Source organism: Vicia villosa, linkage group LG6, assembly GCF_029867415.1.
Source record: "Vicia villosa cultivar HV-30 ecotype Madison, WI linkage group LG6, Vvil1.0, whole genome shotgun sequence".
Lineage (NCBI taxonomy): Eukaryota > Viridiplantae > Streptophyta > Magnoliopsida > Fabales > Fabaceae > Vicia > Vicia villosa.
Window position 1 is genome coordinate 51,375,505 of NC_081185.1, and position 72,089 is coordinate 51,447,593.

Genomic DNA, 72,089 nt, shown 5'->3' on the forward strand with positions numbered 1-72,089 from the left:
GCAAAGAAAACTCTCTAAATTTTTTTTTTGGAAAAATCATGTTTTTATGGAAAAAGATGGATTTTTTTATGAATGTATGAATGCATGGATGCATGAATGCCACATATTCAAACATGGTGAAGCAAACACGATAATGCAAACATGGTACTACAAACATGGTAATTCAAACATGGTACACATAGGTTCAAAGGTCCAGCGTCACGAGCATGAGGTCAGAGAACCAAACATGGGATAGTACTAGGGGTTAATCACCTGCACAACATGTTCTACTGATACGTCAGAGTCAACATTTTTCTTTCGGATATTACCGGCTTGCACAATTGAACTTGTGAGCTAGCAATATTCTCAAGAAAAACTCGTCTGAGTGTGGCTCTCCGCATGACAACTAATCCAAGTCTTCACCTAAATAGTTTCTGCGCCACAACCTAATAAGGCCATGATGGGTTATGGGTTCTACAGCCAACTCAGCTTCTACAGGTCAATGAAAGCAATAATGTCTTCGCAACTGAACTTGCTAAACATATACTACCAACAAGGAACCTCCACTGAGCGGGAGGATTCTCATGCCAGCTTTTTAAGGACTGAACTCCTTGTATGCCATACATGACTATACCCTCCACCTAATTCTTATGTGTACTTAATCCGGGTTAGGATTTGTCCATAATGTATCACTTGTAACAGAACCACAGATGTAACAGAACCACACATGTAACAAGAATTGAAATGAAAAACATAATAATTAGAATTAACCCTTTCTTTGGAAACAATAAAAAGATATTCCCCAGTGAAGTCGCCATTTTTCTGTCGCGTGAAAAAATCGGGATGAGACACCTGATGCCTTCTTTGGGCTCGAGTGCTCAAGAAAATGATTTTTGTTTTTTTTGTCACGACCAAACTTTTTATTATTTCCAAAGTAGGAAAAGGAAAAAAGTTGCAATAACCTTAAAAGATATGCAAAGCAAATAACACAAAATTAAAAGCAATGCAAAAGTGGGGGAGAGATCTTGGGTAAGAGGGTTGGTTATACAAAGGGAAGGTATTAGCACCCAACGTATCTATAGTACTCTATAGGTTTCTTTGTTATGTTTTTCTGTTTATTTCATTCTATTCTTTTGGGGAGGTTCCGTTGTGAGATAGGTGGGACCTAAGGTGTTTGTTTGATTATGCTCGCAAAGATCATCGCAATCTTCTGCATACATATCCCTTAGAGGGAATCAGAACATTTGTAGCTCGGGGTCTACGGGTGCTAAGGTTTGAGTGGTTTGAGGGAGAGGTTTTGCTCGCCAAGGAATAAGACCTTGTGCCTACGTATTCTCAAGGGGATGTTGAGAAAGTCAGAGCAATGGTAGTTCCCACTTATGCTAGTGGAAGCAAAGGATAAGAGACAAATGTCATCTTAATGCTCGATGTATCTAATCTATATCATTACATACATCTGTTTGTTTTTGTTTGAAATCTTTTCATTATAAGCCCTGGGCTGTGCCACTTATGGCGCTTAGAATGATAAAGATGTTTTTTTGTTTAGCCAGCCTTGTGGCAAAAACAAGTTTGATTAGCCAGCCTTGTGGCAAAAACTTTTGATAAGTCAGCCTTGTGACAAAAATTTTTGATTAATCAGCCAGCCTTGTGGCAAAAGTTTTGATAAGCCAGCCTTGTGGCAAAAACTTTGATTAATCAGCCAGCCTTGTGGCAAAAGGTTTGATTGATTAGCCAGCCTTATGGCAAAGAAAGAAGTTTGATTGATTGATTGTGATGATATAGAAGAGATACTCCTATCATAGAGATGATATGTGTCTAATCTCCTAGGGTATTTGTTTTGGATTATGGGGATGCTTATAAGAAGCCCGTGGGTCCTTGTACGAAGCCCAAGAGGAGGCTATCCGAGGGTCCTTGCATTGTAAGCCCAAGAGGAGGCTATGGGAGGGACAATCGAGGGTCCTTGCATTGTAAGCCCAAGAGGAGGCTATGGGAGGCACAGTCGTTTGTATGAAGCCCAAGAGGAGGCATGGTATAGTTGGTTTGAGCTCTTAGAGCGATTTCACCGGGAAACCATACTCTATGTCCTAACCTAAACTAGGTAGATTCTTTGCACGAAGCCCAATAGGAGGCTATGGGGAACCTAGTGTTGTACTAAGTTGAACAAGTATATATAACATGATCACAAATATGAACAAGTACGAACAAATATGAACAAGTACATGAACAAATATGAACAAGTATGAACAGTTATATATGACAAGGTGTGTGTGTACAATGGAGTTTATGAAGGAAATATACCTGCAAGGATGATCAGTTTATGTACACGGGGCTCGGGACTTATACTCGGGGAGAGGCCCATTGAGTTTATTCATGGCTATGTAAATGTATATTTACAAAGGGGGTTGGGACTTATACCTTGAGGGAGGCCCAGGAAGATTTTGAAGAAAACCCTAATTTTTGATTTGTTATTCGAGGGTTTAAATCAAATCCATCGCGGTATAAAAAGATAGGTGTATATACAATGAAAAACCTAATTTTATACAAAGGAATGGGACTTATACCATAAGGGATGCCCATGTTTTATTTTCTAAAACATGGTTTTTGTTAAAAAAACGCGAGGTTTCGTCGTTTGGAAAGCTTTGATCGTTTTGAAAACAGTTTGAAATTTTGACAAAAGAGTCAACTTAATTAAGATAAAGGCAAATCTTATGCCTAATTAATACCTAAGTGATTAGGGTTTGATCACAAAATATTTACAAGTGATTAAGTTTTGAAAATCAAGTGAAAAAAACTATTTTTAAAGTATAAAAAACATTTAAAAACAAGTCATTTTAAACTTAATAAAACACATCAAATAAATATTTTTTTTGTGATTTTTTTGGATATTCATAAAATATATATATTAAATGAGAAGTGTACAAAAAATGAAGTGAAAATGATGAATTTTGATTGGTTAAAATGATTGATGAAGTTGTAAAGAAAATGAAGAAAAATAGTGTTAAAAAATAAGGTTTGTCTTCCAAAGGGCTTGAACCCACGCCCTTATGTTTATCATTCAAAAACATAGCCAACTGGACCACGCACATGGTCTGTTTAACACTTGCAGCGAATTAGTTATATTTTGAATCAAATTCCTAAATTCAGTTTCAAAATATGGCGCCAAGAACACATCCCCAATTTGATTTTTGAAATTTCTGAAAACTGAATTGTTTGGATCAAGTGAATAGCCTATCTTGCTCGATTTTTCACAGAGAACATGATGGTATCCTCATAATTCATTTATTTTAACTCTAAGGCTATCAATTTTATGATGAACACGAAGAACCCTAATTCTGAGATTGATCATGAAATCGTGTATGTGCAAGAAAAATAGCAATTGATTGAGGATTAATGATCCATACACATGCAGAAACATGATGGCAAAGCAATATTTCATTTATGATGCATGTATGATAGAGTTTGAAGTTCAAGAGAGCTTACCTTGAAAGTGGCAAAACTGGAAATCAAATTCGTGCTTGGAGGTGTTACAGATGTTGTTTCTTGATCTGGATAGCTTCAATGGACCTTAGGGAACATGTTTGAATGCTTGGAATGAACTGGAAACCTCTTGATCAATCCATGGTACCCGATCTGCAGTAGGAGCAAGTGAAGATCAAGCTTGATGATTCTGATGTTTCAGGTCATGGATGATGATTGGGATAGCTCATATATAGTGTATGGATGATGTTTGAAGTGTTAGTTTGGACAGATATGAGCTGGTATGAAAATTGGCATGTTAAGGTTCAATTTTGGTTCATGTGGAAGTGAGGTAGTGATTTTGAGATTTAGGTGTTTTTGGGGTGTATGAGGGGATCAAACACATCCCATATGATGTTTATGAGTTGTTGGAACCACCATCTTGGCCATAACTTCAAGGGTTTGGAGGTTGAGTTTTCTACCTCTTTGAAACTTAAGAAAACTTGCAATTCAAGAAAGAAGAGAAAACCTATGATTTGTGAGGTTTTGGTGTGATTTTGGATGAGGAAATGACCTCTATTTATAGGCCAAAAGTTCGGAATGCAAGACTATACAATTTGATCTTTCTTTGGTGATTTGGCATTTTGGAGATAAAATGGAATCTTTGCATTAAATGCAAAATGGTTAAAACCTAAACCATGGTTAAAATCTTCTATGCTTCTTATCTCTTTCTATTCTGATCACAAACCAGAAATATCTCCCAATTATTTCTTGTTTATGTCATTGCTTGCATCATAAGGTAAAATAGTTCATAACTTTGTGAAAAATGACTTGAAATTTCAAGTGAAATGATCACTAATGGCAAAATTCAAAACCATAGCTATGCTCCATATTTTTTCATGCTCTTGGACATTTTGGAAAGCTCTTGTTATGTAATTCAAAACCCTAGTTGAAATTTTCTTCAAGATCTTTAAGGAAATGGGTGAAAAAGATCCATGAACTTTGAAGAAAATGAGGTTTTAAGTGAATTTTTCAAAAGATACCAACTTTGAAGCTCCATATCTCTTAAATGGTTGATCTTATGGAAAAAAATTATATGTGACAAAGTTGTTCATTGGATTAAAATCTACAACTTTCATGTTGGAAGTTGTTTTCAGTTTGTAGGTGAAATTTTGAGATATTCCCTTCCAAAGTTTGGTAAAAACCATTGAAAACACTTAGAAATTTTTCTAAGTATGAAAAGTCAAACTTTTGACTTTTTGATTCTTGATTGATTTTCTTGATTTTCCTTGATCAAATGACTTCAAATATCATATATTGATGATTTAAAACTTCAAAAGTCATGGTTGACCAAAATTCCAAAAAGTCAATGGTGATCTTGTACAGTTGACTTTTTCAGATGAATCGCGTTTCTGGAGATTTCAAATGAACCAAGCTATCCTCACCAAACGAATGGTATGAATGGATCACATTGAGTCATTGGAGGACCTTGAGCCATGGTTTAAGTTGTGGCACCATGTCCTGATTAAAAAGTCAGTTGTTCAGATGAATTAGGTCAAAACCCTAATTGTCGACCAGATGAAATTGATGACTGTGGATCTTGAGTTGAGATACAATTTCCATTGGATATTGTCATAGGGATTATTTGAAGATGATTGAACACTTTGATTGATGCCCTGGAGCCTTTTAGGGTTTCCCAAATGTGATCCCTGATTTCAGTCCCTGATAGTTCAAAACCCTAGTCTGATGACTTGAAATTTCACTGTTGATCAATCCTTGTGTGGGAAATGTCTTGAGCCAATAGATTAGGTCAAGATGATGCACTTGGGGTCTTGAGGTCATGTCCCAAGCTATTAGATCAAATTCTGTGCAAAAGTCAGGAGTATGCTGTCTTCAGTCAAAACCCTAATTTGGTTAATTCAAAGCCTTTGAGCTTGTTGAAATGAATCTTTGAGGACCAAATGTTGATTGTTGATGAAGATAGTTCATTTGAGATGAAGGGAGAACAAAACCCTAATTGGTTGTTGCTTGTACTGATGAGTGATTTCTTGATTAAACCCTGCTGAGCAAAAGTAGCAAACACAAGCTATGCAATTTGTTAGAGATGCAAATGATGCATATGCAGATGATATGAGGTGGTATCTTAGGTCAAAAATTGGGGTATGACACCACTGTTACTCCAACTGCTATCATCTCCTTCGTGTTAGGTCGTGAAGTGGATATCTCTGAGAAACTAATAAGGAAATTGTACAGTCTTGATGGTATAGGTGGAATCACATGTGCTATCCTTGGTAGAACTGATTGGGATAAGGTTGATCCAGAGTTATTTACTTCTGAAAAAAGCTCTCCTTACACCACATATTTGAAGCCCTCATATAGAGTTTGGGCATAGATCATTCTGGGATCTTTATATCACAGGAAATTAACTAACTTTGCAACCTACATCAATCAGGATAAAAAATTCACCTTTTTCTGTATTGGCAAAGGTATGAGAGTCAATCTACCTCATATTCTGTTTCAACATCTAAAGGCTAATGTTGAAGAATCAAGGGACGAAGAACGTCTGAAAAATCCCAAGCTCAAGAAGAATACTATCCCTTTTGGAAGAATGATATCAGATATTCTGACTGAGAGTGGTTTGTTAGATACTCTGAGAGCAGCTGACTATTCTCAACATCTGACTGCTATTTGTGGGAGTATTCTGTCTGCTCAGTCCTTGAGAATAATGCAGTTGATTGAAAGGTGATTACTCCTCCAAAGGTGTTTCCAGACATTCTGACCAGAAGAACACCTGTTGTTGGTTTCTATCATATGTACAAGGAAGAATTATCAAAATCAGTCAAACTTTATCTGAAATCTTGTGTTAGAGCACAAACAATTGTTGATCCTATTTGGATACATGGAAGAACTCTTCCTTATTTGGATGAGTTAAGGAAAAAGGATAAGAAGAAGAAGAAACAGCAGAAGCTGAAGAGAAGGGTCATAGAAGAAGGTCCTGATGCTAAGAAAGCCAAGAAGCAGAAGAAATCTTCAGGTATTGTAATCTCTGACTCTGTACCTGCTACTAATTCTGAACGTGTATCAACAGAGTCTCTCAAAATACCTAGAACTTCTGAACAGTTTCAGAAGCTCATAGAAGATATTAACAAAGCAGACTCTTCTAGATCACAATCTACTTTTGCCCTTCCCCCTCAGAAAAGGCCATCTCCTTCTGATCTTCCATCTTCTTCCACCACCACTAAAAGAAACTGTCCACTTAATTCTGAACCAATTCTTGACCCCCAACCTCTAAATGCTGTCTTTCCACAAATTCCATCTGAAAACATTTTCTCAACCACCTCCATTCCTTCTTCTATCTCTCCTTTAAATGACCTTTCAACCACCTCCACAGCAGATTCTTCATCCTCTCTTTTCTCTTCTACCACCTCAGTTCTGTTTTATAGAGAACCTGCACCATACTTTGTTCTTAACCCAGATTCCTCTATCACCCATTTCAGAAGAAATCCTCATGAACCCTCTGTTGATATGCGTTTTGAATTGCTTAAATATCAGTTACGGACAGGGTTAGATGCTTTGAAGGTAGCTCATGAATCCAAGATGGATCATGTAGCTGCTGGGAAGCTCTGGAGAGCTTTTAGAAGGAAGATTCAGTCTGATCTTCTGGAGCTTCAGCAAGACTGTCTAGCTGCTGCTCCTGGACCTTCTGGATTCCGTCTGGAGTATGATGATGGAAGATACTACCATCCCATCACCAGCTGGAAGCCTCTTGAAGAAAAGGAGTTTGTAGATGAGCTTGCAGAAGAAGAGAATCCTCTGGCAATTGTTGTATGGGAGCCACATCCATACAAGGTTCTGACTAGAGATTTTCAGTTCATACTCAACTGGCTTAGGGAGCATCCCTCTGATAAAGCACCAAATATGGTATATCCAGAAGTTGAATACCCTCCAGAACCTGTGACCCCAACACCTCCAGAAAATCTGACTACAATACTTGAAGGCTCAGAACATCCTGCTACAGAGGTTCTTGTTGAGGAAAATCAAGGAGATGTTCTTATGGTCGAAGCTGATGCTGCAACCAATCCTCCTGCTATGGACAACAGCTTTGATGCTGCTTTTGCTGGTCCTTCTGCTTCTGTGCTAAAGGAGCTCCAACAAAATCAAGCTAACTTAGCTCTTCGTCTAGACAAGCAAGAGGATACAAATGCTGAGTTCAGATCCTTCATGCAGGATCAGAAGGAAGCTACAAGGAAGCAAGTTGAAGACACTACTGAGATTAAAAACCTTCTGGCCGTCTTAGCTTCTAGGCTTAGCCAGTCGTAGTCTGTCTTTGTTTCTTAGTTTGTTTTCTTCGTTGTTTGCATCTGCTTGAATTGCATCTGTTTTTGTATCCCTTATCTTCTGATGATTAATCAATGAAAAATTATTTGTTCTTTCTTTACTCTGTGTGTTTTGTTCATATGAATCTGTATGCTTTTTGATGTTATGACAAAAGGGGGAGAAATATGATAATTGAATTGGTTATAATATCAGTTGTTGGGATTAAGTCTCAACATTTCCTAACATTATTTGCAAGTTCTTCTGTCTTTGATAGTTTTTTGCAGGAATGTGACATTCTGTAAAATCTCAAAGTGAGAAGCAAATACATGAGGAAAAGCAATTCTAAAGCTCCTGAAGATTTGAAGCAAGCTGAGTGCTCTGAAGTTTCAAATCCAGAAGCGAGAAATGTTGAGATCAGAAGCAAGAAGAATGCTCTAATACAATCAAGAAGTATGCTCTAATACAATCAAGTATGCTCTGATTCAATTGATTACAAAGGGAAATTCAAAGCTCTACAGCTGTCCAATGGAAGCTCTGAAGAGAAGCTCTGAATATTCTGAAGTTTTGTTCTACGTGAAAGTCTCAACTGAAATGAAAAATACTCAAGGAAGTCTTTTATTTATAAATTCTTCTAGTATTAATTTCAGGGGGATATTGTTAATCTCAGGGGGGGAAACATATTCACACACTCAGATTATATGCTTTTGTTATATCAGTGTAATTGTCTTTGTTCATCTGATATTCTGGATACAAATTCATATCAATTATATATGTTTTTGTCATCATCAAAAAGGGAGAGATTGTTAGAACAAGATTTGTTCTGATCAATATTCTGTGTTTTGATGATAACATTATATATGAATTTTGTATAAGATAATGTGGTACTCTAATCCTTTGCATTTTCCATTTCAGGAAATATATAAAGAGTATGCACAAATCAGCACTCAGAAGCAACTGACTTAGGAAGTTCTGGATAGCTTCATCAGAACATGCTCTGGAAAGACATCAGAAGATGGTCAAGCAGAATCAGAACATGAACTGAAAGCATCAGAAGAACGAAGTCAGAAGCAGAAGCACTGAAGTTTTGAATGGTATCACGCTTAAGCTCTTCAAAGTCAGAAGACAAGAAGATGCTCTGCACCAAGCTGTTGACTATGATATTCAAAAGTTGTTATATACAAAATCTGAGTCCAGAAGAAAGTACAAGATGAAAGGCTGAAACGTCTAATCTCTGACTGACAAAAGGAACGTTAGAAGCTACAAAAGGCAAAGTCAGTAAAAGCAGGAAAAGCAAGGCTCAAGGTAGTTGACAAAAGTGTGAAACATTAAATGCAGAGCTGTACTATTCACGCAAAGCATTAAATGCTCCCAACAGTCATTTCCTCTCAACGCCTATAAATAGAAGTTCTGATCAGAAGCAAAGTAGAACACTTGTGCAAAATACTGAAACGCTGTCAAAATCAAATCACACGAACTTCATCTTCAACCTCACAAACTCTTGTAATATTTAGTGAGTGTTAAGCTTAGAACTTAAGAGAAATATCACAGTTGTGATTACAGCTTTATTAGAAGCAATCTAAACTCTTGTAAACTTTATTTTACATTGTTTGTAAAAGGTTCCTAGAGTGATCAAGTTGTGATCTGTAGACTCTAGAAGACTTAGAAGGTTTCTAAGTGAAGAATTCCTAGAGTGATCAAGTTGTGATCTGTATACTCTAGAAGACTTAGAAGTTTTCTAAGTGGATAACCATTGTAATCAGTTGGATTAGTGGATTAAATCCTCAGTTTAGGTAAATCACTCTAAGGGGGTGGACTGGAGTAGTTTCGTTAACAACGAACCAGGATAAAAATAATTGTGTTCATTGTTTTTATCTTACAAGTTTTTGAAGTCACACTTATTCAATCCCCCCCTTTCTAAGTGTTTTTCTATCCTTCATAACCTAAGTGTAATATGCCTACGTGGCTACACAAGCACACCAATCTTTAAATTTTAGGTCTGAATCTCTAGACCTAAGTTTAACTTATTTTGATTCAAATTTAAAGATTCAGACCCCAAGAAACTTCAATAACAATAGCAAAGATCTCAAGGAAAGAAGATAAGTTATATACTAAATGGCAAATGAAGTAGGAAAATGAACTTAAATCCCAAATTATAACTAAAAGCATCAAAATCTAGGTCCTGTTGAACAAAACATACCATCATCCAGGGTTTATCAAAACATGGTACTATGATCCAAATTTATACTTCAACGATTAACGAAACACGAAACAATCATTCAAATTTAACAAATTTAGGATAATTAACATTTAAATATCAAATTTGCATCAAAATCTCAAACAACGTAGAGGTTCACATGTCACAAATCCCTTTCTTCAAACATAGAGGAACAGCATCGTGCAAATCACGTTACATTATATGTTTTACTAAAATAAGTGAAAAACCAAGACCAAAGAATTTCTTATTTAACTTCAACACGTATAACCTAGCCAAAGCCGGGTAATATTTGGGTGCAAAATTTTGAATTATGCAGCAATTACCATAAGCTTATACACACAATATGCAAGAAACCAATTATTATTCTGCACAACAGAGGTTCATTAATTCACAAAAACTTTCATTTGATTAATAAGAGAGTCACACACTAATTCAGTCCTAATGCTATCAGAAACAACTCTATAATAATCATTAGAAATTTCAAGCACTTGTAAACTTGGTCACAGCTTTGGTTCCCTCTGAGACAGCATGCTTCGCCAACTCACCAGGAAGAACAAGCCTAACAGCCGTCTGAATTTCCCTTGATGTGATTGTTGGTTTCTTGTTGTACCTTGCGAGTCTGGAAGATTCAGCGGCAAGCTTCTCGAAGATGTCGTTGATGAAGCTGTTCATGATTCCCATGGCCTTGCTTGAGATACCAATGTCTGGGTGAACTTGCTTCAGAACTTTAAAGATGTAGATCTTGTATGTCTCCACGCTCTTCTTGTTTCTCTTCTTCTTCTTGTCTCCGGAGGCGGCACCAGCTTCTTTGGGTAGTTTCTTTCCGGCCTTGGGTTTCTTCTCGGCGGGAGCCTTCTCGGCCACCGTAGACTTCTTCTCTTCTACAGGTTTCTTCTCAGCGGGTTTCTTCTCTCCCTTTGGCGCCATTAGGGTCTGTTTGGTTCAAATGAGGGGGAGGGGAGGGGAGGAATTTTAATGAAGGGAAGGGGAGGGGAGGGAAGGGGAGGGAATTTTATTAATTATATATATGTTTGGTTCAAACAAGGGGAGGGGAGGGGAGGGGAGGGAATTTGGTTAAAAATATGTTTGGTTCACAAGGGGAGGGGAGGGGTTTTATTAATAGTTTACGTTTTTATCCTTATGATTTTATATAACTGTTATGATATTCGAAGTTGAAAATTTCATAAATAATTTTTTGAAAATAATATTCGTAATATTTAATGATTAAAAATTTATAACTTACCACATAATATTAAAAAAATTGAATACACTTGATACTTGATACGTATTATAACTTTCGGCGCAAAATTATCTATATGTTGATAACAACTTTTGAATACATAAAATAATTTATCGATATAGATATAATATATAAAATAAACAAAATAATTGAATGGTTTAAAATGTTATATATATATATATATATATATATAAAATAGAATATATAACGAAGTTAGAAAAAAATTAATATAAATAAACATAAAAATAAAAATTATAATAAAAAACTAAAAATTTTAATTATTATAAAATTTATTAAATAAAAATAATAATTTAAAAGTAAAAAATAATTATAATAAATTGATATAAGCAATATAGAAAGAAAAATCCAGACGAAAGAAAATAATAATTTTGAAATAATAAAATAAAATTGAGGGTATTTTAGTAAATATATTAATTTATTAAATATCAACAGTCACATTCCCTCCCCTCCCCTCCGAATCCCCCCGATTCGGGGGAACGCAAAATGTGTGATTTGGAGGGATTTTGCTCCCCTCCCCTCCCCTCCTCTCCCCTCCTAAAAATTGAACCAAACACATTTTATTATAAACATTCCCTCCCCTCCCCTCCCCTCCCCTCCGTTTACCTCGAACCAAACACACCCTTAGAGAATTCAGAAAATGAAACTGGAAAAAAATTAGGGTTTTGAATTTGAAATTGGAAATGAAATGTGATGAGGAATGGAAATGTTGCGGTGATTTTTATATAAGAAGATTCTCGCGTTTCTATTGGCCAAGGTGGTTATTTGCGGATTGTTGACGTGGAACTATTTTTAATCGTTATACAAATGAGGGACATAACAATCGACGGTCACTCACATGATATGCTGTGGGTGCGTTGATACATGCTTTTAATTTAATTTTATTCCAACAAAACTCTCGTATATAACTATACTTAATAAAATAAAATATATTTAATTATTGTTTAACTTCTACTGTTAAAGATATTTTAAACATATGTTATAAAATATTACAAAAAATTTCATCTACAAAAATTTATAAATTTTTATTTTTATTTTAAACTCTTTAAAAAAAAATTTAAATTAATCTAGACACAATTAAAAAACAAATCATGCAAAATTTTAAGTTGTTCCTAATAGTAAAAACTAAATTTATTTTAGAATTTTTTGTAAAGAACTCTTCATAGAATCTTTTAAAGTTGTCAAAAATAAGAGTAAGAGGATGGCTTTCTGGCCGATGACCAGTAGATTTAAATCTCCTTAATAATTTAAGTGTTCTCTAATGCTCAAGATATTCTAGGTATATTGCACTCAGCAAATTGTGCATGCAGCATACATACACATGTCATGTCACCATAAGACAAAAAACATCAAAAGCTTTAATGTACTTTTCACAAAAAATTTAGAAAATTAAAATGTTATTAATATAATCCCTTGCAACGACATCAAAAACTTGTTGTATGAACTATTTATAGGTGCAAGTATACACAGTCAAATAGTAGTAAGTGATATAAAAGTAAACGTAATGATCCCACAGAGATTGTAACAACTTAAATTGATTCTCACATTAAAATCTTGTGAGTGGCCATGTCAAAGTAAGCTTAGTGAAGATAATAGAATGATCATACTCCATTATATGGGGAATTTTACATAAGAGGTCTTTCCACACCCCACCCCTTTTATATGTGTTTAGAGCAAGATGAAGTCGAATACACCCTAGACATCAGGGTCGGTCGCAACTTTTTGGAGGCCCTGGGCAAATAATGAAAAATGGCCCCTAATAAATAATATAATTTTCTTAAAAAAAAATAATATCAATAGCACCACCAAAAAAATCATATTTTAATCAATATTATCAAAATACATTCTAACTACTTAAAAAAAAGTCTTCCTTCTAGCATTTTTTGAAGCAAATTCTTCAATCAAGTCTTCGTATTGTATATTCTCCAGCAAATCATTTTCAATCACTAATAATGCTAACCCATTAAGTCTTTCTTGTAACATGGTAGACCGCAAGTAAGACTTCAACAACTTCAATTTTGAAAAACTTCTTTCTGTAGAGGCAACTGTCACAGGAATAGTCAATAAAATTCTATATGCAATAATTGTATTAGGATAAAAATCCATGCCTTTCAAAAATCTTAATATATCAATAGGTCCAATATTTCTTGTAGGCAACATATCTCTTAGCGACTTTAACTCCAGACATAATTCTTTCCCATCAATATCACATTGCTCATTATGCTTCAATGTTTCTTCAAAATGACTACAACAAGACTCTAAAGTTGCATCGTCCAATGATTGTAAATTTTGAGAAGTAAACAAGAATCCAAAAACACTTTCATATTGTTGGTATTGCTCAAATCTCTTATTAAGAGAAACAACAGCTTGATCAACAAGGTAAAGAAAATAATTAACTCTAAAAGATTCCTCTTCAGATAGCTCAACTGGTGGGGCATTCAAATTCTCATCAAATTGTCTTTTTCTTCGAATTACACGCCTTTGAGAAAATACTGGATCAATATTCAATTCAAAGGCAATTTCTGTAGCATAATTCATGGCATTTTTAAAACCGATTTCTCTATATTCCTTAAACAATGAAATCAATCCCGTTATTTTTTTCATAGCAACATCAATAACCATATCCCTTGATTGTAAGAGCTTGCTAACCACATTAATTGTAGATAATATTTCAAACCAAATAATTATCGCCATTAAAAATTCAAAATCACCAAGCTCATTTGTTGCTAAGGATTTAGCTTCACTTCTTATTTTAGAATCAAGATCCTTTTCTGACACTTCAAGTAAAGCTTCTCTAAAATCTGACATTTGAGTTTTAATAGCTTTGACACTATCTACATGACTCTCCCAACGAGTGGATGACAACTATTTTGGCGTTAACCATTTTACATTATCTTTCAAAATTTGCCATCTCTTAGTAGAATTAGCAAAAAATAGTATAAATGCGTTGAACAACTCCAAAAAAATCTTTAGCCTTACCACAAGAGTTAGCCATATCACACAATGTCAAATTAAGACTATGACAAGCACAAGGAGTATAAAAGGCTCTTGGATTTAGGTCTAAAATTTCTTTTGTACACCTTGATGTTTTCCTTTCATATTTGACCCATTATCATAACCTTGTCCCCGCACATCAAATATGTTAAGATCAAGATTTTTCAATTCATCTTGTAAAACATCAAAAAGCCCTTGACCGGTAGTATCATTCACATTCAAAAATCCTAAAAAAGATTCTTCAACACTAAGACTATTTGAAGAAACATCCACATATCGTATTATCAAAGACATTTGCTCTTGGTGACTAACATCAGGAGTACAATCAAGTATCACTGAGAAATACTTTGCTTGTTTGATTTTTCTAATGATTTCATTTTTAATTGCAGAAGCAAGCAAAATTATTAACTCTTTTTGAATTTTATGTCCAAGAAAGTGAACATGAATATTATCATCTGTAATACGTCTAACATGTTCTTGGACAATTGGGTCAAATTCAACTAACATTTCAATTAAGCCTAAAAAATTCACATTGCTATTTTGGTACAATCTCTCATTAGAACCACGGAAGGCCAAATTATGTTTAGCAAGGAATTTCACTATTGAAATAATTCTTTTTAAAATATTTTTCCAGTGTTCCTTTTCTTTCTCAATCAACCTTTGAGCTGTTTTATCAATAGTTTGAAAATTTTGCATTCTTTTACGCAACTTATACCAAATAGTCATATTGTGAACATGTTCGATTCCTGTCTCATGCTCTCTAAGTCTTTCACCAACATGTTTCCAAGTACAAAAACCCTCATTTGCTAATTGACCTCTACCAATTCCTTTTTTGAAAATTTTACAACAAAGACAAAACACTTTATCAAGCTTTTTTAAATAAACAAGTCAATCTCTATCACATTTCTCCCCATTTGGTAAAACTCTAGTATACAAATTAGCCGTAAAACGTCTAAATGATTTGTCTTTAGGACCCTTCAAAATAGACAAATCTCTTTTAGGACCTTTTGTTGCCAATAAATCAATCATTCTAGACTCAAGAGAATCCCATATTGTTGGATCAAATATATCTCTATCTTCACCATTGTCATTAGCATTATCATGATTTTCAGCATCAACATTTTCAACATCTAAATCATCATTTTCAGTAGCATTAACATTAGCATTTTCCTCCATATTTTCAACATCTAAATTATCATTTTCGGTAGCATTAACATTAGCATTTTCCTCCATATTTTCAACATCTAAATTATCATTTTCGGTAGCATTAACATTAGCATTTTTCTCCATATTTTCAGCATCTAAATTATCATTTTCGGTAGCATTAACATTAGCATTTTCCTCCATATTTTCAGTAGAAACCATGTTTTCAATAATTCCAACATCAACATTTTGATTTTCACTAGAAATTTATGGTTCTTTTATAATAAATTTATCAAGAGCTCCTAATTGAGATTGAGTTAACTCATCAAGTCTTTTCTTTTTCTTACGCTTCTCATATCCAGAATCAAACTTTCTAATCTTAGGAGGCAATTTAGGAGGCATAGAGGAATAATGAAAAAAATTTAGAACCTGGAATTAAAATTGATCAATCCCGAAGAGTTGAAGTTGAACCAATAAATTTCACAACGTTGACGTTGAACCGATAAATTTCGCAACGTTGAAATTGAACCGATAAATAAAAAATTAAAAAATAATTAGTAAATAAAATTAACATTTACTTGAAATTTAATTTGTATGAAGAATTACCAATTGAAAAATAAACAATAAATAAGAAGAAGAAATTATCAATTAAAAAAGAAAAAAATTGAATAACTAACCTTGAATTTTGATTTATTGATTTTATGTTTCCCTTTTGTTTCAAAGAAGAAGAGAGGAGAAAGTCACTATTTTTCCTTTTGTTAGAGAGAAAGAGGTGAATTTTTATTAGGTTAAGATTTATTAGGTTAATATTTATCTATATATTAATATTAAGATTTATTAGTTTTTAAAAAAAAAACAAAAACAAAAAGTGTATATTTAATGGCAATAAAGATGGAGAATTGTTGCAAATTTGTAGTGGTATTCATCCACCACTAACGCTACATTCAACAGCGCTTCACTCAAAAAGACACAAAAAAACAACAAGCAAAAATTATTTGGGAACTCAGCAGGAATTGATCCCAAGCCCTTCCCATTACAGTATCCATATGGTTCCGCTAGGCTACAATCACGTACTTGTCTATAGTTTAACCCAAATTCTATATATAAATTTATGTTTTATTTATAAGGCCCATAACCAAAAATTTGAGGCCCTATTTTTTTTGAGGCCCTGGGTTGTGGGCCTGGTTGCCCTGGCCCAGGGCCGGCCCTGCTAGACATAGTCCATAAGGGTATATCAAAGAAGAACCTCATGGATCAGAGGAAAAGAATTGGCTAAGAAGGTCCTTATAGCAAGATATTACTGGCCTTCAATGGTACAGAATGCCAAGGAATATGTGATGGAGGGTGAAAAGTTCCAAAAATACCGAGACATTCACATCTCCCATCCATCTGAACTTAATACTTTAACTGCGTCATTTTCATTCTCCCAATGGAGCATGGACATCCTTGGTATTTTCCCACTGGCTTTATGGAAAATAAAGTTTCTAATTATGGGTGTATATTACTTCACCAATTCGATCGACATTCCAAAATTCACAATGAGATCCATCCTCATTAGTGTCCTCCATCGATTTTAAAATGGGTTTCAATATGATATTTTATTCTCCGAAAGACCAACACCTTCAAGGTTCCCATCTTTAACTATTTCAAGATCATTCTAAAATTTCATGAGGGTTTTTCAAAGACACCTCCTGATCAGAAAAATCAATGGCCTTGTATATATATGTACATCCTAGGACTCGTCGAGAAATGATTATGCCTCTAAAACTTTGAGAATTTATCTTTGCACAGTGGGAGCAATAAAAGTACTAGGATATGTAGGAGATAACTTGGGAGAATACTCATCATTGTTAAAGGTTTCTATCACGATCTTAAAACATGAATCAAATGAAAGAAAAATGCTAGTGTATGAATGTTATTCTTGTATTCACATCAATGTTTGAAAAAATTTACATAGGTTGAACTCAAAGGGTCTAGATGTGTGAGAGAAATCCCCAATTGGTTAAGAATTCTAACTTTGAAGTCATTAAAGGGAACGACGATCCACATCCTGGTGAACAAGCATTCGTGCTGAGGTAATACATCTATTTCATATCGGCTACACTACTGCTTACCAGTTTTTGCATGAATTACTTTCCAAATTGCAGATGTACCAATATCTCAATTAGTAAGATCTACTATAACACCCTAATTCCCCAACGGTAATAATTAAATAATTAGAAGGAATTAAAACAACTAGACAATTAGGATGTCACCTCCATTCATCACATATGTTCATATAACAAGATACGCAACACATAATCACATATTTATCATATCTGAACTTCATTTCATTTATTTGTAGCAGAAAAACACCAACAACAATTATTCTTAACTCTTCAACTTGAGTTATAATTATCATGATTGAAAATTCAACATACATCATCAAATAAATCCAACAAAGTGGAGTTCTATAAAAGTTTTACTCCTGACATAACAAAACAAACGCAAATATCCCTAGTTGTACGTATTCGAGCTGACATTGACTCAATCTTTGCAATACGAGACAATCTTCTCGGCTAACCTCAACCTCAAGATACTTCAGATCATTTGCATGTTACCCACGTAGAGGTAACATTTAAACAAAAGGGGTGAGATATCATAATAATATAAAATAAAACATAATAATGAGCATATAGCAATTTAAGTTCACATAAGCATACTTCTTTACCTACTACCTTTACTTCGTTTATAGAAATCACTGTTAGAACATAGTTTGGTTCTAATCTTATCTTAGTGTTTTGATGATAAAAATTAAATAAATTTTGTATAAATAAATATAATAGTAAAGCCGAACAAATGCAGAAAAGGAAAAGTCGTTGTAGTTTTAATGAAGTAACTTCTGAAACGCACCAACCACTGTAGGCATACTCAAATAGAAGTTATATTCAAGATATGAAATCTGAATCAAGATAAGATGCTGTTAAAAACACAATGATTAGAAAAACGGCTGAAGCACTCAAATGGAGAAACTCCCAAGGTTGATTGAAGAAGCTACGCACATGCAGCTCGTTGGAGAAACAAAAACAAAAAGCAAACACGCAAGCATTTAATACTCTCTCCAAAGATCAAGATAAAGGATAGATTCGTGTAGCTATATATATATATATATATATATATATATATATATATATATATATAGGAATCTCTGAAAAATAGTGTGTGAGCTGATATACAAAAGAAAAACAAAGAACATATAAAGCTTACATACAAAGAGGAAAGAACACTTGCTCTTATACAAACAAAGAACTCTTACGCTGAAGAAAATTATCTTTACTATTCTGAGTTCATATCTATTGTTCTAAAAACTTAGTAAAATATCACGATTGTGATTAAAGCTTTTCAGAAGCAATTTAAAAACACTATTGTTAACTTGTAATAGTTACTTGAGAGACCGTTTGGGTCAGATTTCTCAAGATCGAGGCCTAGGACTAGTATAGTCTTAGAGGTAGTTAGTCAAAAGCAGTTGGTTTGTGCAAGGTAGTTAGTCACAAGCAGGATAAAAATACTCATGTTTTGTGTGTTGTTGTGAACGAAAAAGAAACCACTTATTCAAACCCCCATTTCTAAGTGTTTTCATAACCTTCAATTGGTATCAGAGCACTTGGTTCTAGGTGTAAACACTTAACCGTGTCAGAAAAAGATCTAGAAGGAAAACACTATGGCAAATTAATTAAACAACAATGGTTATTCAAGACCTCTCGTATTTGATGGGGAAAATTTTGAATATTGGAAAGATAGACTCGAAAGTTTCTTTCTAGGATATGATCCTGACCTATGGGATATTGTGGTCGATGGCTACGAATACCCTGTTGATGAAAGCAAAAAGATAGACAGAAAAAACATGACAGATCAACAAAAGAAAGAATTCAAAAAACATCACAAAGCTAGAACTATCTTACTAAGTGCTATCTCACATGCAGAATACGAGAAAATCACAAACAGAGATACGACACACGATATGTTTGAATCACTCAAAATGACTCATGAAGGTAATACTCAAGTCAAAGAGACAAAAGCTATGGCCCTCATCCAGAAGTATGAAGCCTTCAAAATGGAAGATGACGAACCTATTGAAGCCCTATTCTCAAGATTTCAAACTCTGACCGCTAGCCTGAGAGTTCTGAACAAAGGATATACAAAAGCTGATCATGTCAAGAAAATAATCAGAAGTATACCAAGAAGATGGGGACCAATGGTTACAGCGTTCAAAGTCGTAAAGAATCTTGATGATGTATCCCTTGAAGAACTCGTTAGTGCATTAAGAAGTCACGAGATCGAACTAGATGGAAATGAACCTCAAAAGAAAGGTAAGTCTGCTATTAAATCTACTAAAAACTATGAAACTAACGATTTTTAGGTTAAAGAAGAAAGCTCTAAAGACTCTTCTTCAGAAGAAAAAGATGAGTTATCTCTTCTCTCAAGAAGAATCAACCAGATGTGGAAGCACAAACAAAAGAAGTTCAGAAACCACAAGAGATTAGAAGACAAAGTGGAGTCCTCTGTCGTCTGCTATGAATGTAATAAACCAGGACACTACAGAAATGATTGTCCTAAGCTGCTAAAAGAAAGACCTAAGAAAAAATTTAAAAAGAAGAAAAATTCAATGGCTACCTGGGATGACTCGGAATCTTCTGAAGATGAATCCAGCTCAGAAGATGAACATATCAACTTAAATTTCATGGCCACCATAACAATTGACTCTGACACTGAATCAGAATTTGAAGAGGTATTCTCTGAACTTACTAGATCTGAACTTGTAAAAAGTTTGTCAAAACTTCTTGAAAATTACAGTTAACTCAAAATCAAATACAAGAAACTTGAGAAGAACCTTGTATCTGAAATTGAGGAACTTAAAGTAGAAAACTCTGATTTGAAAGAAAACTATGTCAAAATCAAAGAGTAATTTCACAAAGCTCAAAGAGTTTCTAATTCGAATATTGTTTCTAGTTCAACAAATATTCTTAAAGTATATGACTCTAGCTTTCAAAATTTCTCGCTAAGAGTATATATAGAAGTAAAATGGCTTCAATGATCTATGGTGTAAGTGGAAACAACAGAAGAGGAATTGGTTATGAAACTCTCGAAAGGAAAGAAACATACCAACATAAACATGTTGATCAAATGAATATCATATACAAACCACTGCACAAACAATTTAGCTTTGGTCACACACATGATATCAAATATACATCTTACTCTGAAAATGTTCATGCTAAACCAAAGTTCAAACAAAACTTTAGGTACACTAACACCAAAGGACCCAAAAAGATATGGGTACCTAAGGAGAAAATGATCTATGCTGCAGATGTCCTTAGTAGTGAAGTCAAAACACCAGTCATGGTACCTGGACTCTGGATGCTTGCTTCACATGACGGGAAGAAAGTCTATGTTCCAAAGTTTGGAGTTTAAATCTGGCGGAGATGTCAGATTTGGAGGTAACTATTGGTAATGGTAACTCTCCCTCTATAACTAATGTTTTATTAGAAGTATTAGCACATAACTTGTTGTCTACAAGTCAATTAAAAGACAACGGTTATGATATTATCTTTAGAACAAGTTTGATTCTAAGGCACAAAAGCATCTTATGCTTGGATACTTTGAACGATCAAAAGATATAAACGTTAAGATAATTCAGAAGATCATCAAACTACAACATATATGGATAATCTAAGTAACTCTGAGGATCACTCAAACAAAAGAACTTCCAGACTCAATTCAGCTCATCCAGAAGATATCATTCTTGGAAAGAAAGATGACCCCATCAGAACTCTATCATTTCTCAGAAACAATGAAGAATCACTAGTCGGATCAGTTTCTATAGTGGAACCAACTTCTGATTGGATTGTTGCTATAAGAACTGAATCAGTTTACAAGAAATGATGTATGAGATCTAGTTCCAAGACCTGATGAATTCAACATCATTAGAAGTAAACATTAGTCAGAAACTTCTGATTTATTTGTTTCAGAAGTTCATTTCTTATATGTTGTGATTGAGATTAACGTTGATAAACAGCGACATGTGACTCGTTCCATGATTTCTTGCCCGCCGCCCAAATGGATATAGCACTTTAATCATCAATTCTATTGTGCCGATTTTCTTTTTTCTTTTCAAAAAACCAAAACAAATTGGAATCTTTCACCCCACCCTTCTCACCACTACATATGTTTTTAAAAAGAAAGTTTGTCATCCAATCCCATAAAGGTCTCATACATCATGCAAAATTCTAATTTTGTCTACTGTTTCCATAAATGTACATCCAGAAGCATCCCATATTTTGAAAAAATTTGATTCCTTCCGTAGATGATCTACGAAAGCGTATAAAATAAAAGAAAACATAGTTAATTTCACCTTATTTTCAGTTTAAAAATATTTTTGTAGATACATCTATGGAATGTGGTGAAAATAGAGGGTTTCGTAGGTGCATCTACGGAACAGTCTGCTATTTTTTGAATTCATGACATTTTCATTCAGAAACTCCATTTTTAAAGACATGCATTTTCAGATTCAGTAATGCATTTTAAAGACAATAGTAGGTAGACCAATAAAAATACAATATATAAATAATGTCGGTCAAAGTGTAGAGTACATCATCAAATACATAACAATATATCAACAATATTAAAACCCATAAAACAACACATTGAAAGCTCAAGAATACACAACCATGAAAACCTAACCACTACCATTCCCCATCATTATGCAACTCGTTATAGAGTTAGAAGTTCACCTTACCTTGGATAAAGATTCTTCAAGCTCTCTCAATGGAGGTTCTCTTAGCCCTAACTCTTGTCTCTTCTTCCTTTCTTTGTTCTTCATATTTTTCACGTGCTCCCAATTTCTCTCTTCCACTTCTCCTTTTATATTATTTTATTTCATTATTATTATTACTACTAATTCCACCTAATTAAATTAATAGTAATAATTTCCACCTAATATTAAATAACCCAATAATTATTAATTACTATAATTTAATTAGTCCTACTTTCTACACCACCAATTTCTACAGTTTTGCTCACACACCTCACTACCTTAGTTCTACTCTTAAGGTCACTACCCCACACAAAGGTAGCTCAATACACCAAAACACCAATAATACCATCAAATAAATCACAAACCACCGATTAAATAATAAATAAACTATTTGGGGCGTTGCATTTATCATATATATTCATTTGGGTAATATGACGTAGTCCTTGTGATTTATTCTTCTACATAGAGATATTTTTCACCATCATCAAGAAGATTAAGAGTCAATGACGCCTTTCTCCCCATGTTTGTTTCACTGTTATTGCACCCTGATTTTTACCCTACGATTCCATTTCATTCGCATCATTTCATCTCATCTGATTATATCATATTTTTATTAATTTTATTGCTTCACAATCATCTGCATCATTTTATTAAAGCATTAATATCATTTGCATTAAAAAATAAATAAATATATACATTCATTTCATACATCATTTTAGAATTAATAAGCATTTTTTTTAACCTTGCATGATTTTATGAATTTTGATCTTTAATTCAATTTTTGATTAAGTTGAATTTTAGGTTAAAGTTAATAAATTCTTTGTTATCATATTATTTTTTGCTATGTTCTTGTCTCTATGTTTATTTTTTATAGGTGCAAACAAAAAGGCCCAAGTTCTACTCAAGTTTGCAAGTCCCATTATCAATCTTTGATCCAATACCATTTTTTTGTTTTGTTTGATCCAAGATCCAAAAAATAAGAGAGTGAGAAGTTGGCAATATGGACCCCATTTCACGGTTCACATTTTTCTGCAGAAAGAATTTTACCAATGTTTCACACTTTTCTTCATCATCTTCATGACTCACACAAAAGACAAAACAATAACAAATTGTCTTTCCTCCTCCTTTGTCCTTCATCCCACTGCTCTGCAACAAATTCAAATTTCTCCCCACTCTCCATTCCACTACTCTGCAAATTCCATTCCACTACAACAAACTTGTACAAAAATCAGCTCTTGTCCCCTTTGATCTTATCCCAATCCTCACTCAAATTCCTTTTTAGCCCTCATCTCTCAATCTCTATATATTTAGTCTTCATTCCCAGTAGAAAGGGAGGAAGAAAAAACTAATGTTACTCTGCACAAATAGTATCCAAACTTCCTCCAATGCACCAAATAATCCATTGACCTGCAAAGTTCACAACACAGAAACAATTCCACAGCACCAATCATACCCTCGTCTTCTATCTACAATCTTCCCTCACGCAAATCAACTTCATCCATTTCCATAAACCACTTCCAACTTCATACCACAACACAACAGCTTCAACAAGTCATCACACCAAAAATAACTTATATCAACAAACTCAGAAGCAGTTCTCAACACCATCTTCAGTTCTCAAACCAGAACAATATCATCATCATCAGCGAATCGACACAGTCACGACAACAACAACATAATCACACGCTTCATCTTCATCAACATCATAGCAGATCCTCATCGAATCAACACGAGCTCAACACTTCCGAAGACGATTCTGAGGCAATCCCAACACGTTTCCGACGCACACGATTCACCAAACCAGAAGCGCAACCCAGACAAGTCATTTCACGTGGAATCATTCCCCGGTAACATCTGGGACGTAACTTTTCCTATCTTTGCTTTTTATGTCACTGATATTGTTTCAATGTTATTGCTTGATCGCTTCTGGAGATTGGATGTTGTTGCTTGTATGTTTGACTAATGAAATCTTTGAATACTTACTTGGTTGATTGCTGATTTGTTGGATTCAATTGATTAAAAAAACAGAATGAGGTAGAGTGCTTGTGTTTGTTGTTGTTTTACGGTAAAAGTAGAATAGAGGAACCGAGAGAGATTACTGAAAGAGCAGAGAGATGAGACTTTGAGCTTTTGATTTCGTAGTTGTTGATTTGTTTGATCGAGGAAAGGTTAGGAAATCTGAGTAGAGAGCAGAGAATCGGTGGAGAGAAAGAGCTGAGTGTAAGAGAAGATGAAGAACAGGGGAAGTGTTTGGTTGGACCGAAGCAGAGTAGTATGAGGGAGAGGCGGATCCTCTTTTTTAGTTTATTAGGGTTTTCTTTTGATTATTTCAATTGGGCTTAAGTCTCAGCCTGTTTCCTTTGCTTGCCATCATCCTATACACACCAATCTCCCCATGTTTTACACACCCCCGCTAGCTGATTTTTCAATTTGATTTGGGCCAAATTCTCTTAATGGGCAACGCCTGTCTTTTCTTTTGCACCCCCATTCTGTTTGTTTCTATGTTTTCACTAATTGTTTTTATTTTCTTATATATTTTAAAATACCAAAAATATTTTATTTTAGACTTTATTTTCATATTAAAAACCACAAAAATATTTTAACTTGTTTATTTCCCTTATTTTATTTGCTCCTTTATTTAGGTTTTGCTTTATCGTTTAGTTTTAGCTTTTTCTTTTCAACTTTTAAAACACTTAATAATTATCAAAAGTGGAGAAGGGTGAGTATCCTTGCATTGAGATTTAATTCACCATTATTCACATTTCCCTTTAAAAAATACCCGCCATAAAACACACTTAAAATACTTAATAAATTTCAGACTTTTAAAAAAGGTAGAGAAGGGTGAGTATCCTTGCATTGGGATTTAATTCACCATTATCTACGTCAAAAAATACCAACCAATTCCATTCTTCTTTTCCTGTAAGAACGTGTTAATTCCTTTCCACGACAATTGTGTAAGTCTCCAAAGGTCGAGCAGCAGTGGAATGCGACGTTTAACATCGTTAATTTAAAAAACACAAAAACATACAAAAATTTGTAAGTCGAACTACGGCTGCTCTGATTCCTTAAAGGGATACGTAGGCATTGGGTCGTGGGGCCCGAACGAGCACATCTTTGTAAATATTTCTTTCTTTTCCCCGTGTTTCTTTTCTTTCTTTTCTCTTCGCGCGTTTTCCTTTAGCCTTTAGTTTTAGATTTTAGATAACACCCTTTAGACTTAGACTAACAAGAGCGGATCCCGTCGAGTACGGCGGACGTGAGGAGTGCTAACCCCTTCTCCTTGCGTAACCGACACCCTTACCTTTTTCTCTTGGTCGTAAGACCTTTTCTTTGTTTTATTCCTTTTAGGTTTTAGTCGATGTTTTCCTTTCCCTTTCTCTTGGGATAAATAAATAATCGATGGCGACTTCATTGATTCTAAATCTAGTTGATGTTCGATCCGGTTGTCACAACTGTCACCGGATAAAAACTTTCTTTTGTGAGTATTACATATTGATCATTCTTTTAACCACCAACTAATACCACCATCAGTATCCTCATGATTGAATAAATGCCTCATACACCTAGCAGCACTTTGATTCACTCTTTCCTCCATAAGATTATCCACAAGTATGACAACAACCATTTGAATTTCACCAAAGTTAATCACAACACCAATCTTCCTCTATTATATCCTAGACGGGGTAGTTTTCTACTTTCTGGGTTAGTCACTCATACGCTCTTTGCCACTGGTTATATTACTTTGAGCTACTCATCTCCGCCTCAGTTCAAGATGATGCATCAATAATCTCTATGTTACTACTAAGATTGATAAAGGGATTGCATAGTTTTGAATTTCTTAAATGGGCCATTAGTGAGAGGCTGACGGAAATCAGAAAATAATAAGAGATAAGAAAACAAGTACCTTATACTTTAATTTAGTTTATGAAGATTCAAGAGGGAAGCAATTTAATTTGAATTAAAGAATTTGTACCCTAAAAACTTTAACAACAATAACATAAATCACAAGAAAAAGAGAATTGATATACTAAAAAGCAAATGAAATCGAAAAAAATAAATCTATATATAAAATTTCCAAATCTTTTCATTTCCTTCTTATTGTCTATTAATTCATTGTGTTATGATTGGCATTATGTTTGGTAAAACTAACTTATGGGAAAATGTTTAACATAGATGTTCTATTCACTTCAACTAAAGAAGACATGTCGAGAAAGATGTCTTATACAGATTTCATTCGACATCGCGTCTGTTATGATTATAGTTGGATCTGTTGAAGTCGATTAATGTACAGGTGCAGAATATTTTGGAATATTATGCAATCCAATGTGGCGCTAGATTTAAGGAATAAGATATTGTCTCTGTTTCAAGATATTTGATTAGTTACTAAATATGGATAATATTTAGGAATCTAATTATTTGAGCCTTATCTTCATGGAGAAGATTTTGAAAGATTTTCTGGAGTGCCCTGTAGGAATTTGAAGCCCAAATCTAGTCCAGAAGATTATTATAAATAACAAGCATCAAACCTATTATTTTGTGTGAACTTACACTGTAATTTGTGTTAGGGTTTGTGCAATCTTGTCTATCATGAACCTCTCTAACATGGTGTTAGATCACCATATTACTAACTATTTTCTAGTTTTAATCACCATTTTCATACTTTCATTTTTCTTCACACTCTCTTAATTTCACACTACTTTCTTCACCCCTATCCATTACTAAAGTTCGTCACCGTCACCATCTAGAATTTCAAATTGAGATTATAGATTGGTGGAACTAAAACTCCATCCAAATTTCAACAAAGAATCAACAATTTCACAACCATTCAGCATTCAACATCAAGTAAATTTCAACAAAGAATCAACAATTTAACAAGCATTCATCATTCAACATCAAGCAAGTTCAACAATAATCATCATCCAAAGTTTCATCATATTGTATCATTCAAGTAGAATCAAGGTTTATCACATTCAAGAATTCCATAATCAAACATATTCGAGTGTTTATCAATTTCTAACAATGTTCAAGATTCATCAAGTTTCACCAGTCATTCATGTTTCTACTTCCTATATTCATCATATTTCAACAATCATCTTCTATTATCATCAAATTAATTTAAACTTGGAAGGATTATAAAAAATATTGGGCTCGTTTGTTGTCTTTTTTAAAAATGATTTTTATAGTGTTACAAAATTTTGTGAAAAAAATTTTTACAAAAAAACTTTTTATAAAAGCTTCAAATGAAAATTTTGTTTGAGTAGTTATTTTTAAAATGTGATTTTAGGTATTTCATCTATTTATGGGAAAAAATTGGATATCAAAATTTCAAAAAATCACTTAATTTTGAAGTTATTTCAAATAAATTTTCATAAAAATCATTTTTGAAATATAACTTTTTGAAAAAATTGCGATTTTGACTAAGTTTTGGTCTTTAATAATGTATGTTTATGCTATAGGATGTCAAAATTAGTGTTTCATTTTAGAAAAAACTTGTAATATTTTGAAAAACGGTTTTGGAAAATCTATTTTCAAAAATACAAAGAAAAAATCCATCATTTATAGCTGAAACAAACAGGCCCAATTGGATTACCTCTTGAATTTTTTAGAGTTGCTAATCATTAACATTGTCGGCAAAAATTCAACACTAACCGAAGCAAATCTCTGCTTCGTCTGCTTCGTCAGTAAGCCTTGAACCCTCTTCATTTCATGCCCTTGGTCATGATCTTGCTTGTGTGAATGTCTTTAGTTGATTGTGTATGTTGGTTGATTAAGTTAAGCTACTGTCCCAATAAGTGATTGTTAGGAAAAAGTTAATTTTAGACTAAGGAAAATTCACATTAAAGTAGCATTAAAATTGACATAGTATAGATTTTCCTCCTAATCTAACCATCAATTTGCATTTAGGTTGCATATAGTATAGCAACAATTTTGGTTTAGATGCAATGCACAACAACTAGTCAAAATAAGCACTTTTACACTAAAAAGCAATTCTATAGAACACAAAAAAGTGAGCTTTTCTTTAAGCTCAAGAATACTTTTCATGTTTTTAGCATTTCATTCACTTTTAATTCACATTATAGATTGTATTGACATCACAATAGTAGCTTCTACAAAAAAAAAAAAAAACACTTTTCTACCAAAACCCACTTTTTGACATAAACTCAAAAAAACTCATTTTTTCAAATCTCAACCTCCTAAATTCAAGCTCCATTCATAGAAATAACACTAGACTCTTAAAACCCATTAAATTTCAAGCATGTTGCTTATTTCATCAAAAACCATCAAGAAAAGTGAATTTTTTTTTCTTACCTTCAAGAGCTTGGGAGAAACCCATTCATGGTAGAACATGAGAGCATTGGAGATGAAGAAAACAAAAAGTACCACCACCGTTATGGGGGGCCAATATAAACTTATAATACTGTAAGTTCTTCTATAAACAATAACATATATATTCATTAATACAGAACGATTCATTTGATTTAAAAGATAGGTACACACTAATTCAGACCTATTTCTAATAACCATTGACTAGTACACAGCAAAATGTACAAAATTCAAGCACCCTTCCTCAGGCAGAAGGGAAGTTATTGGCATGAAGGAGACTTCATTATGCATATTACTATACAAGACTTGGACATTTTTATTTGCTAAGAAAAGAGCAACTATTATCACTTCATGAGCTCCATGTTGTATTCAATAAATGAAAAACTCTTTGTTTGGCTAAAATGAACTAAAATTAATCAAGCTAATCACTCAACTTATAATCAATTTACTAAAATTTCCTTAGACTATCAAACACTATTGTTCTTGTTTACAATCTAAAACTAAGAAACAAATCGAATGAGCTTTTCAAAATGAAAAAAAAAGGTCAATTAAACTGATTTAGCCAAATCTTCGATTAAGATATGCCTTCGTTTAGAAAAAGTTAAGAAAGGAGAGGCAATTGAGTATCCATTCATTCACAAAAGGATTCATTTGATTCAGATGAAAATTACACATTAATTCAGACCTAAAATAAACATTAATAAGCACACAACAAATTATACAAAAATCAAGCACTTGTAAACTTAGTCACAGCTTTGGTTCCCTCTGAAACAGCATGTTTAGCCAATTCTCCAGGTAGAACAAGCCTGACTGCAGTCTGAATTTCCCTTGATGTGATTGTTGGCTTCTTGTTGTACCTTGCAAGTCTGGAAGATTCAGCAGCAAGCTTCTCGAAGATGTCGTTGATGAAGCTGTTCATGATTCCCATGGCCTTGCTTGAGATACCAATGTCTGGGTGAACCTGCTTCAGAACCTTGAAGATGTAGATCTTGTAGGTTTCCACGCTCTTCTTGTTTCTCTTCTTCTTCTTGTCTCCGGCGGCGGCACCGGCTTCCTTGGGAAGCTTCTTTCCGGCCTTGGGTTTCTTCTCGGCCGGAGCCTTCTCAGCCACCGTAGACTTCTTCTCCTCTGCGGGTTTCTTCTCAGCGGGCTTCTTCTCTCCCTTTGGCGCCATTAGAGAATTGAGAATTTGAAACTTTCGAGAAAATTTAGGGTTTTGAATTGGGAATAGGAAAATGATATGATAATAGGAATTGTAGCGGTAATTGATTTATATAAGAAGGTTCTCGCGTTGCTATTGGCTAATGTGATTATTCACGGATCGTTGACGTGGCAATCTTCTAGCCGTTAAATAATATTTATAAGGAGTGACAATAGACGGTCACGATCTTGCTTTGACTTAATGATGATGAGGAGGACGCTGTGGCCGGTGGATACCCAGTGATTGAGATGAGGTTGATATATGCTTTTAGCTTACTCCCAACAAAACTCTCTTACGAGTTGTTATGGTTACTACTTACTACTTAATGCTAACATATTTATTTAGTTATAGTTTATTATTTAAAATTTTCTGTCAAAAAAAAATTCATATATAATATTTTCAAGCATATTTTTTAAATATTATAAAAACTTCTTATACAAAAATTTATAATTCTTCAACCTAAGATAGATTTAATTTAAAATTTTAATTTTACTCATTTAAAAAAATACTTTTTATGTCACTTGCATGTAAAATTTTATTTTTCTTTATCAGTTAAAATTAAATTTATAGATTAAGAAATGTGTTTCATGTGTCTCAGCTCCGAAAGTATGTCTGTCATCATCTCATGTAATTCAAATGGATGATGTGCAAGTGAGAGATAACTTGACTGTGGAGGCACCACTATTGCGTCTTGATGATCAAGAGGTAAAATACTTGAATGGTAAAGAGATCGTGTTGGTGAAGGTAGTGTGGGGAGGACCTATTAGAAGAAGCATGACGTGGGAACTGGAGAGTCGAATGAGAAAATCTTATCTGAAGATGTTTTGTTCAAGATAAAATTACCATTGTTCTAATTTAGGTTAAGGTCTGATTTATTTTGATTTTGTTGTTACTTTTAGATTGATTGCATTATGTAAAACAACAATGGAGTGTGTTTAAGTTGTTTTTGGTGCATAAGGGATACATGTGGAACACGTTGTTCTAACATGTTTGTTGTAACATCTGGTCTCTAACAATAGACAAATGTTATTCTAGTATTGGCTCAAACTTGTTATATCCAAGATTCACTCTACAAATAAGATCTATGGAAATTGTTAATTAGGGTGTTCTTGTACAACATGTGGAACACAATGTTCCTACATGTGTGTCGTACAACATATAGCCCTTGCTGGCAGGCCCTAATAGATGTTGCTAGGTGAAAAAAATTATAGAGACTTAATCAGATTTGTCGCAGATTGTTTAGCAATGTTTGTGTGATTTGTTTGACAACTCTTGAAGATCGAATCATATTTAAGTGGAGATTTGAATTTGAATTTAAAATGTAACCACTTATATCTTTTGTTGAAGATTTTTTGGAGCAAATTAAATCCAACAGATCCAACTATTATTCTAGACAAATTTAATTCAAAGATCCAAAGGACAAAAGCCCATAATGCGTTGCTATTTATGGAGACTTAATTATCATGTTTGAGACAAGTTTTGTGCGTTAGGATTAAGTTATTTGTGTTAGGGTTTTTGAGTCTTTTATTACTTGTATTCCAATGCTAATGCAATCACTCATATTATAAGGATTAGTGTTGGATCTTGTTTGTCGTACACCACACTATTGCTTCAGTAACTTGGCGTAGTTATTGGTTTGTCTTAGTTGAGTAGTAAATACAACAATAATCATGTTAGTGGTTAAGTTGATCACTTAGGATTAGTGGTTGATAGAAAGTGAGATGGGTTCTCATATTTAGGGGGAGTCCTAAATAGAACACTAGAATTAGTAAGAGGCATTGAACCTCATGAGATTGATGTTCTTATAAGACTAAATGTACTAATTCGAAGCAGTGGGTTTTCTTTCTTGGGTAAAGTGTCCTCCAAACGTATGTGTGGTTTCATCGAATTGGGTTACCATTCTCTTGTGTTATTTTATTATATTATGCATTGTGTTATTGTTGTTGTTATTCTATTGTCCTACTGGTTTAACAAGTTGGATCAATTGTTCCAGCATCGTGTCCAACATACGTTTCCTTAAGAACATAATTTCAATTGGCATCAGAGCAGGAATCCTGTTCTATTTTAGTGAGCTCCAAGGAAGATATTTTTTGTTCAAATGAACAATAATAAGGATGGAGGTTCAGTTAATAGGCCACATGTGTTATATGGAACAAAATATGCCTATTGGAAAGACAAGATGGTTGTTTTTCTCAAATCCATAAATAACATAACTTGGAAGGTTATAGTTAAAGGTTGGAAACATCTTATGATCACTTCTTAAGATGGTTCAACAAGCTTAAATCCTGAAGTTGATTGGCCCAAAGATGAAGATGACAAAACCCTTGGAAACGAAAAAATCCATGAATGTTATATTCAATGGTGTGGATAAGAATATGTTCAGACTAATCAACACTTGTATTGAAACTAAAGAAGCTTGGGAAATTCTCAAGATTTCTCATGAAGGCACATCCAAGGGTAGGATGTCAAGGTTGCAGCTCCTCACTATTGAGTTTGAAAAACCGAGGATGATGGAAGATGAATATATATCATATTCAACATTTGTCTGCATGATATAGCCAACAATTCTTTTGCTTTGGGAGAAAATATGTCAATAGAAAAGTTGGTTAGAAAGATCCTCAAATCTATGCCTCTGAAGTTTAATATGAAGGTAACAACCATTGAAGAAGCTCAAGACTTAAGCACCTTGAAGGTTGATGAACTCATTGGCTCTCTTCAAACCTTTGAAGTTTAATTTCTATAAAGGGAATATCAGAAAAGAAGAACAAAGGTGCATCTCTTATATCTAATACTCGAGAGAAGGAAGATTAAAAGTGATATAGATATTGGAGAAAGTCTATCATATGATATAGCTTATATTGGAAGAAAAGTTCAAAAAATCCTTGAAAAGACTGGATAGAAAATGGAGGACAGATGTGCAAGGCAAAGGGTTAGACACATGTCCCCAATACAAGAGCAAAGAGGAAGACTATTCTAAAGGAAAAGGACCAAAATGTTTTTAATGTGAAGGCTTTGGTCACCTCAAAGTTGAATGCCTTGTTTTTCTAAAGAAATAGAAAATGGATTGACAATCACTTGATTTGAATCTGATGATGAAAGTGAAGGAGAAACTGCCAGTAAAGTTATGGCTTTCACTGGAAAGTACGAGTCTGAGGAAGAATCTAGTGAAGAATACATGATTAAAGAGGAACTAACTACAACACTTAGGCTATTGCACACCAAGTGTAACACCCCATAATTTCATAAATTAATTTAATTGGAATTTAAATTAATTATTTGGAGTTAATTAATTTAATTGGATTATTGGAAAATTATGAAAGAATAATATTGGGCTTTTGTGTTGTGATTAGTAGAGAAGGGGTGCTAAGAGTGCAGGCCTCACTAATCATTATTTTATTTTTCATAAAATAGAGAAATTGTGAAAAAAGGGAATTAGAAAACAAAAGAGCAAAAGTTGGAGAACAGAGGAGATACGTGCAAGAGGAGAAGAAGAGGAAGAAGATAACCTTCAAAGATTTCAACTCTAAGGTAAGGGGGGACTCTTAGGGTTAGTAATTATTATATAATCAAGGGTAGTAGAACTGATTAGGATTATTGTTTGGCTCAATTCTATGTGTTGGGTTTTAGGGATTGTTAGATTTTGAGTAATCTCATAATATTATGCGAGTTTGATGAATTTGGATGATAATGTTCATGTGTGTTGTTGATTGATGTTTGAAGCGTGTTAAAATGGTGTTATAACATGTAAATTGATGTTGTATTGTGGTATTGCTGTTTTGGTACGAATTTGGTTGGGTTTGAAATGGATGGTTGCTGTCAAAAAGGTGAATTTTCTGTTACAGCAGGGCTGTAACCGGTTACGCTTTGCCTGTAACCGGTTACACTGAAGTTTTCTGAAGAAATTGGGCGTGTTGCGGTTTCGTAACGGTTACGCTATAGGTCGTAATCGATTACGTGAGGGTAGAAAATAATAGCGAGAAGGTTACGTCATTCATAACCGGTTACACTATTCCCCGTAACCGGTTACACTGGGAGTTTTTATAAAAATTATTGGTTTTACGTGGACGTAACCGGTTACGCTATCCTCTGTAACCGATTACGCTGTAACTTTTTGGAAAAATATTTTACTTTTCAAAAATGCATATCTTTTGATCCATGTGTCCGATTTATGTGTTGTTTTAGGCGTTGTGAAGCTGGTTAATATCCTTATTTGATGAATTGGTGAGATGGATAGTGGTCCGACTTTATTTTTTTATATCTCGATTAATTATGGGATAATGTTTAACATGAATATATGTGATATGATTGAATGACTGCTAAGACATGTGCATGCTTATTGGTGATGAAATGGTGAGTTGCAATGAGACGATGTGAAGCATCGAATCGGTGATGTTATAAGTATGTTATATGTGTGCATTCATTCATACGCATTTTTGGTGATGGATTCTGGTGATGTGGTGGATCGAGTGGTGGGCATAATTCTCATTGTGTGGAATTTGTGCCGGTTGGGCTGTATCTTGGAGATGAATAGATTAGTTTGATGGGTTTAGCCCATATATGGTACCACATGCACAACGTCAGTTCATTCATGTGCATGATGATATAGTATGACTGAATGACTTGAGTGTTATGTTTCAGTGACGTATTTATTGGCATGTTTGTTTGGTTATTGTTTGGAGATCTGAATACATGTTATAATTGGGTGAATAATAGTTCTATTGATGTTTTATTGCTTATGAATGCATAATGCTTATTAATTTCAAATGAGACTCACCCTTACATGTTGATATTTTCAGATTGAGGAGTAGCGGCTTATTGCACGGTGAGGATAGCTTGTAGAGCTCATCTGGTAGTTTGGTGTCGTGTCAGTCATCCAATAATATTTCATTAATTAGAATCAAAAGATAATACAGAAGCAGATGCAAGAAACAGATGCAGAAAAACAAAGAAAACAAACTAAGACACAATACAGACTACGACTGGCTAAACTTAGAAGCTAAGACGGCCAAAAGGTTCTTAATTTAATAAGTGTCTTCAACTTGCTTCTTAGTAGTGTCTTCTTGAGTCTTCATCCAGGTTCTGAACTCAGCATGAGTTTTATCGTGCTTATCCAGACGACTAGCCAAGGTAGCTTGATTATGTTGGAGCTCCTTCATAGTGTTCATCAGAACAGAAACAGAAGAACCAGCAAAAGCAGCATCAAAACTGTTATCCAGAACAGGATGATTAGTATCAGCTTCAACCATTAGAACATCTTCATGATTTTCCTCAACAAGAATATCTTCAGCAGAATGTTCTAGGCCTTGAAGAATTTCAGTCAGATTCTCTGGAGCAGTAGGAGTCTCAGGTTCTAGAGGATACTCAACTTCTGGGTATACCATTTCAGGAGCCTTATCAGAAGGGTTCTCCCTGAACCAGTTGAACAAAGCCTAAAAATATCCAGTCAGAACTTTGTATGGATGTGGCTTCCACACAACGATTTCCAGAGGATTTTCTTCTTCAAGTTCATCAACAAACTTCTTTTCTTCCAGAGGCTTCCAATTGGTGATGGGATGATAGTATTTGCCATCATCATACTGCATGAAGAATCTAGAAGGACCAGGAGCAGCAGCTAAACACTCTTTCTGAAGATCCAGAAAGTCAGCTTGAATTTCCCTTCCAAAATCTCTCCAGAGCTTCCCAGCAGCTACATGATCCAGCTTGGAGTCATGAGCAACCTTCAGAGCATCCAACCCTATCCGTACCTTATACTTTAACAATTCAAAACGAATATCAACAGAGGGTTTAGGAGGGTTGATTCTGAGACGGGTGATTGGAGAGTCTGGGTTAAGAACAAAATATGGTTCAGGTTCTCTAGAGAACAAAACAGAGGTGGTAGAAGAGGATAGAGATGATGAAGAATCTGCTGTGGAGGTGGTTGAAGGATCATTTAATGGTGAGATTGCAGAAGGGATGGAGGTGGTTGAGAAGATATTTTCAGAAGGAATTAATGGAAAGACAACATTTAGAGATTGGGGGTCAAGAGTTGGTTCAGAATGAAGTGGACGGCTTCTTTTAGTGGTGGTGGAAGAGGATGGAAGATCAGAAGGAGTTGGTCTTTTCTGAGGGGGAAGGTCAGAGGTAGAATGTAAACTGGAGGTGTCTACATTGTCAATATCTTCTATGAGCTTCAGAAGCTCTTCAAAAGTTCTAGGAACTTTGAGGGACTCTGTTGATACATGTTCAGAACTATTAACAGGTACAGAGTCAAAAATAACAATGCCTGAAGGTTTCTTCTGCTTCTTGACTTTCTTAGCATCAGGACCTTCTTCTGTGACCTTTCTCTCCAATTTCTCCTGTTTCTTCTTCTTATCCTTTTTCTTTAACTCATCCAAAGAGGGAAGAGTTCTTCCACGAATCCAAGCAGGATCAACATCCGATTGTTCTCTAACACAGGATTCTAGATAGAGTTGAACTATTTTTTATAATTCTTCTTTGAACAATTGAGAGAAACCAACAACTGGAGTTCTTCTGGTCAGAATATCTGGAAACACCTTTAGAGTGGTAGTCACCTTTTCAATCAACTGCATTCTTCTCAAAGATTGAGCAGTCAGAATACTCCCACGAACAACAGTCAGATATTGAGTAGAGCCAGCTGCTCTCAGAGTGTCTATCAGACCACTCTCAGTCAGAATGTCTGATATCAATCTTCCCATAGGAATGGTATTCTTCTTAAGCTTGGGATACTTCAGACGTTCTGCTTCCCTTGATTCTTCAACATTAGTCTTCAGATGTTGATACAGAATATGAGGTAGATTGACTCTCATACCTTTTCCAATGCAGAACAAAGTGAATTTCTGATCTTGACTGATGTAGGTTGCATAGTTTGTTGATTTTCTGTGATAGAAAGATCCCAGAATGATCTTTGCCCAAACTCTGTAGGAAGGCTTCAAATTTGTAGTGTGAGGAGAGCCTATTCCAGAAGTAAACAACTCTGGGTCAACTTAATCCCAATCAGTTCTACCAGGGAGAGCACCAGTGATTCCACTCATACCTTCAAGACTATATCGTTTCCTTATCAGATTCTCAGAGACAACCACTTCATGACCTAGCATGAAGGAGATGATAGCAGTTGGAGTAACAGTGGCATGAGTATAGAATTCCTTAACCAAGAGAGGGTAAACTGGTCCAATTAAACGTTCAAAGAAGTTTGCCCATCCATGTACCAACATACCAGTTTTGATTTTGAAATCATGAGCTAGAAGATTTTCAAAATCCACCATAGTTTCATAGAGAACTTTCAGTTCGTCGTAAGGAATCAAACACGTCTTCAATGGAGTAGTTACAGATTTCTTTTGTTGTTCTTGTTTTGAAGATGAAACCTTGCGTTGAACATTTGATGAAGAAGCCATTGAATCACATTTGAGATTACTAGGTTCGTAACTTTAGGGTTTTTGAAAAATGCAGACACAATGAACAGTGAAGATGAATGGAAAGAAATGAAATGATAGAGAGATGTGTTTATATAGGCACGGATTTGAAATAATATGCAATGAAATTCTGAATGAGAGAGATTACAGAATTTGAATCAATCATAATTAATGTTGAATGACGTTAGAAGAGATAACGTGAGATTTGAAATGATTTGCACAGTTACCTAGGTGTTTACGGTGATTTCCGGTAAACAACCGCTAGTCTTCCAAACTATAATGAATATGATTTGGTTACTCGCAGGATCGACTAGATTGATCCTAGGACATAGTCAAAGAGGTTGTTATTCATGATAGTTTGAATTATGTCTATGGTTGGCTTGTCTCGAAATAAGAAATACTTAATCAAAGAAATAAAGATTAGCAATCACCTTGTTATACACGTAAATATAACATCAGCGAAGGGTAAGATAAAGATAAAATATAAGACAAAACTGTAAAGTGCAAGAATCTTAAAGTGTAGAAACTTAAATGCTTCGAAACTAAATAGAATGAAAATAAAGAGTGCAGGAATGTAAATGACAGAAAGTAAACGAAATGCAATAATATCAAAAGATACTTGAATAACGAAAGATACAAATATATTTAAAATGGTGTTGGTGTCATACGTACATTTCTCAGCGAAACTCTGTCATACCCCAAATTTGTCCTACCCTTTAACTTCTAACTGGCTTAGGCTTTGCATTCATGTACAAACATCACTTAGGTCATAATCCATACCCATGCATGCATATCGTTGGTGTTATTCAAAGGCTAGCAAGAAAAGCTCTGTTGCAAAGAATTTTGATCAGGGAATAAGGAGACTGAGGTGTAATCATGCGGTCCTATGTTCAAGGAAACCCTCCTGGATTGGGGTTTCTCTCTGTCTCAAGTCAAGGCATTGGTTAAAGGATACTAGATTGCAAATCATCTGGCCCCCAAATCAGGGTTTCTTTGACCAAAGTCAACTTGTTGACTTTCTGGTCAACATTCAATCAGGAATGGCTTCTATGTGTGAAAAGCTTCTCGTACTGACTGTGTGGATGTGTTTGTTCGACTGGATTCGACTGGAAGAGATTTAATCGGGAATTTTATCAATAGTCGGAAAAATCAGAACAGTTGACTTTTGGGTCAAAATCAGAAGAATTATTCAAATATTGACTTTTGGTGGAAAATCGGGCAAGAAAAGTCAAACAATGGATAAAATCGGGAGTTTGACAAAAAGTTGCCAAAAATAGAAAAATAAAAAAAATAGAAAGTTTCCAACACTTAGAAAATATTTTGGAACTTTAAATCTTGTTGGGCAGTCCACTTCAGCACTGGATTACACGTGGCAAATGGCATTTTTGAAGAAAATTCCAACATCAAAGTTGTTCCTCTCATGGAGGAGAACAACTTTGTAGTTGGACACTTTTTCATTTGAAGCTTGTATGAAGAATTAAAATGGTGTGAAGTTGCTGGAAACTCATTTGAACCAAGTCATATTCCAGGTCACAAGTCAGGTCATGACCTGGCATTTTCACAAACACGTGGCATGCCAAATCTCCAGCCATTTTTTGAGCTCTACAGAAGTGACATGAATGCAAACTTGGTATCATTCTCTTCCTTGCCATCTCCTCTATCCATTGAAACAAGAATTGGGTCGATTGAACAAGTATTAAGTGATATGCAAGCCTTCAAAGTAGTGCCCCAATACTGGTCAAATCCTGCAGGCATCCAAGGCAGATTCTTAAGGCACACGCATGCATTTTCACAAACACATGGTGTGCCAAATGTCAATGCCTTTTTCTTCCTCCACAAGTCACTATCTTGAACAAGGTTGATTCTAAGTCACTCTTTGCCATGTCCTCTATCTATTGAGCCCAGTATCACCAATTTTGGACATGCGTGGGGAAGGTTGCAAGGCTACAAAGTCTCTCCTCTACCTAACTGCATTTCTGCTAAGGTCAGGGCACAAGTTAAAGTCACGCGCCCAAGCATTCAAGTGTTTTGAACCAGCATGTTTGCAAGCCTCTCACTCCATGTACAAACCTCATCTCAATGACCCTCAAACACCAAAGTTCTTTAATCACATGCCCTCTTCATGATACACTTGAGTTTGGAATGATTGGTGCTTTATAGTTTGAGATATCAATATTCAAAGTAGGGGCATGAACATGATTTGGTCACTACCATTGTGCTGCAGCATAGTGCACAAAGACATTCCACACACACACGTTGCCATTAATAACCATGCAAAAGCTGATGCACAAAAAGCCATGTGAAGACCATGCCATGTTTGCCAAAATGCTTGCTCACTAAGGATCCAAGTCCCACACCTAAGAAAGCTATGCTGTCAATGCCTATCCTCAAGTCCCACATTCAAGAGGAATAAGAAGTTGCTGCGATTGCATATTCCAAGTTCCACATTCAGAAAAAGCATCTCATTCATCTTGCACTCACACTATAAAAGCAGCCACAACTCTCACTTCACAGTCACGACTTCATTTTCACACTTCCGTTTTTCAGAATCCATTCTTCTCTTCTCTCCCTCATTTTCTCTCATTCATTCTCTCACCATCTCCTCCACCCTCTCCCTCATACTCCACCTCTAACCACCACTCACCACCCTAACCACCCCCGTAACTACCTTTCCACCTCCGTAACTGATAGCTCCGGCCACCTTACCAGACTCTAACAAACTTCTCCGGCCACCGTAACTACCTCTAATCTCCATCCTTTTCCCGCAACCTTCAACTTCATCATCGGTCATCATTGCCACGGTTCTGAACCACCACTACCATCGTCAAGCTTCATCACACTTCATTGTCACCTCTGATTTCATCAGTCAACAACGGCCATAACTATCTTACATCATCGAGCTTCGTTGCGCCTTGGTCAGCATCCCCACGCACATTGAGGTTGTAGCATCGCAGCGCCATCATCAGCATCAAGGAGTTCGCCTCATAGAGTATCTCGCTAGCTCTCAGTTCAAGACTCAACAGGTAAATCTCATGAACCTCCCGGCATCACATGTATCCATGTTCGCATTGCATCTCCGTGCCTTTGTATTCGTGATGTAGCTTGAGTTCAGCTTGCTTAAAATGACCGCCATTGGAATGTGTAAACTCTATATTAGGGTTCTATGAATGTGCTGATCTCTTTGACATGCTCAGATCTTGTTTTAGTGAATTTGTTGAAAGTTAGGGATTTATGTTTCGTTTCGATTAGCATGTTAGAAGAAGAATTAGATGAAACGAAATACAGATCCAAACTCAATGATGAATTCTGAGTCGAACGATGCCGGTCCCTTAAATTTCTGGAAATTTTGGTCTGATTCCGGTAGGGTTTCCGCCGGAAAAGATGATCGGAGGTCATCTCCGGCGCTAGCTGGATTTTCTTGATCTCTTGCTCATGGAGGACGCGTGGCGTTCATGCGCTGGTGGCCTTCCCATAATATTCACTTTTTGTATTACTGTAATCATTGGCTTGCGTGTTGTGTGATGGTGATTGGCTCAGATTTTTGTTTTGTCTTATTCTACTTAAATGAACCTGACCAATTGATTCCTTATAGTTAGCATTAGTCTGTCACGTTTTTTCGCATGCAAATAAAGCCATATGATGTGAGTAAAATGCATGCTGATAGCAAAATAAATATTGAAAAAGCAAGTGGAATATAGATGGAAATAGTTGGTAAAGCGTTGGGCCACCGGCGCGTGGGCCCTGCCCAGTTTTCGAGCCACACCCCTGTTTTGCTTGTGCACACGTCCTATTAGACTTGGGCCTGGGGCGCCCTGCTGTTCACACCCCCCTTTTGGTATAATAAAAGCAATAACAAAAATAGTTTGTCCAGCTTCTCTTTGATTGATTAATTGTTTTTTCCATTAAATAAAAAATAACAAAATGTTTTTCCTACTACTTAGTTTTTTTCTAAATTTCTTTTAGTTGACTTTTATTAGTATTTCCTTAGAATTTTAATAAATAGTTTCTTTCATAATAAACCATAAACAAAATAATAGTTTTCTTTGATAATTCAAATAAGTCTCCCATTAATAAAAATGAAGTTGCTTGTGAATATATTTTCATAAATAGTCTAGATTTAATTCTTTTCTTTTGTGAATATTTGCCATATATTGTGAAATGCTTAAATAACTTTTTTTCCTTTCTTTTAGGATAATCAATAACATAGATGTAGAAATTAGGACTAGTTCCCTTTTTGCATTCTTTTTCTTTTACAACCATAAAACATCTAAAAAATACTTGAATAAATTCCCCATAAAAAATACAAAGAAAATACTTAAAATATTAATAAAAAAGTGAAAATCTTAAAAAGGGAATGGAAGCTTGAACATCCCTTGCTTTAGGGAATGTTCGAGTGCTTGGATCTCCCTTGCTTTAGGGTCCCATTCAGGCGTAAGTTCCCAATTTCTAAAAAAACACAAACCAAAGAGTAACTCGAGTTTCCCTTGCTTTAGGGATTTCCTCGAAACACTCAAACTCTCTCTCTCTCTCTCTCTCTCTCCTTTCTTAAGGGCATTGTTATCTCCGCTCTATTGCATCCTAGGTCGATCCCTTATGCAAGAGCGCGAGCGTTAACTCCGCCCAACTAAAAAACACAAAAACAAACAGAAAATCTTGAGCCGAACTACGGCGCTCTGATTCCTGAAAAGGATACGTAGGCATCAAGTCGCGGGGCTTGAACGAGCACATTTGTAAATATTTCCTTCTTTTCCCCGTATTTCTTTTTGCATTCATTCGCATGTAGACATAGACATAGTACACACCCTTTAGATAGAAACAAGCATAGGTGGATACCATCGAGTACGATGGGCGCGAGGGGTGCTAATACCTTCCCCTCGCGTAACCGACTCCCGTACCTTGATTCTCTGGTCGCAAGACCCTGTTCCTTCCTTTGCTAGGTTTTCTGATATTCCTTTCCCTTATGGGATAAATATATTGGTGGCGACTCTGTTCATTTTTCGCGAGCGTGCGACAGCTGGCGACTCTGCTGGGGATGTTGCTAGACCTATTGCGGGTCCATTCTTAGCGAGTCGATCCTAGCCTGCGTTTGTTTGTTTATTTACTGGGTGTTTACTTGTTTTATGTCTATACCTTGTATATATGTTTGCATGCTTATTCTTTGCCTGCATATCATGTTTATTTCTGTTTGCACATCATGCATATGGATTATATTTTGTGTTCCTTGGGGTCTTCTGTTCTGTTTTGCAGGTGGGGGGTTTTGTGAGGTAAAAGGCCCACTACCCAGGCCAAGTGACACATAGGATTAGCGTGGATGCTCATGTTGACTCCCGTGGCCCTTGCTACGATCGAGTTCAACATGGGGTACCACAACTGGGCGAGGTTCTTTCATGGAACACTGTGTCTGGCACCCTTGCTGCCTCAAACACTTTGTACCCCATGGGAACTGTAGACCCTAGTGACCATTAGGGACCACCTGTCCGTGTCTAGAATTCATACCCGTGAGTTTGGGGTGGGACAGGATACTAGCCTTCATCATACCCTGATTTCCATTTTGCAATCTGAAGCCGGAATTTTGAACCTGCTACATTCAGTGTTACCCAGTTATTCAGAGTTGCGAGGGACATTCAGTCTCTCACTACATCACACACATGACACATGACACATGACACATCATGCTATTGCATCCACCTCACTTCATTCGTGGAGAATCCTAAAGTCTATTTCCAAAAAGATGTATATACTCGTTTTGCCAAAAAAAAAAGAAAAAGAAAAGAAAAGAAAAGAAATAGTGAAAAGACTTTAGGATTCTCCCAATGAAATGCATTTCGCCATATCATTTAACATGCATGTTCATTTATTTTCAGGAATTTTTGGCTTTGTCTCCGACCAACACATGGCCACACCAATGAAGACTGTTAGACGCAACCCCTCTTATTCTTTCCTGAATCTGAATCTGGATTCCCTTGGGTGTTTAGCAAAGAAGATTACGCCAGATGAGTCAACCAATTTCCGAGAAAAATATGGGTACATTCTGAGTCTTCTCAAGATGTCGTTCACCAAGTACGAGCAAGAGGGAGTTCATACTTTGCTTCAGTTCTATAATCCTTCCCTTCGCTGCTTCACGTTCACCGACTACCTCTTGGTCCCAACATTGGAAGAGTATTCCCTATTTCTTGGCGTTCCTATAAAGAAGGAAGTACCATACTATGGCACCATGAAGGCCCCTGATTCCATTGAAATTGCTAAGGCTCTTTATTTGAGCAAATCGGTCGTGGAAGCAAATCTCACTAAGAAGGGAGGAGGTTTTGGTTTTTGCATGGAGTTTCTGGTCAAAAGGGGTTGTGAGGCTGCTGAAGCAAAGGAATGGGACACATTTAGGGCTATCTTGGCTCTAAGTATATATGGCATCGTGATGTTCTCAAACGTTCCTAACTTTGTTGACATGAATGCAATTCATATATTCATCTTGCAGAATCCGGTTCCTACACTTTTGGGGGATGTTTATCACTCCATTCATCACAAGGGTATTCAGAAGGGAGGTAAGGGAGGTCTGGTTAGATTCTGTGCTCCGTTGCTATACCGATGGTTCAGGTCACATCTGCCTGAGCGCGGCGCTTTCGTTGATAATAGGCACACATCTAAGTGGGCTGAGAGGATTATGGGGCTGAGGGCTAAAGATATTGTCTGGTATAATAAAGCTTTAGAAGACATGGAAGTTGTTATGAGTTGCGGAAAGTTCAAGAACGTACCTCTTATGGGCCTTAGAGGTGGAATCAACTATAACCCCGTCCTGGCTAGGAGAACGTTTGGATATGCTTTTATTAGTCCACCTGAGCAAACAGAGATAGCTGAGAACATTTTCTATCATTCAGCCACCGACAATGGGCAGATGGCAGAAGCGATACAAGCCTGGAAGAGTATTTGTTGGAGAGATAAGAAACATTTTGGTCAGCGAGATTGTGCTACTTATGAGGATTATACTAAGTGGGTCGAGTCTGTGGTTGCTGTTCAAGGGATGCCCTTCCCTCCCAAGGATCCTTTATACCCTCCTGCTGGTAAACAACCCAACATTGTTTCCATGCCCCGTTACAACCAAACTGTGGAAGAGAATCGGAAGTTGACTGAACAAATGGAAACAATGCAAGTTAAGATGAATACTGATAGGCAAGAGAAGCTTTCTGCTCTTCACAAGTTGAAAATGAGAGAAATAGAGCTTGAAGAATTGTATGCTAGAGGGAGCACTTCTCAGAAGAGGCCAAGAATGACTGTGAATTCTAAAACTACTGAAACCCAAGAGAAGAAGATAAAGGAACATTACGAGGCTCAGTTGGCAGAATTGACTAAAAAGCTCCAGATTCAGACTGAAAACGCCAATTCAGAGAAATCTCGTCGCAAGAAAGCAGACAAACTCTTGCTGGATCGTCAGAATACCATAGAGAAGTGTTATGATGAGATTCGAAAGCTGAAGGGCCAGATAAGAGAAAAGGACCAGAGTAATGCCCAAGTTCAAGAGGAAGCTAGGTATTGGGAGGTGAAGAATCGTCACATGGAAACAATGCACTTCAGAAAAGACCTGCTGATTCAAGAGATCATTAAGAGACCCACCCGTGTTGAGACCAAGAAGCTCTTTGAAGAAATGAAGACTTGGAGTGATAAGAACATTGGGGAGAGCCCCCTCCGTCATGTGGATATGGAGGACCCTGGTTAAATGTTGATTTTGTTGTAGAATCACCACCAGACCTGTTGGATGGGATTCCTGATTTTATTTCTGTATTTGTTGGCTCATGGGAGCAGAATATTTTGTATTTCAAGAACTTGGTTGCAGAATTAATCAATTATGTTGGCTTATTTTGGTTGTGCTTATCTTGTTTATGCTCCACTATCTTCTCCGTTATCTTGTGTTGTTGGTTTGAGACAAAGCTAAAAAGGCTTGAAAATAATAAAACATGCACACATGCACCCATGCACTCATATCATACTGCATTTTCAGGTCTTTATCAGGTTCTAATTGGGGTCCCTTCCAACACAGATTTCTTTCCCGACGACGAAGCTGACTTTCTTACATCCTTACCGCACCAGAAACAACGAGAAGAGAATCATGGACCAATTTGAGCAGAATCAAGCTGCCCTCCGTAGGGATATGGATGTTATGGGGGAAAGAATGACCCAACTTATGGAGACTCTCCATGTCGTTGTCCAAGGACAAGAAGAGCTCAGAAAGAGCGTTGCTGGATTGATCAAGGATACTCCTACCAACTCTGCTGATGGGGGAGTAAAGACTAAGGAGATTCCTGTTGAGGGGATACCAAAGGTAGTGGATGACCACCATGAGGTTATCGATCTTGAACATGATCTTACTGCTGAGTTGACCGAAACTGCTAAGATGTACCAAGCTCTCGAAGAACGCCTTAAGGCCGTTGAGGTTGCTAAAACTTCGAGTTTCGACACTGCTGCTTTGAGCTTGGTACCTGGAATTGTTATTCCACCGAAGTTCAAGGTGCCAAATTTTGATAAGTACAAGGGAGTTACTTGCCCAGAAACTCACATTCGTTCTTACTGTCGTAAGATGGCCGCTCACACCGAGAACGAACCTCTGCTTATGCATTTCTTCCAGGACAGTCTCACAGGAGCTCCGTTGGAGTGGTATATGAAACTTGAGAGGGCCAATGTCAGTACTTGGGGAGGACTTGTTGATGCCTTCTTGAAACAATACCACTACAATACTGCTATGGCTCCTAGCCGTGCCCAACTGCAAAATATGTCACAAAAGTCTGAAGAATCTTTCAAAGAATATGCCCAGAGGTGGCGTGAACTTGCTGCTCGAGTTCAACCTCCTCTTCTTGACCGAGAATTGATTGATCTGTTTATGGGTACTCTGAAAGGGCCGTACCTTCAGCACATGGTTAGTAATACTTCTCCGTCCTTCTCAGATGTGGTCATCATTGGTGAACGGGTTGAGAACTGTGTAAAAGCTGGTACCATTCAAGGTGTTACCAGTCCTAGAAACTCAAGTGGTAATGGTAAGAAGCCGTATTCTGGGTTTGTGAAGAAGAAAGAAGGTGAAACCAGTACTGCTTCAGTCGACCAAGGTCGAACTCCAGTATACTCTGCTGTTCCACCTCCTTACTATCCGATGCCATATGCTGTTCCCAATCCGTATGCCTCTCAGGCATACGCTGCTGCATTTCCACAACCATGGATGACACCCCAACAACCTTTCGTACCACAACAACAAGTTGCTGCTCCTCAGAATCGTCAACAGAATCCTAGGCCTCAAGGTCAAAGAGCTCCACAAAGGCAGAGGTACCCTGATAGGCGTATAGATCCGGTTCCGATGCCATATGCCTAGCTCCTTCCCCAATTGCTTGCTGGTCAGTTGGTGCAACTCCGTGAAATGGGCCCCCCGCCTAGTCCTCTTCCTCCCGGATATGATGCTAATGCTCGTTGTGAATTCCATTCAGGCGCTCCAGGCCATACGATTGAAAAGTGTAAAGCGTTAAAATACAAAGTTCAGGATCTTCTCGACGACAAGCTTATCTCGTTCACTCCTACTGGTCCTAATGTGCAGAATAATCCTATGCCTCCCCATGCAGGTACGACCAATGCTGTTGAAGTGTGTGAGGAACAAATCCTCGTAACTGATGTGAATGAAGTCAAAATGCCGCTTGCAATTGTCAGAGAATATCTTGTGCAACAAAGGGTTCTGTGTGAACTACATGACTTCTGTTTGCAATGTTCTTCTAATCCAGAGGAATGTGCCAGGTTGAGGGATGAGATCCAAAAGCTGATGGATGAAGGTGTCATTAGAGTGGAAAAAATTATTCCTGATGACGAAGTGGCTATTCTAGAGATCCCTTATTCTCCTGCTGATACGACGAAAGCCCAAAGCACTCCTTTGATCATCCAGGCTCCAAGTACTCCCTTGGTCATTCAGGCTCCGAGAACTCCGTTGGTTATTCAGGTTCCAGATGCCCCACTGACCTCTTCAACCTCATCTCTCGTTCCCTCTCCTGTGAGTAATTCCAAGGCTGTTCCTTGGAGTTATAATGCTGTGTATATTCGAGGAAAGAAATATGATTGTCCTCCAGTGGGTAATTCGAGCATCACTAATATTACTGGCACTAGTGGCATTACCCGTAGTGGTCGGATCTTTGCTGCCCCTCCTCCACTTCCTAAAGAAACCAACAAGGATGCTAGTGCACAAACAAAGGGGAAGCAAGCTGCTGTTGATCCTCCTGAGACCCGTAATGCACAAGACGCCGAGCAACTTCTGAGAATCATTAAGAAAAGTGACTACAAGGTGATTGATCAACTTGACCAAACTCAAGCTAAAATCTCCATCTTGTCCCTTTTGGTGCACTCAGAAGCTCACCGTGATGCTCTCATGAAAGTCCTGGCTTCTGCTCACGTAACTCAAGACATTACTGTGCCTCAGTTCGAAGGGGTTGTGACCAACATTGCTGCTGGTAATTGTTTGGGTTTTAGTGATGATGAACTTCCGCCTGAGGGTAGAGCCCACAACAAAGCGTTGCACATCTCCATAAAATGTTTGGATGCTGTGTTGTCTCGAGTTTTGATTGATACAGGCTCTTCTCTTAATGTGATGCCCAAAACTACTTTGTTTAAGCTAAGTATGGATGGAGTTATGATGAGACCATGCACTATGAGTGTCAGAGCGTTTGATGGTTCTAGAAGGTCCGTAGAAGGGGAAATTGATTTTCCTGTTTTGATTGGTCCCCATATGTTCTACATTGCCTTCTATGTTATGGATATACGCCCTTCGTACACCTGCCTCTTGGGTCGTCCTTGGATCCATGCTGCTAGGGCTGTGACATCTACCCTCCATCAGCGTTTGAAATTTTTTGTGAATGACAAGATTGTTGTGATCACTGGTGAAGAGGATTTGATAGTCAATAATCTGGCATCATACCGTTATGTTGAAGTGGAGGGAGAGATACAAGAGACACCTTTTCAAGCCTTAGAGATTGTGTCGGTTGATAAACTCCCCGTGACTGAGAATAAGAAGGAACTCGGAGCACCCCTCTCGTCTTTAAATGATGCTAAGGCCTTCTTAGAAGCTGGTACTCCCCATAGTGCCTGGGGCAAGCTGATTGATGTCCATGAGAAGCGAGACAAGTATGGCCTTGGGTATCAACCATCTTCGTGTACTCAGCTCAGCATAATTCCTGGAAAGAAGGTGATTCCCCCCATTTCTCAAGTGTTCGTCAGTGCAAGCACCAGTTCTGGAAGTCAAGTTCTCGCCGTGGATGATGATGATGAAGAAGATCTCTCCAGATTCATTTGCCATGCTGCGCCTGGACAGGAACTCAACAATTGGACTATCTTGGACATCCCCAGAGTCACTTTTATGGAGATGTAATTTTCTTGTTTCGATAAGTCATATGCTTCGCCCTAAGCATTTTGACCACTTGTATAAAGAAGGGCCCCCATGTTGTTTCAATTTGTTTAATATTGAATGAAAATCATATCTTCGCATGCAATTACCGTTCCATTTCTTTCATTTTTGTTTTACTTTAAAAACTTTTTTCAAAAATGGCAAAGCTTTTCTTTTTTCCTTTTTATGTGTTGCATTCTAAGGCATAAATCACCCATCGTGCAGATCCGGCTCGAATTCCATCAAAAATGATAATGTTACAGTTCCACGTCTTAATATCCTTGAGAATCCAATTGACCAAGCTGATGAGGATAGTGGGGAAGATTGTGAAGTCCCTGAGGAATTGGCAAGACTTTTGAGACAAGAGGAATCCATTCAGCCGCATCAGGAAGCCATAGAAATCATCAACCTCGGTACAAAAGAAGCAAAGAGAGAGGTCAAGATAGGTGCCGCCTTGCAAAGCGATGTGAAGAGAAGGTTGATCGAGTTGCTCCGAGAATATGTTGATATCTTCGCCTGGTCATATGAAGACATGCCTGGTTTAGACACGGACATAGTTATGCACAGGTTACCTCTCAAACCAGAATGTCCGCCTGTAAAGCAAAAACCACGAAGAACTCGACCTGATATGGCTCTGAAAATCAAGGAGGAAGTTGAAAAACAGTTGAAGGCTGGTTTCTTATCTGTGTGTGAATATCCTCCTTGGATTGCAAACATCGTCCCTGTTCCTAAGAAGGACGGAAAAGTACGCATGTGTGTCGACTACCGAGATTTGAATAGGGCAAGTCCGAAGGATGATTTTCCTCTGCCTCATATTGATGTGTTAGTCGACAATACTGCTCAGTATTCGGTATTCTCATTCATGGATGGGTTTTCTGGCTATAATCAAATAAAGATGGCTCCTGAAGACATGACCAAGACCACTTTTACGACTCCGTGGGGTACGTATTGTTATAAGGTGATGCCTTTTGGTCTTAAGAATGCTGGTGCAACATATCAACGAGCAATGGTGACTCTCTTCCATGACATGATCCATAAAGATATTGAGGTGTACGTCGATGATATGATTGCAAAATCCCAAACTGAGGAGGAACACTTGGTATATCTTGAGAAACTGTTTGCTCGTCTGCGAAAATTCAAGTTGAGGCTTAATCCAAACAAGTGCACTTTTGGAGTGCGATCTGGAAAATTACTTGGATTCATTGTGAGCCAACGAGGGATTGAGGTTGACCCTGATAAAGTAAGAGCAATACAGAACATGCCAGCGCCGAAGAATGAAAAAGAAGTTCGAGGGTTCCTTGGGAGATTGAATTACATAGCCAGGTTCATTTCTCATCTCACTGACACTTGTGAACCCATCTTTAAACTGCTGCGCAAGAATCAAGATATCCGTGTTGCACCCCAAAATTTGCCCATATCTAAATTTATTTATATCTGGCTTATTGCTTTACAATCATTCGTACTAGGTCATTAACACATCATGCATTCATTAAGAATAAATATTGGTTCATTAAATCAGTGATGATGGATCAAAGGACATCAATTGAATCAAGGTTTACTTTCATATTTATTTAGTAATCAAGAGGATTTCCCCATGGAGTTGGACACAATTGTTTGATGCAATATTCGGTGAATCCATTTGGACAAAAATGTTAGCCTATGACGAGTCTTATGACAAGTCTCTTTGAATTTGAGATTTCCATGGTGTTGGTTTGAAGAGAAAGAGGTTCATAAACGCCTTTTAGTTATTAATGCATATTGGGGAGAGAAGACTTTAGAAAGTTGTTTGCAAAGACCTTGTCTTTTGGTCAAAGCCAACTATGGGTTGGACTTTTGACTATAGTCATGGTGACTTCATACCTTTATTTATCATTCTTATTGAATTTTCTCTATTTCAAGATTGCACATTGAAAGAAGGAAAGAGTTTAAACTTTATTCAAGACACCAACGTTTCACAAATAACAGTATGAGTTTCAAACTTTTGTTACTACTACATAGTGTTACAGCCCTCTATTCTACAAAGTTATTCCACATCATATACACCATTACATCACATGGAGATCACAAATTACACAAAAAAAATGCATTTTTGACATTCTAATCCATTTCATCTTAACTATGAGCTGCTGCCATCAAGCCTAAGGCTGCTGTCAAACCCACGGCTGCTGCTGCCAAGCCCAAAGCTGCATTCAAACACCAAAATCAAATCAGTCCCATATAACTACTCCCACCTCATGCCATTTCAAAAACAGTTATGAAATTGAACAAAGGCCCTGCACGTCCAAACAAAACAATATCATGACTACACTACTGTAGCACCCCAATTTTTGCCCTATGTATTTCATTCATTTGGATGTGTCGCGCGCATTCATCGTTCAACCATCACATTGTTGCATATCGATTAAAGTCAACCAAAACACCTTGCATTTTGTATATTTGCATATTTTTCATTCGGGTTAAATATTTATCCGAAATTTCTTTTTTTAGACGGTAAATGTATATATGTGTTTATTACTATTATCATCTTTCATTATTTCAAAAAAATTGTTGTGTTTAGTAATTTAGTTTAATTTTGTTCATTTTATTAGTTTTATTTTTTATTTTTAATCATTTTTATTTTTATGATATAGAATAGAATTTATTGTGTGAAGCCCAAATCACATATATTTTTAAGCCCACAAAAATATCAAAACAAAAAAGGTTCATCTTTTCTCTATCCCACGCTTTATCCCATATCACTATCCATGCTTGCTGTTGCCTGCTGCCCAACCTGCACTATGCAGTCCATATCAGTCCAAAGTTGCTGCAAGAATAAGCCATACATAAAACTCCAAACAATTCACCAAAATGGCCATAGCAAATCTGCATACAAAAAGCAACAAGTCAGTTAAATCTAATTTGTTCAAACGTTTGAAATCTTCCCCCCAATTCAACTCATTTCTCCTATAAATAACACTACTCAGCATACAGAAAAGGGGGAGGAAAAGGCAGTGAAACTCTGCTAAAAACCGATCAAAAATTCTTCCTCCAAAAACCTTATTACATAACCCAACCACTCAAAATCTCTGTTAAACAACATTCACTCAAACCGAGTCATACTCATCACCACAAAATCTTCAACAACTCACCATCACACAACAGTCTCATATTCAAACCTCACAATACTCAGGCATCGACCTCACTCTTCAATCACCAAACTCAAACTTTCAGAAGCAATAAACTGTTTGCTTCACTCACGCATCTCTTCCGATTCAACACAATCGTCAAAGCAGAACCCCAGAACACATACAAATCGTAGCACTTTCAGAAATCACAGAGCAGACTCGAATCGAAGAAAAGGAGCGATTTACCTGGGAACGTCTTCACCTCCGATAACATTCGGAGTCGGTATTCCTCTTTCGCTCTCATTCGGTGTTATTGTAAAAATCTTTTCCACTTGCAATTTGTTGATGTTCATTCATTTGAGATGTTGATAATTGAAACTGAAACTTTATTTAAATGCTTGAATTCTGAACTGGTGAAAACTGTTGTGTTTGAGGTTTCGTTTTGAATGATGTGTGTGTGAGCTTTCATATTGGTTTTCTCGTTGGTGTTCTCTGTTGGAAAATCGTGAGAGGAGAAGGCTGAATCGAGATAGAGGAGCGAGTGCCGAGAGAGAGGAAAACTGGATTGTTTTTTTTGTTTGTTCGTAAAAAAATACAGAGATGAAAGTCGAGAGAGATAAGAGAAGTGAGGGATCGACGATGATGATGATGCTTTTGTTATCTTGCTTTTTTTGAAACGCAAAAGCGATTGAGAGATTGAGAAGTGAGGATACTTTTTGTTTGATTGAGAGAAGACTGTAAGAAGTAGATGGAAAGAACAGAGGAACTGGAACGTGAAAATAGTGAGATGGTGGGAGGCGGACTAACTCATCATCTTCTAGGGTTTATTTTTTTTTGTTTTGTTTTGGGCTTTGTGGCACCCAGCCCATATCCGTTTTCCATGCTTACACCCTCAATACCAGCGCACACCCCTCCTGGCAGATCTTCAGCTTTCCTTTGGGCCAGCTACATGGGCCAGCGCCCCACGTTTTTAATCAAACCCCATTCTAATTCTTTTTAGCCTATTTTCTACTTTCTATCATAGTCTTTTATGTTATTATTTGTTCATTATTTTGTTTTAATTGTTATATATTCAAAATGCAAAAACATGTTTTTATTTTAGATTTTGCTTTATTTTCATTTTAAAAACCAAAAAAAATAATATGTTAGTTTTATGGTTCTTATAAAAAAAATACTAAAAAAAATTATATTAATCTCAATCCAAAAATCAATAAATCTTGGTCCAACGCCAAGTCGCTTCAAATAAACTTCTCGATCCAACGTCGAGTTTCTTTTCAAAAATCTTTTCTTTTAATTAAATCAAAGTGATTAAGTGACAAGGGGTGAACACCTCTTGAATACCTTCGATCCTTTGAGTCAAACAATAAAATGCTTTCTTAAATAAATCGAGAAATCAAGTGACAAGAAGTGCACACCTCTTGAATACCTTGATTTTCTTGAACCAAAACTCTTTAATTAATCAAAGTGATCTTGTGACAAGAAGTGCACACCTCTTGAATACCTTGATCCTTTGAATCAAAATACATCAATCAAACCAAGAGATTGAGTGACAAGGGGTGTACACCTCTTGAATACCTTGATCTTTTGAATCTAAAACACTTAATCAAACCAAAAGGTCCTGTGACAAGGGGTGAACACCTCTTGAATACCTTGATCTTTTGAATAAAAACTCTTTAATCGAACCAAAAGATCCTGTGACAAGGGGTGAACACCTCTTGAATACCTTGATCTTTTGAATTAAAACTCTTTAATCGAACCAAAAGATCCTGTGACAAGGGGTGAACACCTCTTGAATACCTTGATCTTTTGAATTAAAATACATTAATCAAACCGAAAGATCCTGTGACAAGAAGTGCACACCTCTTGAATACCTTGATCTTTTGAAACAAATTAATTAACAAGGACAACAAGTGAAAATGGGGCTCGCTCCTGTTCAATACCTTGGGTAAAGACGCGCTAGGTGAACACCTATGCTCAATCCTTTGCTAAATGTCCGTAAAAACATTCTTTAAAACACAACTTCAATTTCATTCAAACATTTTTGCCTTATGGCTTTTAAATCTCTTTTCATAAACGAGACACTTATTCAATTTCAATACGAACATACTTCCACATGTGAAGATCGAATATCTTCCACTCGAATGCGATGATGGCCAAAATCATGTCTTATCTTGATTTAGTTATCCATTCTTGTAGTGATGTCATATCCATGTGCGCGTAGTATTTCCATTTGAAAGCGATCGAGTACCTCTCGCTAAAATCAACCAACAAACTTTTCGTGGTTCTTCGCCCGAACTACGATTGCTCTGACTTTCCCATTGCACTAGGGAATACGTAGGCACAAGATACAAACGTCTTGGCGAGCACAATAATAAAAAATCTTTTCTTTTTCCTCATAATAATAAAAACCCTAAAAAAACATTTCTTTCATCTTTTCTCGATTAATAAGCTAAAGAACATAAACCAAAAACACTAACACTCAAACACAAAACTAACTAAATGGGTCCCATCGAGTACGATGGAGGTGAGGGGTGCTAATACCTTCCCCTTGCTTAACCGACTCCCGAACCCTAATTTGGTTACGAACGACCATCTTATCCTTTCTTTGTATTCGTGGGTTTTATCGATATTTTCCCTTTCCTTTTGGAATAAATAAAGTTCGGTGGCGACTCTGTTGTACTTCGAGCGTGCGAAAACGCTCGAGTCACATTTTTACCGCTACAACTACAAAACCAAATGAACACAATAAACACCACTTGCATATACTTGCAACTTACACCATCCTGCATAGCAAACCATTCACAACCATATAACATAACCCAAACACATTTCAAATACCATAACTAACTTCACATACCCTGATAACTAACTTTTCTAAATTCCAAAAATCAGTTACAGATCTCCTAACCATCTTATAACAAACTCTAACAGAATGAAACTGGCACCGAACAGATTATTCAAGAGAAAAGAAGAGAGATCAGAGATAGCTAACCACTATATTTTCTTCACCACCAACCTTCAACTCTTACACCTTCTCTCTAGACTCACACCATCACTTTCTTCTTCATCTTTCAAAACTCCCTCGTGGAACCTTAATCCATCTCCAATTCCCTCTCTATTCTGTTCAATCTCCACACGCAAGCTTCTTCAGTCTTGAATCATTATCTTCCCCAACTCATCAAAAAGCCACCACTGAACCATCTTCAATCTCTCTCTACGTTCTTCATCGCTTCCTCTACAAACAACCACGAAGAACAACGCTTCCACAGAAAAGAAAAGAATAACGGAAGAATCAGAAATAATCAAAAGAAGGGCCAGAATTTCAAGAAGAAGAAGAAGCAATCGGAAGAAAGAGAGAACAAACCTCCTCTGAACCGTGTTCACGCATCATCCACACTTCAATCTTCGTCTTCGCTCTCGTCTCAAACACGATTTAACAATCTTCATGATACTCATCCGCGAATCCGCGCCCACAACAACAACGTTCATCATCTCCATCGCATGAACTAGCCGTTCACTCGGAGTGGCATCGAGTTGAGATCGAACGAGAAACGAACGGAGAGAGAGAGAGCAATCGGAGAGTCACGCCGCCGCGTCGTTCACGTCAAGGAAGGAAGAAGAAGCTCTGAGAATTCCAATCGTCACAAGTAGGAGCCCTAATCCCTCTTTCTATTTCATTATTTCCTTTTGTTAACATTGGAAAATTATGATAATTAATTGACATTAATTGTAATTAACATGAAAACCTTGCATTAATTAGGAAGCGATTAAGAATCTGGTCACGTTAATTTGGTCTAATGCAAAGTCTGATTAATTGAAATTGATAAATTGATAAATTATGGTAGAAACACATGGATCAAACACACAAAACTCTGGGCCTGATTTGCTATTCGTCACCCCCATTGGCCCTAACGCCATTTTTGGCACTTTACAAAATCTGATAACAAAAAAACGTTCCTGGGCCTTGATCTTATTGGGCTCTGCGCCTGTGTTGCTTACTGCACCATCATTTCAACATGCACCCCCTGAATTCACATTCTTGTTCATTTTAGAATCTAGATTTCCTTTACATTTTAATAATAAAAACCAATTTTTCCTATTAATTTTGAGACTTTAATCCAATTTTAGACATAAAAAAATAATCATTAAAAATATTAGTTTTAGGTCATTTGCTTTAGTCTTTTACTTGATTAGAACTCAATTCCTCTCCTTAAAATCAATATAAAAATAGTAGTATTTTTAGGCCACTTTTGTACTATATTTTTTGGCTTGTTGCTTCATGCTTATGTATAATTTGGTACCATTATATCATTCTCAATTTTGCTCATGTATCTTACTTATGACTTCTAATTGTGACTTTATTTTCATGTCTCTTTAATTCCTAACTTTAGGTAGAAACCATGACAACATTAGGACTTAAAAGTTCCCTTCATAACATTAAGCTAGTTATTCATTTTAGGCTAGTTTTCTTATTCTTTTCTCTTTCAACATTAAAACATTAACAAATAGAGATACGAATCACATCAAGAAAGTGATAGAGAAATGAGTGGGATTCATTCCCTAATCTGTTTCTCAATCACTTAGTGGCATAGAAATGAGTGGGATTCATTCCCTAATCTGTTTCTCGGTCACTACTTAATGGGAGAGAAATGAGTGGGATTCATTCCCTAATCTGTTTCTCGAACATTAACTAATGGGATAGAAATGAGTGGGATTCATTCCCTAATCTGTTTCTCGAACATTACATAATGGGATAGAAGTGAGTGGGATTCATTCCCTAATCTGCTTCTCGATCATTATACATTTTTATGTGATTCGAATCGCAAAGTAAATTCCCTTAAAAAACACTCAACCAAAAACATTTAAAACACTTAATAAAGGCTCAGACCTAAATCAAAGTAATGAAGTGGTGCGAAGCCTTGTATTGGGTTTTGTTCATCATGGAATTACATCTAAAAGACACAAACCAAGTTTCTCTCTTCTCTCTCTTGCCTCCGAGGCATTCTTTCTCTTGCCTTCAGGGCATTCTTTCTCTTAATCGGACACGTTATTTCCGCTCCATTCCCAGCTTAAGACTCCAGAGGTCGAGCAGCGGAGTGTGAATGTAACTGTTCAACTAAAAAACACAAAAACAAACAAAAACTAAAGAGCCGAACTACGGCGCTCTGATTCCTAAAAAGGATACGTAGGCATTAGGTCGCGGGGCCTAAGCGAGCAAAACTATTTATAAACCTTATTTTCCCCGTGTTTCCTTTTCTTTCATTTGCATTGAGCTTTAGATTTATACACCCTTAGAATAGAACAAACATAGGTGGATACCATCGAGTACGATGGGCGTGAGGGGTGCTAGCACCTTCCCCTTGCGTAACCGACTCCCGTACCTTGATCTCTGGTCGAAAGACCTTTTTCTTATCCCTTCTTTATTCCAGGTTTTCTGATATTCCTTTCCCTCTTTGGGATAAATATATTGGTGGCGACCCAGCTGTTCACATTTCGCGAGCGTGCGACAGCTGGCGACTCTGCTGGGGATGTGATAGACCTGTGCTGGTCCATCCTTAGCGAGTCGATCCTAGCCTATCCGTTTGTTTGCTTATTCATTGGGTGTGCTATATTTTGTCTATGCGTTGCATTTATTTACTTTATATTTGCATGTCATGATTATTTCCTGCTTGCATATCATATTTACCTTCCCGCATTCTGGACTGGATTTAGGCCCCCATCGGGGTCACATATTTTCTTTGTTTGCAGGTTGGGTGGGATGTTTCTATGAGGTAAAAGGCCCAATACCCAGGCCAGAGTTGACACACAGGACACCTAGGATAGAGTGGATAGTCATGACACCAACAAAATGTCAGGTTCTGTTGATTGCGATCATGAGACCCACGACCAGCCGAGGTTCAAATGAGATACCATTGTTGGCATGTATTTGCGACAATGATGGTGTTTCAGGAGAACTGATAACGCTGGAAGCCATTGACCTACATGGACTTAGATTCACCTGTGAGTGGGGTGGGATATACATAACAGGTACCGTTGGTGACTATTCATGTTCTGTTGGTGACTATTGGTTCTCTTGGTATTTAAAAAGGCGTCGAACCTTTGATCCTGAGACATTTGACTTATACAGAAGCTATACATCAGTTATATATCAGAATCAACGTCGAACCTCTGAATCTGGAGGGTTCAACCACCTTTGACTTATACAGAAGTTCTACATCAGTCATCTATCAGAATCAACGTCGAACCTCTGAATCTGGAGGGTTCGACCATCTTTGACTTATGCACCGCCTATTTATCCAGAAAGCAACGTTGAACCTCTGAATCCGGAGGGTTCGACCATATCTTATTGACCATGAGAAGCTGCTATCCAAGAGGCCATGATCCTTGATCCTGATTTATGATACATTTACATCATCATTAACATTTTGCATTCATGCATATGCATCCATGGTTACCAATACTCTTACATTCTTCCTCTCCATCAAATCAGACAAGACAATTCCTCCACACCGATATCTGACGAGAGCTCATAGAAAAAGAATCATGGGGAATTACAAACAAGATCAAGCTACTATCAGAAAACCCCATGCCTCCTAAAGGGGCACCTTCCACCGTTGAAGCCTAAAGACTTTGTGTTCGTCAGGGAACATTTCATTTGCATCAGAATAAGGCCAAGCTTGCCATTGTATATATTTCTCAAGCACTTTCAAATGTATTACTTTTGTTGTTATCAAGTACTTTTCATTGTAAGAAATTCATTCTGTTTGAATATATAAAAATAATGTAATATACATGTTTTACTCAAATCATTTCATCTTTGTCATTATGTTCACTGATACTTCACTCATTTGTCTTAAGCAACTAAAAAAGGAGAATGATGAAAAATCAAAAACACATGAACTACTAACTGTATGCTTTTGGAACAAGATCCTGCTGAGGATGTACAGGCATTGTTTCAATTCCTAAACACCGGAGTTATAAGGGAGTGAAACCTTCGTAAACCCCTTTGAGCCTATGGAGTAGTAGTTTCTTTTCAAAAAATGCAAAACCCTTAATCTTTACCAGGGGCAGGGTAGTATTCAGTCAGTGCGACCGAGCGCTCAACTTTCAGGTATTCCATCAGAGGATCAATCATATTCTATTTCTCACAACAAAGAAGAAGAGCATAATCCACAATGGATGTCTCTCATTCACTGAGAAGAGGGCAGTCACAACCTTTTCATCAAGTCAATCATCAAAGTCATACAACTTGTTCCCGAACGAGACAAAAAGAATAAAAAAAAGAAAGTTATGAATCATGATCAAAAGAAAAAAAAGAAAGAAGCAATAGCCCGCTAAGTCAAAAAAAATAATAAAGCTTTGAAGCAAATGACTTAGGCAAAAATTAGGGCATATCCCGCTGGACAACGAAAACCCAAAATCAAGAGAAACTTTTGTCCAGGCAAAAATTAGGGAAAGCAAAAGAACAAAAATCCTCTAAGGGACAAGTTGTCATGATCATCAACGAAAGCACCAAAGGGTGGCTGCCACCTCCATCAAAGTTGCAAAAGATCCTCATCCATTACAATCCTTCCTGAAAGGTGAACATTCGTGTCAAGCTAACTGAACGTAGGACTGGAGAACATCACGAAGAGGGTTGGGTTAAGTAGAACTTGAGCCTTTATCCTTTGTTTCTTAAACCGTGAACCCGACCACGTTACAACCCTCAAGAGTCCTAATTGAAGTAGGGTTCGTTCCGAAAGCATACAAACTGTAAAATCATGTCAAACTGACTCCTAATGTTGCTGTGTCATTTGTGTTAGTATCAGTACAACCTTTTGACAAATAAAATTCTTTCCTTTGAGATTAACATGTGCATTGCATTCTCATTATCCTTTTCAAAACAGAATTGTCTCTAAACTTGAAAATAAGTACTTGATACCAAGGAAAGTTCAACATTGAAATTCCATCGAGTAATCCTACAAAGGCAAAGGTTGGTCATCCAAAGGCAAATACTTGAAGCATCCATCTGGTGGAACAATTCCTTTCAATCTGGGGCAATCATTCCATGATCAACACTGGGGCAGACCATTGCACATCTCCATGATTCAAGCATTATCAAAGTTCTATCTCAAGGGATCTTACAAGCTGGGGCAAGATAGAAACAAGTCATTTCTTCGTCTTCAATCAAGTGTCAGATATCGAGACAAATGTTGAGGGGTCAATCCAAACGCCTCACCTTCACCAACAATTTCACAAGCAATGACCTTTCCACGAGGGCATCCTTCATCCACTTCTTATATCATGGAAACAATCATTCCATTCATAATCATACATACATCATGCATATCATTGCATTCTCATTATCATTTTCCCCACACGATCCAATCATCAATAAAGCAGGGGCATCCACCCTATCTTGATTCTCAAACGGAGTGTCAGAACTCCACCTAATCTATTCTACGCAAAGTAGAAACCCTGAATAATCAATCAGTACACTGCATATAGAATCCATATCATTGCATCTTCAGAAGTGCATCAAATAAATCAAACATTGCATGTGAAGCATAAGCCAAGTTACTCATCAGATGAGGTCCATACAAGCATTCAGTTGATATTCCACTGGATCACTCAGAGTTACCATTGTGGTGTCATCTCCCATAGTCAATCATGTTCATCTTTCTTCAACCCAGAGTTGATGTCTTTGTGTTCAACCCCGAGTTGACTTTCCTTTCATCTTTTAACCCCGAGTTAATTATCTCTTCCTACTCAACCCAGAGTTGATGGTTATCCCTTTTTCAACCCAGAGTTGATGTTTTGGTGTTCAACCCAGAGTTGATTTTCCTTTCATCTTTTAACCCCGTGTTAATTATATTTTCCCACTCAACCCAGAGTTGACGGTTATCTTTTGTCTTATTTCCCTCTCACCCAGAGTTGACAGATATTTCTTTTATTCTTTCCCACTCAACCCAGAGTTGACGGTTATCTTTATTTCAACCCAGAGTTGATGGTCATCTTTTCCCTCTCAACCCAGAGTTGACGGTTATCCTTTAGTCAATCCAGAATTGATTTCTTCTTTTCCCACTCAACCCAGAGTTGACGGTCATCTTTTATCTTTTCCCACTCAACCCAGAGTTGACGGTTATCTTTTGTCTTATTTCCCTCTCACCCAGAGTTGACGGATATTTCTTTTATTCTTTCCCACTCAACCCAGAGTTGACGGTTATCTTTATTTCAACCCAGAGTTGATGGTCATCTTTTCCCTCTCAACCCAGAGTTGACGGTTATCCTTTAGTCAATCCAGAATTGATTTCTTCTTTTCCCACTCAACCCAGAGTTGACGGTCATCTTTTATCTTTTCCCACTCAACCCAGAGTTGACGGTTATCTTTTGTCTTATTTCCCTCTCACCCAGAGTTGACGGATATTTCTTTTATTCTTTCCCACTCAACCCAGAGTTGACGCTTATCTTTATTTCAACCCAGAGTTGATGGTCATCTATTCCCACTCAACCCAGAGTTGACGGTTATCCTTTATTACTTCACACTCGACCCAGAGTTCATGGTTATCTCTTGTATTTTCCCACTCAACCCAGAGTTGGCGGTTATCTCTTGTCTTTTCCCACTCAACCAAGAGTTGACGGCTATCTTTTCTTATTTCCCACTCAACCCAGAGTTGACGGTTATCTTTTATCTTTCCCCACTCAACCCAGAGTTGACGGTTACCTTTTGTTCAATCCAGAATTGACGTCTCCTATCCCACTCAACCTAGAGTTGACGGTTATCTTTTGTCTTTCCCACTCAACCCAGAGTTGACGGTTATCTTTTATCTTCCCCACTCGACCCAGAGTTGACGGTTAAATTTTCTCCTTCCCACTCAACCCAGAGTTGACGGTTCTCTCTTGTCCTTTCTCACTCAACCCAGAGTTGACGGTTATCTTTTCTCTCCCCCACTCAACCCATAGTTGATGGTTATTCTTAATTGTTCATCTTTCCTTCTCTCAACCTAGAGTTGATGTTTATCTCTCGTTTTCAACCCAGAGTTGATTTTCTTTCCTTGCTTTCTTTGTCAACCCAGAGTTGATGCCTATATCCCTTCCCTTTATTCTTCGACCCAGAGTTGACCCGCCTTTCTTCTTCAACCCAGATTTGAATTTTATTTCCTTTCTAACTCAGAGTTAAGTTGTTCGACCCATAGTTGATACGATCTTCCTCAGTGGATTTAACACCATTCTTTTCTCCAGTGGATCCTATCTCATCAGGCAAATTTTCAGGTTCACTTGGTATTTAATCTTCTTCTATCTCGAATGCTCGAAAGGCTAGCGCCAATCTCGCCTTCGGGTTTAAGACGATTAAATAGGGGCAGCTGTTGCACCCCAAAATTTGCCCATATCTAAATTTATTTATATCTGGCTTATTGCTTTACAATCATTCGTACTAGGTCATTAACACATCATGCATTCATTAAGAATAAATATTGGTTCATTAAATCAGTGATGATGGATCAAAGGACATCAATTGAATCAAGGTTTACTTTCATATTTATTTAGTAATCAAGAGGATTTCCCCATGGAGTTGGACACAATTGTTTGATGCAATATTCGGTGAATCCATTTGGACAAAAATGTTAGCCTATGACGAGTCTTATGACAAGTCTCTTTGAATTTGAGATTTCCATGGTGTTGGTTTGAAGAGAAAGAGGTTCATAAACGCCTTTTAGTTATTAATGCATATTGGGGAGAGAAGACTTTAGAAAGTTGTTTGCAAAGACCTTGTCTTTTGGTCAAAGCCAACTATGGGTTGGACTTTTGACTATAGTCATGGTGACTTCATACCTTTATTTATCATTCTTATTGAATTTTCTCTATTTCAAGATTGCACATTGAAAGAAGGAAAGAGTTTAAACTTTATTCAAGACACCAACGTTTCACAAATAACAGTATGAGTTTCAAACTTTTGTTACTACTACATAGTGTTACAGCCCTCTATTCTACAAAGTTATTCCACATCATATACACCATTACATCACATGGAGATCACAAATTACACAAAAAAAATGCATTTTTGACATTCTAATCCATTTCATCTTAACTATGAGCTGCTGCCATCAAGCCTAAGGCTGCTGTCAAACCCACGGCTGCTGCTGCCAAGCCCAAAGCTGCATTCAAACACCAAAATCAAATCAGTCCCATATAACTACTCCCACCTCATGCCATTTCAAAAACAGTTATGAAATTGAACAAAGGCCCTGCACGTCTAAACAAAACAATATCATGACTACACTACTGTAGCACCCCAATTTTTGCCCTATGTATTTCATTCATTTGGATGTGTCGCGCGCATTCATCGTTCAACCATCACATTGTTGCATATCGATTAAAGTCAACCAAAACACCTTGCATTTTGTATATTTGCATATTTTTCATTCGGGTTAAATATTTATCCGAAATTTCTTTTTTTAGACGGTAAATGTATATATGTGTTTATTACTATTATCATCTTTCATTATTTCAAAAAAATTGTTGTGTTTAGTAATTTAGTTTAATTTTGTTCATTTTATTAGTTTTATTTTTTATTTTTAATCATTTTTATTTTTATGATATAGAATAGAATTTATTGTGTGAAGCCCAAATCACATATATTTTTAAGCCCACAAAAATATCAAAACAAAAAAGGTTCATCTTTTCTCTATCCCACGCTTTATCCCATATCACTATCCATGCTTGCTGTTGCCTGCTGCCCAACCTGCACTATGCAGTCCATATCAGTCCAAAGTTGCTGCAAGAATAAGCCATACATAAAACTCCAAACAATTCACCAAAATGGCCATAGCAAATCTGCATACAAAAAGCAACAAGTCAGTTAAATCTAATTTGTTCAAACGTTTCAAATCTTCCCCCCAATTCAACTCATTTCTCCTATAAATAACACTACTCAGCATACAGAAAAGGGGGAGGAAAAGGCAGTGAAACTCTGCTAAAAACCGATCAAAAATTCTTCCTCCAAAAACCTTATTACATAACCCAACCACTCAAAATCTCTGTTAAACAACATTCACTCAAACCGAGTCATACTCATCACCACAAAATCTTCAACAACTCACCATCACACAACAGTCTCATATTCAAACCTCACAATACTCAGGCATCGACCTCACTCTTCAATCACCAAACTCAAACTTTCAGAAGCAATAAACTGTTTGCTTCACTCACGCATCTCTTCCGATTCAACACAATCGTCAAAGCAGAACCCCAGAACACATACAAATCGTAGCACTTTCAGAAATCACAGAGCAGACTCGAATCGAAGAAAAGGAGCGATTTACCTGGGAACGTCTTCACCTCCGATAACATTCGGAGTCGGTATTCCTCTTTCGCTCTCATTCGGTGTTATTGTAAAAATCTTTTCCACTTGCAATTTGTTGATGTTCATTCATTTGAGATGTTGATAATTGAAACTGAAACTTTATTTAAATGCTTGAATTCTGAACTGGTGAAAACTGTTGTGTTTGAGGTTTCGTTTTGAATGATGTGTGTGTGAGCTTTCATATTGGTTTTCTCGTTGGTGTTCTCTGTTGGAAAATCGTGAGAGGAGAAGGCTGAATCGAGATAGAGGAGCGAGTGCCGAGAGAGAGGAAAACTGGATTGTTTTTTTTGTTTGTTCGTAAAAAAATACAGAGATGAAAGTCGAGAGAGATAAGAGAAGTGAGGGATCGACGATGATGATGATGCTTTTGTTATCTTGCTTTTTTTGAAACGCAAAAGCGATTGAGAGATTGAGAAGTGAGGATACTTTTTGTTTGATTGAGAGAAGACTGTAAGAAGTAGATGGAAAGAACAGAGGAACTGGAACGTGAAAATAGTGAGATGGTGGGAGGCGGACTAACTCATCATCTTCTAGGGTTTATTTTTTTTTGTTTTGTTTTGGGCTTTGTGGCACCCAGCCCATATCCGTTTTCCATGCTTACACCCTCAATACCAGCGCACACCCCTCCTGGCAGATCTTCAGCTTTCCTTTGGGCCAGCTACATGGGCCAGCGCCCCACGTTTTTAATCAAACCCCATTCTAATTCTTTTTAGCCTATTTTCTACTTTCTATCATAGTCTTTTATGTTATTATTTGTTCATTATTTTGTTTTAATTGTTATATATTCAAAATGCAAAAACATGTTTTTATTTTAGATTTTGCTTTATTTTCATTTTAAAAACCAAAAAAAATAATATGTTAGTTTTATGGTTCTTATAAAAAAAATACTAAAAAAAATTATATTAATCTCAATCCAAAAATCAATAAATCTTGGTCCAACGCCAAGTCGCTTCAAATAAACTTCTCGATCCAACGTCGAGTTTCTTTTCAAAAATCTTTTCTTTTAATTAAATCAAAGTGATTAAGTGACAAGGGGTGAACACCTCTTGAATACCTTCGATCCTTTGAGTCAAACAATAAAATGCTTTCTTAAATAAATCGAGAAATCAAGTGACAAGAAGTGCACACCTCTTGAATACCTTGATTTTCTTGAACCAAAACTCTTTAATTAATCAAAGTGATCTTGTGACAAGAAGTGCACACCTCTTGAATACCTTGATCCTTTGAATCAAAATACATCAATCAAACCAAGAGATTGAGTGACAAGGGGTGTACACCTCTTGAATACCTTGATCTTTTGAATCTAAAACACTTAATCAAACCAAAAGGTCCTGTGACAAGGGGTGAACACCTCTTGAATACCTTGATCTTTTGAATAAAAACTCTTTAATCGAACCAAAAGATCCTGTGACAAGGGGTGAACACCTCTTGAATACCTTGATCTTTTGAATTAAAACTCTTTAATCGAACCAAAAGATCCTGTGACAAGGGGTGAACACCTCTTGAATACCTTGATCTTTTGAATTAAAATACATTAATCAAACCGAAAGATCCTGTGACAAGAAGTGCACACCTCTTGAATACCTTGATCTTTTGAAACAAATTAATTAACAAGGACAACAAGTGAAAATGGGGCTCGCTCCTGTTCAATACCTTGGGTAAAGACGCGCTAGGTGAACACCTATGCTCAATCCTTTGCTAAATGTCCGTAAAAACATTCTTTAAAACACAACTTCAATTTCATTCAAACATTTTTGCCTTATGGCTTTTAAATCTCTTTTCATAAACGAGACACTTATTCAATTTCAATACGAACATACTTCCACATGTGAAGATCGAATATCTTCCACTCGAATGCGATGATGGCCAAAATCATGTCTTATCTTGATTTAGTTATCCATTCTTGTAGTGATGTCATATCCATGTGCGCGTAGTATTTCCATTTGAAAGCGATCGAGTACCTCTCGCTAAAATCAACCAACAAACTTTTCGTGGTTCTTCGCCCGAACTACGATTGCTCTGACTTTCCCATTGCACTAGGGAATACGTAGGCACAAGATACAAACGTCTTGGCGAGCACAATAATAAAAAATCTTTTCTTTTTCCTCATAATAATAAAAACCCTAAAAAAACATTTCTTTCATCTTTTCTCGATTAATAAGCTAAAGAACATAAACCAAAAACACTAACACTCAAACACAAAACTAACTAAATGGGTCCCATCGAGTACGATGGAGGTGAGGGGTGCTAATACCTTCCCCTTGCTTAACCGACTCCCGAACCCTAATTTGGTTACGAACGACCATCTTATCCTTTCTTTGTATTCGTGGGTTTTATCGATATTTTCCCTTTCCTTTTGGAATAAATAAAGTTCGGTGGCGACTCTGTTGTACTTCGAGCGTGCGAAAACGCTCGAGTCACATTTTTACCGCTACAACTACAAAACCAAATGAACACAATAAACACCACTTGCATATACTTGCAACTTACACCATCCTGCATAGCAAACCATTCACAACCATATAACATAACCCAAACACATTTCAAATACCATAACTAACTTCACATACCCTGATAACTAACTTTTCTAAATTCCAAAAATCAGTTACAGATCTCCTAACCATCTTATAACAAACTCTAACAGAATGAAACTGGCACCGAACAGATTATTCAAGAGAAAAGAAGAGAGATCAGAGATAGCTAACCACTATATTTTCTTCACCACCAACCTTCAACTCTTACACCTTCTCTCTAGACTCACACCATCACTTTCTTCTTCATCTTTCAAAACTCCCTCGTGGAACCTTAATCCATCTCCAATTCCCTCTCTATTCTGTTCAATCTCCACACGCAAGCTTCTTCAGTCTTGAATCATTATCTTCCCCAACTCATCAAAAAGCCACCACTGAACCATCTTCAATCTCTCTCTACGTTCTTCATCGCTTCCTCTACAAACAACCACGAAGAACAACGCTTCCACAGAAAAGAAAAGAATAACGGAAGAATCAGAAATAATCAAAAGAAGGGCCAGAATTTCAAGAAGAAGAAGAAGCAATCGGAAGAAAGAGAGAACAAACCTCCTCTGAACCGTGTTCACGCATCATCCACACTTCAATCTTCGTCTTCGCTCTCGTCTCAAACACGAGTTAACAATCTTCATGATACTCATCCGCGAATCCGCGCCCACAACAACAACGTTCATCATCTCCATCGCATGAACTAGCCGTTCACTCGGAGTGGCATCGAGTTGAGATCGAACGAGAAACGAACGGAGAGAGAGAGAGCAATCGGAGAGTCACGCCGCCGCGTCGTTCACGTCAAGGAAGGAAGAAGAAGCTCTGAGAATTCCAATCGTCACAAGTAGGAGCCCTAATCCCTCTTTCTATTTCATTATTTCCTTTTGTTAACATTGGAAAATTATGATAATTAATTGACATTAATTGTAATTAACATGAAAACCTTGCATTAATTAGGAAGCGATTAAGAATCTGGTCACGTTAATTTGGTCTAATGCAAAGTCTGATTAATTGAAATTGATAAATTGATAAATTATGGTAGAAACACATGGATCAAACACACAAAACTCTGGGCCTGATTTGCTATTCGTCACCCCCATTGGCCCTAACGCCATTTTTGGCACTTTACAAAATCTGATAACAAAAAAACGTTCCTGGGCCTTGATCTTATTGGGCTCTGCGCCTGTGTTGCTTACTGCACCATCATTTCAACATGCACCCCCTGAATTCACATTCTTGTTCATTTTAGAATCTAGATTTCCTTTACATTTTAATAATAAAAACCAATTTTTCCTATTAATTTTGAGACTTTAATCCAATTTTAGACATAAAAAAATAATCATTAAAAATATTAGTTTTAGGTCATTTGCTTTAGTCTTTTACTTGATTAGAACTCAATTCCTCTCCTTAAAATCAATATAAAAATAGTAGTATTTTTAGGCCACTTTTGTACTATATTTTTTGGCTTGTTGCTTCATGCTTATGTATAATTTGGTACCATTATATCATTCTCAATTTTGCTCATGTATCTTACTTATGACTTCTAATTGTGACTTTATTTTCATGTCTCTTTAATTCCTAACTTTAGGTAGAAACCATGACAACATTAGGACTTAAAAGTTCCCTTCATAACATTAAGCTAGTTATTCATTTTAGGCTAGTTTTCTTATTCTTTTCTCTTTCAACATTAAAACATTAACAAATAGAGATACGAATCACATCAAGAAAGTGATAGAGAAATGAGTGGGATTCATTCCCTAATCTGTTTCTCAATCACTTAGTGGCATAGAAATGAGTGGGATTCATTCCCTAATCTGTTTCTCGGTCACTACTTAATGGGAGAGAAATGAGTGGGATTCATTCCCTAATCTGTTTCTCGAACATTAACTAATGGGATAGAAATGAGTGGGATTCATTCCCTAATCTGTTTCTCGAACATTACATAATGGGATAGAAGTGAGTGGGATTCATTCCCTAATCTGCTTCTCGATCATTATACATTTTTATGTGATTCGAATCGCAAAGTAAATTCCCTTAAAAAACACTCAACCAAAAACATTTAAAACACTTAATAAAGGCTCAGACCTAAATCAAAGTAATGAAGTGGTGCGAAGCCTTGTATTGGGTTTTGTTCATCATGGAATTACATCTAAAAGACACAAACCAAGTTTCTCTCTTCTCTCTCTTGCCTCCGAGGCATTCTTTCTCTTGCCTTCAGGGCATTCTTTCTCTTAATCGGACACGTTATTTCCGCTCCATTCCCAGCTTAAGACTCCAGAGGTCGAGCAGCGGAGTGTGAATGTAACTGTTCAACTAAAAAACACAAAAACAAACAAAAACTAAAGAGCCGAACTACGGCGCTCTGATTCCTAAAAAGGATACGTAGGCATTAGGTCGCGGAGCCTAAGCGAGCACAACTATTTATAAACCTTATTTTCCCCGTGTTTCCTTTTCTTTCATTTGCATTGAGCTTTAGATTTATACACCCTTAGAATAGAACAAACATAGGTGGATACCATCGAGTACGATGGGCGTGAGGGGTGCTAGCACCTTCCCCTTGCGTAACCGACTCCCGTACCTTGATCTCTGGTCGAAAGACCTTTTTCTTATCCCTTCTTTATTCCAGGTTTTCTGATATTCCTTTCCCTCTTTGGGATAAATATATTGGTGGCGACCCAGCTGTTCACATTTCGCGAGCGTGCGACAATCCGCTGGGATGATCATTGTCAAGAAGCCTTCGAGAAGATTAAACAGTATCTCCAAGAGCCGCCAATTCTCATGCCTCCGGTTCCTGAGAGGCTGCTTCTTATGTACTTAACTATGCTTGAAGGATCTATGGGGTGTGTGCTGGGCCAACATGACGAGTCTGGTCGAAAAGAGTGCGCCATTTATTACCTGAGCAAAAAGTTTACCGATTGTGAATCCCGTTACTCACTACTCGAGAAAACTTGCTGTGCTTTGGTATGGGCTGCTCGCCGACTGAGGCAGTATATGTTGACTCACACCACTATATTGATCTCCAAAATGGACCCGATAAAGTACATCTTTGAAAAACCGGCCCTTACAGGAAGACTGGCCCGGTGGCAAATGCTTTTATCAGAATATGATATCCAGTATGTCACACAGAAGGCCATCAAAGGAAGTGTCCTTGCAGATCATCTTGCTCATCAGCCGTTAGAAGAGTATCAGTCAATGAAGTTTGACTTCCCTGATGAAGATATCATGAAACTGGATGATAATGAAGGACCCGAACCAGGAGAGCGATGGACTCTCACGTTCGATGGTGCATCAAATGCTATGGGCCATGGTATTGGGGCAGTTTTGACTTCTCCTCGTCAAACTCACATCCCTTTCACAGCTAGAATATGCTTTGATTGCACAAACAATGTCGCAGAATACGAAGCTTGCATAATGGGTCTCGAAGCAGCCATTGATATGAGAATCAAGATCCTTGAGGTTTATGGGGATTCTGCCTTGGTTATACATCAAGTGAGAGGTGATTGGGAGACAAGACACCCCAATTTAGTTCCTTATAAGGACTATATCTTGGAGTTGCTGCCCGCTTTCGAGGAAATCACTTTCAATCACATCCCCCGAGAAGAAAATCAATTGGCAGATGCTTTGGCTACTTTGGCGGCTATGTTCAGAGTTAGCTCCCCTAAAGAAGTTCCAGACATAAGGATCCTCCGTTACAAAGAACCTGCACACGTATTCCCTGCCCACTGTCTCACTACTGAAGATGTGTATGATGAAAAGCCATGGTATTACGACATCAAGAGGTATGTTGAGAAGCAAGAGTATCCCGAAGATGCTACGATTAGTGATAAGCGAACGCTTCGAAGGTTAGCATCCAAATTCTTCTTGTCAGGAGACGTCCTGTACAAAAGAAACTATGATTCAGTTTTGCTCAGATGCGTGGATAGACACGAAGCAGAGTTGATCATGCGGGAAATTCATGAAGGATCTTTTGGAACTCATTCCAGTGGGCACTCTATGGCCAAAAAGATCTTGCGAGCGGGATATTACTGGATGACAATTGAAAGTGATTGTTATGTATACGTGAAGAAGTGCCACAAATGCCAAGTGTATGCTGATAGAATTCATGTTCCTCCAACTCCTTTGAATGTTCTAACATCGCCTTGGCCCTTTGCTATGTGGGGCATAGACATGATTGGACGGATAGAGCCACAAGCTTCAAATGGACACAGATTTATTCTTGTTGCTATCAACTACTTCACCAAATGGGTTGAAGCTGCTTCTTACAAGAACGTAACCAAGCAAGTCGTCACTCGCTTCATCAAGAAAGAGATCATATGCCGATATGGGGTTCCAAACAAGATCATCACTGATAATGGGTCCAATCTTAATAACAAGATGATGGCAGAGTTGTGTGAAGAGTTCAAGATTGAACACCACAATTCATCACCCTATCGGCCAAAGATGAATGGCGCAGTCGAAGCCGCTAACAAGAATATAAAGAAGATCGTCCAGAAGATGGTCAGAACGTATAAAGACTGGCATGAAATGTTACCGTTTGCTTTGCACGGCTATAGAACTTCGGTTCGTACTTCAACTGGGGCAACTCCCTTCTCTCTCGTCTACGGTATGGAGGCCGTACTACCTGTCAAAGTGGAAATTCCTTCGTTGAGAGTCTTGATGGACGCCAAACTCGATGAAACAGAATGGGTTCAAACGAGGCTAGATCATCTCAATCTAATTGAGGAGAAACGCTTATCTGCTATCTGCCATGGCCAGTTGTACCAAAAGAGGATCAAGAAAGCGTACGACAAGAAAATTCGGCCTCGAGAGTTCCACACAGGCGACCTAGTCGTAAGGAAAATCTTGCCAATTCACACCGATCCAAGGGGCAAATGGACTCCCAACTATGAGGGACCATACATTGTGAAGAAAGCATTTTCAGGGGGTGCTTTAATCCTGACAAAGATGGATGGGGAAGACGTTCCGCTTCCAGTCAATTCAGACTCAGTCAAAAAATACTACGCATAAAAGACCCGCTAGGTCGACGTACCTAGGCAAAAATTAGGGCATCCCGCTGGACTCCAAAATAAAATTCAAAAAGAATTTGTCCAGGCAAAAGTTAGGGATCAAAAGCGAGAGGCTGCAGTCTGAATATCCTTCACAAAGACCACTATACGCCCTTGGCAGAACGGACAGATCAATCCAACCATTACCCTTCTGAAGCAAAGCATTGAGAGGATCGAGGATATGGGAACTGTAGCAATATCAGTTTTAATGGAAATCCGAGCACTTCTCTTTGCCATTTTGCTCTTTGCGTTTTATTTTCTTCTTCGCAACTACCTCATTTAGGAGTTGCTTCCTTGTACAGAAGCCTATTCATAGGCATTCCATCAATAAAATGATCTTTTGGTAAAAAGCGTTCTTTCCTACTTTTCATTTTTCGCATGCGAGGTGTGATTTAATTCGTTATTAAACATTGCATTGAAAGCATGGGGAATAATAATCACAAAATCAAAACGAAACATGATGTTACATAAACATGAAAGTGCTCTAAGGGGCACCATGTGCATCCAAACGTTGTTTTCTGTGCAGGTTGCAGGTTCTAGCCGTCATCTTGGCTTATGACATGTCACAAAGGTCGTCATCATCCCGCATGAAAGTTC

At 36.9% G+C, this 72,089-nt stretch overlaps 4 protein-coding genes across 4 annotated transcripts; 1 reads left to right on the top strand and 3 right to left on the bottom strand.

Moving 5' to 3' along the window:
• Positions 1–10,372: 10,372 nt before the first annotated feature.
• LOC131609154 (probable histone H2B.1) lies at positions 10,373–10,894 on the bottom strand. The gene has a single exon (XM_058880813.1). The coding sequence runs from the start codon at positions 10,892–10,894 to the stop codon at positions 10,448–10,450; it is 447 nt and encodes a 148-aa protein (XP_058736796.1). The 3' UTR covers positions 10,373–10,447.
• Positions 10,895–13,079: 2,185 nt separating this feature from the next.
• On the bottom strand, positions 13,080–14,033 carry LOC131613655 (uncharacterized). The gene has a single exon (XM_058885304.1). The coding sequence runs from the start codon at positions 14,031–14,033 to the stop codon at positions 13,080–13,082; it is 954 nt and encodes a 317-aa protein (XP_058741287.1).
• A 15,047-nt stretch (positions 14,034–29,080) lies between these two features.
• LOC131609153 (probable histone H2B.1) lies at positions 29,081–29,718 on the bottom strand. Its single transcript, XM_058880812.1, has one exon. It carries the CDS (start codon positions 29,651–29,653, stop codon positions 29,207–29,209), a length of 447 nt encoding a protein of 148 aa, XP_058736795.1. The 5' UTR covers positions 29,654–29,718; the 3' UTR covers positions 29,081–29,206.
• Positions 29,719–42,982: 13,264 nt separating this feature from the next.
• On the top strand, positions 42,983–44,797 carry LOC131613656 (uncharacterized). Its single transcript, XM_058885305.1, has 3 exons — positions 42,983–43,503; positions 43,681–44,233; positions 44,339–44,797. The coding sequence occupies exons 1-3, from the start codon at positions 42,983–42,985 to the stop codon at positions 44,795–44,797; spliced, it is 1,533 nt and encodes a 510-aa protein (XP_058741288.1).
• The last annotated feature ends 27,292 nt before the right edge of the window (positions 44,798–72,089 follow it).

Excerpts from the sequence above, each read along its gene's own strand:
- LOC131609154 (XM_058880813.1), bottom strand. The coding sequence starts at position 10,894 with ATGGCGCCAAAGGGAGAGAAGAAACCCGCTGAGAAGAAACCTGTAGAA.
- LOC131613655 (XM_058885304.1), bottom strand. The coding sequence starts at position 14,033 with ATGTCAGATTTTAGAGAAGCTTTACTTGAAGTGTCAGAAAAGGATCTT.
- LOC131609153 (XM_058880812.1), bottom strand. The coding sequence starts at position 29,653 with ATGGCGCCAAAGGGAGAGAAGAAGCCCGCTGAGAAGAAACCCGCAGAG.
- LOC131613656 (XM_058885305.1), top strand. The coding sequence starts at position 42,983 with ATGGCCACACCAATGAAGACTGTTAGACGCAACCCCTCTTATTCTTTC. Across the intron at positions 43,504-43,680 it reads AGTATATATGGCATCGTGAT|GTCACATCTGCCTGAGCGCG; the intron begins GTTCTCAAACGT and ends CCGATGGTTCAG. Across the intron at positions 44,234-44,338 it reads AACAAATGGAAACAATGCAA|AAGAGGCCAAGAATGACTGT; the intron begins GTTAAGATGAAT and ends AGCACTTCTCAG.